Source organism: Sander lucioperca, chromosome 2, assembly GCF_008315115.2.
Source record: "Sander lucioperca isolate FBNREF2018 chromosome 2, SLUC_FBN_1.2, whole genome shotgun sequence".
Classification (NCBI taxonomy): Eukaryota; Metazoa; Chordata; class Actinopteri; order Perciformes; family Percidae; genus Sander; species Sander lucioperca.
The window spans coordinates 16,021,980-16,075,984 of NC_050174.1; the positions used below are offsets into that span (position 1 = coordinate 16,021,980).

General features: G+C 39.9%; 1 protein-coding gene across 2 annotated transcripts; it reads right to left on the bottom strand.

Moving 5' to 3' along the window:
* Positions 1-20,034: 20,034 nt before the first annotated feature.
* On the bottom strand, positions 20,035-40,600 carry tmem161b (transmembrane protein 161B). 2 transcript variants are annotated; one of them, XM_031308912.2, is made up of 12 exons: positions 40,340-40,600; positions 34,045-34,148; positions 32,811-32,891; positions 31,380-31,477; positions 31,081-31,237; positions 28,688-28,839; positions 28,515-28,575; positions 28,259-28,399; positions 26,996-27,109; positions 24,115-24,289; positions 23,101-23,197; positions 20,035-23,003 (listed from the first exon to the last, which is right to left on the bottom strand). In XM_031308912.2, exons 1-12 carry the CDS (start codon positions 40,340-40,342, stop codon positions 22,708-22,710), a joined length of 1,479 nt encoding a protein of 492 aa, XP_031164772.1. In that variant the 5' UTR covers positions 40,343-40,600; the 3' UTR covers positions 20,035-22,707. The 2 variants fall into 2 exon arrangements, with proteins under 2 accessions (XP_031164772.1, XP_031164773.1); XM_031308913.2 differs by lacking the exon at positions 34,045-34,148 and having other exon boundaries at positions 40,340-40,576.
* Between the last annotated feature and the right edge of the window lie 13,405 nt (positions 40,601-54,005).

Genomic DNA, 54,005 nt, shown 5'->3' on the forward strand with positions numbered 1-54,005 from the left:
AGCATTTCCACACAATCCTTTGTCAAATAGCCCTGACGCATGGGAGGGTGCCATTTTATTTTCAAATGTATTTATTCATGGATCTGACATTTTAAACAACCCCTGCGTGCCTGCAGAGTTACATAGCAAGCTAATTTTCTATATTCCATAGGTTTAAGGCTATATCACTTACCATAGGCTGTAAGATCTGAGGACTATTCACTTGCTGTGTTTCTCTCTTATCGCCTCCTGCACTCCCAAAGCCTGAACCTAAACTTGGGAGTGCAGGCATAGATTTATATGCATGCCCCTCCTTTGATGACAGGGTAAATATTTACAGAGAAAGCCAAGGTGCCCCCATCATTACCCATGTGCTGTGTGTTTGCCCACCAGTTAAATTCTTAGGGGGATTGTTTGGTGAGATGAATGGGGCCAAAGTGCTGAAGGACATATCGTAGTTCAGCAAACAATACCTCCCCTGATTGGCTCAGCAACAGCTCGGTCCAGTGGGCAAAGTTAGCAGCGAGGAGGTGAGAGGAGGGAAAAAATAGTCGTCATAGGTTTTGCCTGTCAATTAAGGCTGCTTTGAATGGCTGGGAGGTGGGAGAGCGCTCGGCTCGACATCTCCCCGGCCCTGTTGGATCTGTGGAGATAGCTGAGGTGTCGTTCACCTCAAATAGGAAAAACCCTGTCAATATTCAACTATTTAATAACCCTGAATGTGCAGCTCACTGTGCCTTTTGAAGACTGTGGGGTCTGCATTTCCCTTTGATGTACTTTCATTGTCAGACTCTCTATCTGAAATCTTCGAAGATGGAATTGGTGACATTTTCTCTTTTTTCATTCATTCAATCCAACCTCAAAGGTTTCAAGCAGTATTTCTCTAGTCCAAGATGCTTTGTTGTATGGATGGGGGGGAGGGGGGGCAGTCAACTTAGCTGTAGTTCTGCACTTGGATTTCTATCACTGGGTAATGGAACACCAGGAGATTTAGGCAAGGATGTTACTGACAAAATATGTATTTTTTTGTGCCTTGCTTATAAAGCATCTAGATTGCTCCGATGTAGTTCCTTTTGCCAAAGTCAAAAACACAAAGGTACATTGAAGCACATTTGCACATGAACATGTTTTCTCTTAAACACACACCCAAACACAAACACACACACACACACACACACACACACACACACACACACACGCACGCACGCACACACACACACACACACACACACACACACACACACACACACACACACACACACACACACACACACACACACACACACACACACACACACGCACAAAGCTCAATATTGACAGTTGACTTATGTACTCACCTTAACTGAATTATGCTAGCCCATATAACATAGTTCGCATTACATGTTTTTGCCTCCATCCGAGGATCTTCACTGACTGAGATATTATACCATTATAACTCTAACATTGAAATGGGTTGTTGGATAAATATTATATCATGCCAAGCCATGTGACTGGATCGTATTATTATATTTGTCATAATTTACACTGTAAACCCACATTTAGTTGTAATTAAACATTTTAGTGGTCACTACTTATTCTTTCATGTTTTGTTAAAGAAAACATATCCATTATTAAAACACATTAGTTGTTTGTAATAATCACCTTAAGTATGCAGTGCAAATATCATATGAAGCTGAACTGTTCTGCGCTGAAGCGATGCAAAGGCTCATGGGAAAACAAAACATGTTCTGAACGGTTTCTGTCCTAGTTAAAGTGTGTTTAAATAATGTTCTGTTAATGTTTTACGTGTGCATTTATGTTATTTGGGTTTTAGTTTTTTATGGTTGATTTAATGTTCATGTTCATCTACATTTATTGTTGCACCATGACTGAGACCCAGGTGGGGACTGATGACTTCTGGGACAATTTGTTGAGTTATATTTACACACACTGGAAACAAGTTTCTAGAGTGAAGTTTACCATGCTGAACAATATGTTGTAAATTGCAATGTTTTCTGTGAATTTTTAGCTTCTCCGCTTTATTGGAACACATGTAATGAATACTTCTTTTTAAAGTCTTACTGTCCAAAAGGAAAATAAACAACATATATATGAAATAACTATTTCTGTAGTAGTGATAAGAAGCCTAATGTTTTATATTTCTTATATTTCTTTGCATGTTTAAAGCTATAGTGTGTAGTTTCTGTCTCCCCCATGAGGAATTCTAAGTAATGACAACAACACTGTCGGCGTGTCCACGTGATACAAGCCCTCGGTGATCGCGCACCACCCCCACCCCTCCTCCATGCAGTTGCTAGTAGCCAAGGAGGACACAGAGGATTAAAAAAACATGATGGACTCTTCGGAGGAGGTCATTATCTTCACTCGATTTTTTGCGCGCGAAAGTCACCGCACGACACCAGTTTCTGAACATAGCCATACAGAGAGAGTTGTGTGGAGCTGTCTTAATTAGCTTTGTAGCAAATCATTTGGCAATGGGTTGAATGTAACAAGCGTTCATTAATATCAAAAAGTTGCGCACTAAAGCTTTGACTTAACATGCTTATTTTAGACAACATGACTCTAGAAAAAAATAATTTATGTTTACTAATGATTTTTAGTAATGACTACTAATGTAAACTTGATTTGTCTACTACATCAACTTACCGCTCTGTGTTAACACAACTTGACCTGTTAAGTTTCACCTTGTGTACAAATTTAGATGGTTTAAGGTTCCATGCAAATTTCTAGTAAAGTCAACTAATTTGGGATAACAGTGTACTGGGATAATGGCATCAAAACTGATCTGAAGCCACTGTAGAAACCAGAATTCAGTGATGTGGAAAGATAAAACAGGCATATTGTGTTTGTGTTCGCAGTTTGATTGTGAGGTAGAAATCCGGAATTTGTTTTTTGGTTATTTGAGAAGACGACTGTCGATTGTGCTCAATAATTAGGCTTTGCTAATTAGGTGGTCAAGGCTATAGTATGCAGGCTAGTAGCTGTCGGAACATGACAATGTTATTAAATTTTACAATTGTGCATTGATTATAAACTGTATAAACATAACACCAGCAGCAGAAAAAAAGGGAAACTCAGGCTGGGTTGTCAGTTTTCCTACTCTTTATTCCCCTGTTTATAGAAGAGGGCACAGCTGTTGGTTGATGTGATTTTCTGTTGGTGTAGCTTCAAGCTTTTCATTCAAAGGGAGACAACTCTTTATATGTTAGGTTGATACAGATTCACATCTATTTGTTTGTTGTCAGTAGACTTTGCCTATTTTTTCACCAGAAGTATTGATTTTCTTTAGTGTGTCTATAACTGAAGATTTTTGACAATACTGCATAATGGCCACAAAATTCACCAGGCCTAATTGTACTGTAGTTATGACCAAGAGGCTAACTTCTTCCAATGTGGGTTGTGATTATGGTACATTTGACATGGCAGCAATAGTAAATTACTTTGTGTGTCATGAAGTCATTCCTGCATACAATGCGAACAATAGACACAGAGAGACATGTTAAGATGGGATTTTAGTTTCAGCAGCTACAGTCGCTTTAATCACCAGTTACACATCACATTGTATAATCAAAGCTTAACAGGAGTGGTTTTTTTAGCAGTGTATGTCAATACTTTTTTAGAACTGGCGTCAAGCTAGCTTTTGCAGTAAGGAAAATCAGCCTGTAAAGTGAAAACTAATCTCCCAATGTGAGACTTTAATGCCACTAAATCACCTTTTGTCACCTTTATTTTTTTTAACCATTTACTGTATTGACTATAATGTCACCCACTAGATCAGACATATTTGTCAAACTACAAATAACCAAAATGCAGAAGAAAAGCAGTCAGTAAATTGAGGAATGGGTTGAGCATAAATGAAGGTTTAGCAAATGTCAACAATACCTAGATGACACCAGTATGAGCAGATAAGAGCTTAGCTAAACTTTATCACAGTGTGTTTGCTTTAGTAAAGGCATATTATAAGCACAATGTTGTACATGTTTAATAAGAATATAAATTGTAATGCTTTTGACTTTTAGACTGGCGATTATATAAATGCCTTTTTCCCTTTTGCTTTGTATTTGACTTTACATTTACTTCAGCTCGATGATAGCACCCCTCCTTGACCTTTGGCTTCAAAATATCCAATAAATATATAAAACATGAGACCTTAAGAACACCTGAAAAACTCAAAGTAGAGCCCTGATCCAAGGCAATTATCATATTGAGTCTATGCAGTACTAGTGCAAGCAGAGTCCCTGTGAAATTCATATTGTGGACTATCCCTCCCTGTAAAGTATCTTTCGAGGTCTGTCTTGAGGAGGACATAACTACAGAGCCAACACTCCAGACTTTCCCGTCTGTCTGTGGTGCTGTGTGCTCTATACATCTTCACCCACCATTCCCTCACATTTTCACTCTGTGCACTCTCACTCTGGAGGACCTATACACTGGCAGATAAGAGGAAATGAAGTCTCGTCTACACAATTTGAAGCGCTGCTTTGAAGCCGAATGTGAAATAGCAGCTCCGCTCCTCTCTGCTCCTCTCCGGCTGGTAAAATAAGGGCCCTCTCGTTAAAAGCACTTTACCTGTGCTCCCTCTATGGATCATTGCTCTCATTAAACAGATTTGGGGTTACATACAAATCACAATTACTCCAAGCACTAACTGTTAATGGGCACAAGAGTTGAAAGAGTAAGAGAAATGTTTCTGACATTTATCTTTATATCTCTCTGTGAGCTTTGGATAAGAACACATCAAAAAGGGTAAGGTGAAGCATAAACTAACCTAAACCTGAATGGGGATTGATTTCAAAGATGTGAAATCGCAGCCACAAAATTTTAACTTTACGGTAGATTTTAATCTTATGGTCCACTGGGAACAGTTACTTATAAAATGGGTATATGTTTAAAATACATTTTGAATTAGAATTTTCTCTCTAGACTGAGCTAGCATTCTTGCCCTTATGTGACCTTTCAGTACTTACCGAGTGAGTTTTCCTGCAATTGAATATGCAACACACATTACTGTGTGGCTGTGTGTCTGTGCGTGTGTGTGTGTGTGTGTGTGTGTGTGTGTGTGTGTGTGTGTGTGTGTGTGTGTGTGTGTTTGTCTGTCTGTGGAGTGTTGTGTATGTACCAGACTGTTGAGAATACCCACTGGGTCTTACTGCACAATGCCAAGAAGAGTGCAGGGAAGACTTTCATCTGCTCACCACAGAGATCCTGCTGTGTGTGTGTGTGTGTGTGTGTGTGTGTGTGTGTGTGTGTGTTTGTGTGTGTCTTCAGTGTTTGTCTGAATGGTAAACGAGGGAGAGATGTCACCTCGGGCTCCACAACACAGAGAGGAAATATACTTTTTTGCATTGCAGAAACAGTAACTCTTCCTAATTTGACACTTGATCATTTAGTTTTAACCATATTTAAATGACTGTTTGCACTTTGCATCAACGGTTCCTCAGATAAAGATAAACCTCTTTAAAACTGATTGCTTCGTCTGAGAGGAACCTGCTGGCTGCCTCAGGAAAAGAGAGCAATATTAAGTTTTTCACAAACGACCAAAAGAAACCAGAATGTGGATATTTCCTCATGTTGCATCTTAGCGTGTGTGTGTGTGTGTGTGTGTGTGTGTGTGTGTGTGTGTGTGTGTATGTGTGTGTCAGAGAAATGGAATATACAGTAAGCACACAACATTAACATTTGGTGTGTCTTTGTGAGCATGCATGTGACTGTGTGCAGTTTTACCGTATGTGTGAGGGCCTCTCCTGGTGACTGCCTAGGGCAATAGCACAGGATTTAATCCCATGTATGCCTCCAGTCTCTTAGCTGCCTGCGTAGATGTGGAGGAACGTTTTAGCCCCTGCAGTGTGCCGTAGGGCACAAGTGCTCACCCTACTGTACTGCTAACAGACAGCAGCTGCCTGGTGCTGCTTCAGCACAGTTTCCTCCAAGCTTTCACCATTTGTGTGCTACTCTCTCTACACTCTGTGTGGCACAGTTCAATTTGCAGCAATGAGAGATGGCTTAAGGAGGGAGAAATTGACTTTTGACAGCCATTATATGAAAGTATGCACACTTTCACAAATTTGTATCAGTGTCTGGAGGTGAAGAGCACTCCATTGCCTGAAAATCATCATCTTAATGTATAGACTCATCTTGATTGGCACTTGGTTGTGTGGAAGCTAAGAAATATAGTAAGTAAAACATGCTTATAGTGAAGCCAAATGCCATGCATTGATTGAGAAATGGAGTGAAGACATCCTTAGTGCTCAATTCAGGCTCCATGACAGGCAATCACATTTCATTTGACAAATGAATTCAAGGAAACAGTCTGACATGAATAACTTTATACAGTAGGTGCATATAAATCACATCGCTTAAAATAAACATCAAGGGAAGTTATCCAAGCTTTATCTCTGTCCTTAAAATAGTTGAAGCAAATTTTCTGATAAAAAAACTAAAGCTACACAAGCAAGATTGTTATGTGAAAATGTGCCCATTACTTTGGCCTAAATCCCAAGGGGCTGCATCAGTGGAATAATCCCATCCTCCCCAGCTGACACTTATATGTTTATGAGCACCCTATTCTGAGAATCTCTGGACTTTCTTGCATCTCTTATTATGTTTGAATCAAATGAAATAAAAAAAAAAAAAAGTAAATTACATTGTCAGGGTGCTAAACGCCAGTGTTGTATGTGCAGTTTGCTGTAATGTGATTAATACCCAGAAATGCTTTATAGTATTTGAAGCAGAAAGTTTGGAACTGAAATATGCTCAGCAACTGTATTACTCATCATTGTGTTTCCCCAGGATTGATTTTATGGCAGAAATGCCTTTACCCTTTTACATGATCGATATTATATAATCACGCAGTGCTGTCAAGGCGTTGCTGATTCTCTGAATTAATAAGATGGTGAAATTGAATTCACTTGATATTGTCACTGGGGCTTTTACAATTTGCTGTGAAACCTGTCATAGCCCATTTCCTTTCTGTCTGTGTCCTTATCCTTTCAACTGGTTCATTATTACCATGGCCTGACCTCCTGTGGTGTATATTGAGAGTTCTGATGAGGTTGTCGAGGAAGGCTGGAGGAGTGACAGGTGGTCTTGATGATTACTATCCATCCACACTCTTCCATCTCACCACGGTGCAAGCCTCAACCACAGATCTCATCTCTGATGTCTACAGTTGCAGCAGAAAGGTAGATCAATAGGTGTCATAATCGATAGGTCAGAACGCGGGCTCACTGAAAGGTCAGCGCCGATCGATTCCCTCGTTATTGTACTGCAACCTCTCTGCTGTTATGTGTTGATCATTAACTATGAAACCCTGCAGGGTGCCAGCACCCCTGCATGCTTTTTGTAACATCAACTAATCCTAATTATTAGTTCCGCTCTAGCTGGAGGGGCAGGCGACGACATTTTCTTCATCTGTGTGTGATGTGTTATGTTATGATATCTGCCTGGCGCTCACACCCCTGACCTGTCTCTCTGTGAGACAGTTCCTCGTTAGGAAAAAGTCAGCCCGCCCGCTGCTGCATGTAGCCGCTGCCATACAACCATAACTGAGTGACAGTGCTGTATGTGGCTGCCACGCTGCAGGGTTCTCGGACCAGCATTCTTGAGCTCCAGGAGACTATCCGGGAGCGGTACAGGCTCCAGATCAGGAATCTTACACCACTCAGCCCACAGCAGTCCTTGTCCACCATAAAGCTTAGCAAGACAGCCATGTGGGCTCTCAGCTCTGCAGAGGAAGAGAACAGGATCACCTGCTTGAGCCAAATGTGATTTTCACCTCAGTCTAGACTGGTGTGAAGCTATGATGGAGTTTTGACTGGCTTGAGAAATGCAGTGATATGGGGGTGACAAAATGGATGTCAGGAACCAGCTCAGGTAACTGTGTCTCATGGAATGCAGCCATTCTCTATTTTTAAGACATGAGTGATAGAGGAGCGCCCAGTGCCCCAAAAAAACAACCTTGCATACTACACCAGGTTATCATTTAATATACCAAAGAACAGCAAAAATACAAATATCCTAAATCAACTGTGAGTTAGTGTGGAAAGTAAATCCAAATAATCTACAATACAAATTGAACAAATTGAAAACCAGATACTGACATGCATGTTCAGTGCTGAAGAAAAATCAGGCCTGTGCCGTGGCCAAGCAACTACACAGCTCTCTTTTGACCCTCTAAACCCATTTTGTCCAGCACTCCTTCCCTGAAACGGCATTAGCATAAATCTCCAGCACATAGAGGTAATGATGGCATGAAATTATGGCTGCCTCAGCAGACCTCATTCCCCTCTCTGCTCTCCCTCCCTCTGGGTCCAAGGCCTCAGCCTTCAACTGAGACCATCTCCCATCCCACCATCTTTCTCTCCCTCTCTCTTCTCCTTTGCCTCCTAGTTCCATTCAAAGGGAATGTGTAACTGAATTTGAAATTGAGTGCCCCTCTTTCAAGGACCACAGCTAATGAGACATTTTGCCTTGAAATCCAGGCCGGATGGGGGGGATACCCTGATGGGCGAGGCCTGGAGATGATAGCTGCCCTGTACGTCAGGTGTAAGGCTGTCCGGATCTCTTACTGCTGAGAAGGGAAAAGGTGGTTTCTATATATGTGAGAAATAAGGATAAGCCTTTAAAGCATGAACACCCTTCTCTGGGTCACCTGGGGCTGCCATTGTGAACCTGAAATAGTATGCCTGTGTGATCTGCATCTATGCGCAAAGAGAAGGTCAGGCCTCCCCCTTTTGCATACGTGTATTAGTCAGGAAAAAAAGAAGCCCATAAGGGTCTGGAAAGAGAAGACGGTGACAATTAGATTGAGATGGAAGAAAGTAGACTGGAGTGGGTCAGGGTGAGTTGAGGAAGGATGGAGTGTGGAAAGATGGAGAGTCAAAGAGATGGAAAGGGGGTCTGGCCCATAGAAACAGGTATACTTGACAGTTTGCGGTCCGGGGCTCATCCGAGAGACGCATGGGTGCAATGATGAAAGGAATGGAGAGCTTTGCGTCCTAGGGGTTCTCCCTTTAATCAGGGGCCCTGAGGAGAGAACCTTGCAGCCTAGGGGCCCTGGCCAATGGTCGCCACTATCATGCTAATGAAAGAGGCTCAGGGTGTGAATGGAGAGGCTAGCTTGTTACCAGCGTGCTAATTAATGCATGCGGCAGGGGTGTGCGTGTAAGTGAGCGTTCTATGCATTTTAATGAGGTCTCTGTGTACGTGTGAGTGTGTGCATGCGTGTCAGGATGACAGGGATTTGAGGCATGGAGTGAGACGGATGTGCGACCAGGTTTAAAAATAGGGGCTCAAGAGTGCAGAATACAGCAGATGCATTGAGAAGGAGCGTAGACATAATTTGTCAGGAATTACCTGAAGTCGAGACTGTGACTTGAGTCTGCCTCTAACATCACTTTACTGCTCTCTAATAATGTATAGTATAATATTTTAGGGGCTACTGCAGACTGCATTGGCTATAAACCAAAAAAGTGTGCAGATTCTGTACATTTTATCATTAATTAAAACCAATCAAGAACTGTAATACATACATTTTAGTATTATTTATTAATGCATAGAATCTAATTGACTTCCTCAGCTGCAACCTGCATTGTCTTGATCACTGTGTGGTGGAAACAATCCTGTCTGACTTACTTTCTCACGACTAGCTCTGCCACATTGACTGCTGTTCATCAGTGCTCTTGTGTCTGTCATGTCCCAGACTATATGACAAAAAATTATCCTTGGAGATCTGGTAAGGGCCTCACTCCAGACAACCCTTTCTGTCTACCCGCTGTTCCCACGGACGGATAGATGGGGGACTTGTGGATGGCCATAGGCAGCATTGTTCTGAGCTGTTTGCATAGATGAAAAAACGCCATTGTTGCACGTGTCACTCAGACAAGACGTAGGGGCGTGTGTCAAGGCAAAGGGAATGCCAGCGAAGTCCGTGACCTTTTAATTTGCTGGTGGCCTCTCCCACAGACCTCTGTGTCGGCCATACATGCCCCACTCTGTGATTTGGGACTCTATCAATCTTATCGGTATTGACAAGGGGCATGTTTGCTTGATTCAATTTGACTGCTGTAACCCAGGAGGAAAATCCATAATTAGAGGTTTGTTATAAAAATGCCGACATGTATGAAAAAATAATTTCCACAATAGGGGCTGAGATAAATTAGGTTAAATGCTGTGGGGTTATGGCCTGTGAAAGAATTACTACAAGGCCATTAATGTGAAATTGTCATCTTTGAAGAATTGAAATTATTTTCTCGAGCATAAGCATGAATATCTCAGAGGATGTGACCCAGTATAGACGTGATACACTAATGAAATGTGCTCTACTTTTCCCCATCAATCAATTTATGTACAATTTTGAACAGCTTCTTTGAGTTTTAATAGTTTAAGGTCTTAGCTTTTGCACAAAGGCTACAACAAAGTCAAAACATTATTTTGAATAGTGGAGTTATAAATATAAACATCCTTCAATTACCAGTGGCAACATCCTTTTTGCATTTCTGTTCTGTCCATTTTCAAAGCAGTTACTTCTGTGTACAACACACAGGGTTGGGTAGTAACGGATTACATGTAATCTGGATTACGTAATCAGATTACAAAAATGAAGTAACTTTAATCAGCCCAGATTACAATAAAAAAATGTGTAATCAGATTACAGTTACATTGTTGAGGATTGCCTGATTACATTGCATGTAATCAGGCAAACAATGCAACTTTTTTATGATAGCCTAACTATGTTTTACTTTGACAATTAGTTAATTCGTTTGTCCACTAGATGCCACTATCATCCAATTGCCTGTGTAGTTTGACAAGAAAAAGGTTCAAATCAAAACTCAAGATGGAGGAGCTGTCGACGTCTAAAGACAGACCCGTTTCAGTTGGGAAAAATGCGTTTACTAGTTGGCAATATCGCCACAACTTCGATTTAAAGATAGTGGAAAATACTGTGTGCAAGTTGTGCAAACCAAAAGTGCAAGTATTGTCAATGGCGCTAACATCTACTTCAAATCTGAAGAAACACTTGGAGGTAAGTTGAACGTTAACATTAACATTACAGGAACATGCTCGGCATCGTTCAAACATTGCTAACTATCAGGTGGTCCAGGATATGTTATGAGAAATGTTCAGAGAGAGAAATATGAGAAAAGATAGAAAAGTAGTTTAGTTTTAAACATTCAATATGATGTGAGAAAAGAGTTAAACAGATTGATATCAGGATATGTACTGAGAAACGGATATGCTCAGAGTAAAGAAAGTACTTAGTAATAAATATAACGTTTTTAGTTAATAACGTTTTTAGTTAGTTCACACACGAATGCTTTAATGAGAGCAAAAAGATTTCTTAGATGTAATGAAATAATAAAGAGAAAAATAAAATGAGAATTCATTGATCAATTCTGTGGCGGTGTCTTTTACTTAAGGTGCATATTTATTGACGTGATCTAAGAGTAATCCTAAAGTAATCAGATTATGTTACATGTTTTGGGTAATCCAACTGATTACGTTACTGATTACAAAATTTGTAGTCAGTAATGGATTACATTTCCAAGTAATCTGACAACACAGTGTACTGAATAACAGAAAATACTGTAGGTCGCTAGCTCGCTTCATGAATGCTACATAGACTGGAGGTCCTTCTGTTTTGTTCCACCAGTATGCCGCCCATATCCCATCCTACCCCCAACCTTGTCCACCCTGTAAAGTGCCATTATAAAAATGTCAAGGGGTCCCTCTCTCGTCCTGCCTGTCAAAATCATGTGCCATTATGCAAATCACTGTGTGAACATACACTCTCAAAGATTTACATAGGCTATGTGGGCTATAGGCAGTGGTGAATTCACATGATTACAGAATTAATCCAAGAGATGCATACTGCATGTATACTTTCATGAAAATGAGGGAATATTTTACATTTGCCCTTAAAGATTAAAACATTATCACTGCAACATGTATGTGGCAGCTGTGGCTCAGGAGGTAGAGCGGGTCGTCCACTAATCACAGGGTTGATGGTTTGATCTCTGAATCCTTCTGTCCACATGTCTTGGGCAAGACACTGCACCCGATGGGCAGGTCAGCGTCTAGCAGCTCCGTCGCCATTGCTGTGTGTGAATGAGGGGTAAATTGTTAAGTGCTTTGTCAGTTGAGGTGCAGTCCATTTAACAACATAATTACTTCCTTTATCATCTCTATCCAAAGGCTGATTAATTCAACATTATGATGTTTACAGCGTTTTGCCAGTTTTCTGTACAAAAAGAAGCACTTGTTTAATATAAGTAAAGTTGTTCTACACAAAGGTACAGATAAAAAAAAAATCTCAAAACCTAAAATTTGAACGTGAAGCAAATGAACAAATCCACATCTGTTTAGTCTCCAGCTCAGTTCAAGTCAGTCAGACACATGCTAAATCTGAATATACTCTTCAAGTTAAGAGGATTTTCCTCCATTGATACTTTTTGTTAAAGAGATCATACTAAATGGTCCAATGCCAGCACCCCCTTAAATCTGGTTTAAAGTGATTTTCTCAGCAACTATTAGGTAGAAGTGCATATGTGATTTTATGCTTTTACATTTCTTAACTTTTTCCTCTTTCAATGGTCTAAATAGTCTGTGTTTGAATTGCAGTGTCTGGAATGGTTTTGCGGTTCTGCAGAAATGGAAATAGTGTGCGTGAGAAAAGAGGTAAAGAGGGACATAAAAGGTAGAAATATGTAATTTTTGTTCGAAAGCATGAATGTACCTGAAGTGGAGGTCAACCCTATAATGTAACCATTTGGAGGGAGGATCATTAAAGCCATTTACTATGGCTTTCACTGCATTGCTTCTCAAGTAATGACAGAGGTCCTCCTATCAAGAGCAAGTGAAAAGAGTTAGGTGTATCCTTCTGGTGCACCTGTACTTTACAGAACGTTACATTACGGAAAATAAAGAAAGGACAGATAACTTCACTGCTCTGTGACACATCAGGGTATCCATTAGCGGCAGAAGAGCACAAGAGAAAAAAAGACAGGGAGAAAGGGAGAATGAAATAGAGATCAGGCCTTCTGTTTTGACAGCCCTGAACCAGAATATCGCTCCATTGTTTGTTTCTCAGAGCAGAGGAGTCATGGATGTGGTTTGAGTGACAGTGAGTCCGATGTACACTGACATGTGGAGCTGCTTCACATTTCCTCTAATTGCTCCGCATTGCCCGAGCTTGGCACACATGTAGAGCATGGTAAGAGGCGCCTCTTTTTAGGTCGAAACAGAGGGTGCTGTGATTTGGCATACAAAGAGAAAAGGAGGCACGGGGGGTGGGGGTTGAGAGCATGATGAGGAGGAGGAGAAGGGCTCGAAGAGGAGGCATTCTATTATTCCTGATAGACTACTCTGAAGGACAGAGAGGTGATGGCCTTGCTTGTACAACTCTGTGGCATAATAATGTCCTGCATTAAATCTCTGGCCAGTTAAAGCACACAGTAGATATAGTGCCACCACACCAGATATATGACATCAGGTACATTCTACCAGTCAGGTGTCAATGATGCAAGCTATAGGATTTTTGTTGAAATAACCAAATGTTGAAACAAAGAAGGGAATGTGAGGTGTACAATATAGTGGCATGTGTAATGTCAGTTTTGATTCATGGTGTGCTGAAAAGCACTGAGATTGGAGGAAATTCTTGCAAGGGAGGGGAAAAAGCCTCTATCCTTGCTGATGCTATTTTAATTAAATAGTTGCTAGGTTACATCGTGCAGAACGACAGGGGTGGGTGGTGTGGCACAGACACCCGGGTGAGGGGAATGATGTGTGTGTGTGTGTGTGTGTGTGTGTGTGTGTGTGTGTGTGTGAGAGGAGGGGGCATGTCCCTAAACATTGAAAGAGCATCCCTTTTTCCACACCCAATCTATAATAAGGATTTCAAATGTGAGACATATTGACATGAAATACAGTGAGAGCGATTTTACACTCTCTAAAAATCTCACTAGCGCTCTCCCTCTCCCCATATTCGTCTTTTTCATTTTTCTCTCACAGATCAGAGGGTGGGGGGAAGCCCCCTTTCATCTCTGTGACAGTGCTTTTCACCTCCACTAGTGACTTATCGAGGACTAGTGCTCCCATTGCACCCTGGGATGCCAGACGGTGGAGAATGCCACGGGCCTTTGTGCCCTGGCAACCACTCCTGTTTTAGATACCCCCCTCTCCAACACACACACACACACACACACACACACACACACACACACACACACACACACACACACACACACACCTCCTCCTGCCTCCTTTAGCTCTTCACTCCTAGCCTCCATCCAGGACTCTGACCACACAGAAACCCAGACAGGGCACTGATGGATGGGGTTGGAGACAGCAGAGAGTCCCTTGATGTTGGAAATAAATCTGACAGGCCCTACTGGATAAGGCCAAGCATAATCTTTCTCACAGGCTTTCTCACAAGTGTGTGTGTGTGTGTGTGTGTGTGTGTGTGTGTGTGGGGTGTCCTTTTTTCCACACCCTTTTCTTTATTTTCTACACCCTCCCTCATCTCTACCTCTGCCCTTCTTTCCACCTCCACTCCTTCCCTCTATGCCAGCAGAGATAATGCCATAATTTACAGCTATGCATTGTAAAAGATGAATGATAGTTGCTTTTCTTGCTTAATATGCATTCACCACTACCAGATAAAAGTCTTTTTGTAGGAAGAATAAAAGAAATACCTTGAAAAGGAATTGAGCATTTTTATGTTATATTCTCCCCCTAATGTGCTAAACGGGATATATAATGCTCAGTCTTTCATTAGAAACAAATTGATAATGATGAAAGTGTGCTACGTTTTTCTATAGCTGCTCCTTTTTCATGTTCTTGAGTGAAATATTGCACTGTGAAATAAAAGTTAGCTTTTTCAGTTTTTTTCCTTCATAGTCTCCTGAGTGAGCTGGCTTTAAAAAAAAAAAAAAAAACATGCAGACACACACAAATGATTTTGCAAAAACATCCACTTTTGATGCATATACAGCATAAATATGTATTCCATGTCTCAGTCTCAAACAGCTATTTCTCATTTTACCTTCACTTCTATGTCTCCCCAGCAGACAGTGAAGACACTGAAGCTACAGTATGTGTGTGTTTCTTCACCAAGAGAAGCTGGGGGCTCGAGTGTCCAGGGGCCAGTTTCCCCTCGGGACTCCTTTAAATGACTCCAGTGACCTGTTGCCCTCCTCGGTGGTTGGCATCGCAGCGAGAGGTCAGGGGGTCGCTTGAACCAGCGTGGTGTCAATATGTGACCTTCTCCAAGACAAACAGGATCAAACGGTAGATGAACTCTCTGTACAAGGGCACGTTTTAAATTTGGGTTGAAGGATTGACAAAACTACTGATTTTATGGAAATTTCCTCAAGTACAATTATTCATGGTTATTTAATTTCTAAATTTGTCTTCCTATCACAATATGACAACAGTTGCTTATTTTGATTTTTGTATCTTATATCTACAGTGGGAGATACACTGCTTTCAAGAAAATACAGTTTTACAATATATACCCAGTATGATGAATGCCTTTTTCTCCTTACAAAGACAAATCCAGTGTACTGGGGATCACAGTGTAAACAATTAATGTGAACAAACAAAACCCAGATATGGTCAGATAGGATATTATTGTTGGAATGTCCCTTTAATATTACACAATAGAGTCAGGGAAACACAAACATAATACTCTGTGTGTGTGTGTGTGTGTGTGTGTGTGTGTGTGTGTGTGTGTGTGTGTGTGTGTGTGTGTGTGTGTGTGTGTGTGCATGTTTATGAAATATTTTGGTCTATTTTTATTTTTCTATCTTCCAAATTAAGTATCACTAAACACTGCATAAGGAAAGTATTCACAATCATGCAGAAACAATTCGTGGTATTTAAGGTACAAGCTAATTGACATAAATGTCTCCCTTTATCCAGAGTAATTTTCTGAATTTGTCGCCTTCATTCCAATCATTTTTACATTTCCTGAAAACAGCACAGAGTCACATTGTATAAATTAGGAACATGGACTGGCTTTACAGCAATGTATGGGAGGACCTGGAGGTTGAAGTGCTCCATGAATGCAATGTGCATCATCAGTCTAATCAAATATAACGCTGTGAATTAAGTCTGCTGGACTTGAGGCACGCAGAACAACAGGATCCCTGAAGCAAAATGATCCAGGTTTCAGTTGTGAGTGTGTGTGTACCCATGTGGATATATGTGTGTGTGTTTAGGTGAATTTGCTAAGGCACAGAACCACAAAGGAAGCAATTATAGAAATATGTTGGTTACTGTTTTAATTCTTTCTTTGGAATAGAAAGGAGAGAACACAAATGTGATGTAGGCTGCTGCTCCTTTGTCCTAGTTTAAGCACCACATTCACCAAAGTGTATCAAAGTGTCAGCAATTCAAACATAAAAAATGGATGAAGACACAGGTGCATTTCTCACAATTTTTCTACATTGTCAATCAAACTGCTCCATGAATGACACTAATATCAAATGATGCAGCATTCCATATCTAAGATCTCATCGATGCTCGTTCCCCCTTTGGCTCAATCTGATGCCTGTCCTCCCCTCTTATTATCACCATCATCATTCGGACATGAAAGGAGAGAAACAAGTGCTGCACCATTGCCAAGGAGAAACCTTGATCATGGAGCATTTGCATTCGCCACTTAGTTCCACTGGATGTATGAACGCGTTACCAAGGTGCTCTCTGATTGGAAGGCACTGAAAAGCTGGCTTTTTGCTAATGCTCAAAGCAAGCAGGCTCTCCCCCCATCCCCCTCCATACACTGTCACACTCAGTTGGTGGCACTAGGGGGCAGTCCCTTCTGTTAGTTGTTATTGTGAAGGAGGCATCTACAGTAGGATTTTCATCAAGAGAAATAGGACATGGCAAGAGTTATATATAAAAATAAATAAGTCATTAATTAATTCATGTTGATTCCTTGAAAAATGTATTAGGTTTCTGTGAGCTTAATGTGCTGTTTTTTCACCATGAGAGACCTAAAGCCTTATTGCTGCTTTGGCTAATTAATTTTGAATGTGCCATCAATTTGTTGAACAGTTAAGCACAGTTTTTCTAGTAAATCACGGATTATATATAAAAAAAGACAGAGAACACGAAATTCACTTGTCTTGGTGGGTGACTATATTCCTCTCTAGAGCAGTGTAAAGGTAAATGCTTCTTAATGATACAATATAAGATAAGTGATACTGGCTCCCTGTAAGAAAAGGCTGATCTAAAACTGTAAGTGGGCAGGCCAGTGTTTCTGAATGCACTGATGTTTACTGTGTGATGTTTTAGAGAATGATAAGCTGCACTCTCATCCCAATACATTTCACTTTAATTCACAATATTATAAAAAAGCCCAAGATGTATTAGGAATAATAAAACTATATAATTTATATTGAATTTAAAAAAACAGAGGAAATGTCACTGTTGGTTTGCATTAAGCGTCAAAGAGAAGCAATTCATTTAAGTGCTTAATACCTTGACACACACACACACACACACACACACACACACACACACACACACACACACACACACACACACACACACACACACACACACACTGTTGAAGTAGCTATACTGTAGCAATGTGTCTGTGGTATAGTGTCTATTAGAGGGCTGCTGATGAACCATGGAAACCCCAAAGGAACAATGTTCATCTGGAGATGAATTAATGTAAGAGCAGTGGTGATTACCATGAGGGCAGTCAGCCATTTCAAATTTCTAGCACGAGGCAGTGGACCTCAAATTTTAACCATGACAAGATTTAAATGTACGTTGCTTGGCGAGAGTCTCACTTTCTTTTCCCCTGCTTTGCTCTGATAACTAGTGCACGTTGAACTCAATTAGGTCATGATACACAGGCAGCTTTATATATGAACAATATTTCCCATATGTGAGGATGTGAATTATGAATGGGTTAGATCAGTGTGTGTGCCAGTGGGATAACATGGACAAAAGTAAAAAATAAGACTGGTCCTCCACAATGCACAATGCAATGTCGCCTGTGTATCAAGGCTTTCTATTATTTTGTTGTATGTATGTATGAATGAATGGTATGGTCCTTGTCAACTGATACAGAGAAACCCAGATTCATATTATATATATCATTGGATGATACACTTGACCCTGTATATTTATCTGACATAATTCAAACCAAATCCCAACTTGTATTTTCTGTGTATAATTCTTTACTGTTCATTATTGAACATAGCCTTCTCAGTGCCATACCTCAATACAATTTTAATGTGTCTTGATTTCTCAGAGCATTACTCAAACGCAGCTGAGTTGTGAATTGTTTGTGTATTTACTACCTGTCAATAAACTGCACTTTCCAATAAAATTGTTTCAATCTTTAATTGTGTCATTACATCTCTCTTTTTTGTGTTGTGTGCTGCTTTGTGGAATTTCTTAGACACGTTCTGCTAAATAAACGTTATGACTATTAGTCATAGCTAAAGATGCTTAAATGTTTTGCGCTGCCTTCTCAGCTGTTGAAAAGATAATAATTGCATGCATTATATTTAAGGTGATTGCTAAACGCTAATCTCAGTCAAATAATCTGTAATTGGCACTCAATTCAGCAGGGGACCTTGTCTGTTTTTTCTATCTTCTGTCATAATTTGGAAGTATTATTGTAAAGAAAGTTTCAACAAAAGTAAAAACAGGTCAGAGGACTTCAAGCAATGTAAAGTGTTCTCTTTTAGGCCATTCACGATACGAGGTCACTCATGAAGTATAGCTGCTGCTTCTCACAATCAACATGGGGGGGGGGGGATCACCTCTGTGTCACACAGAAAGCCCACTATTATAGCGTCACCCCTCCAGAAGCTTCTCAGCTCTTCGGCTGTGTTGGGGATGGAAGGGTGGGGGTCTCTGCTCCCCTTCATGAAGCCGAGCTCCACGCCACTCTACAGAGAAGGGAGCTCGGTGAATAGGCCCCACTCAAGAGGAATAAAGGAACCTCTCCACTGGTTTGTTTTGGAAGCTGTCTTATTGATCTGTCTACCTTTGAATGAATGCATTGGCCTAGTTTTCCCGCTCATATGGACAATGGCACTCAAAGCCTGTATTAAATGGCTCAATGTTATTCCCAGAGAATGACTGTTGTAAATATTAAGAGTAGTTTGGGAGCGTTTGTCGTTTCATTCGTCTATCTACTCCACTAACCTTCCCACTAGAATAGAGAAACCAAACTAAAGCAAATCGATGACTGCTGACTGCCTAAATCAATGCCAAGTGGCACAAGGAAATGTTTCATAAGTAGACTGATGCTGAAACACAATTACAGTATTATTGAGCACTGTCATTCAAAGACTGTTAAAGCCAGTAAAAAAAGACACCATTTTAAATCTTGCCCGAGACCTTGAAGACCCAAAAGGATTTACGTATAAAACAACTTCACTTTATTCAAGATATTGAACAGATTTCTCCATTCTGACTCTGTAAAGAATCAGTCACATTTTCATTATGCCTGTAAAGAAAAAAAACTCTTATTTGCCTGTTAGATTATTTTTTAAAGCACAGAACGAGCTAAAACAACTTTGCAACACACAACATGCCGATTAATAATTGTTTTAAACCACATTTCTAGGACTTTTCCTCCTGTTGGCATGATTTGGAGGAAAGGAGAGAATGAGAGTCAACAAGAGGACAGACTAAGTCAATAAACAATTTTAGGAGTCTTTGGTGAGGCATCCTCCTGAAGATGTTAGCCATTCTCTTGTATGGGCCAGAATATATCATCAAACTTCAATGGGAAAACTGACTTGCGGTCATTTTTTTCAATTTATTGACTTACAAAATTGATCACACATTCAAGTGAACATGGATATATTAAATATCCAAACTCCTATTTTCTGCCGTATTTACAGACTTTGACCAATAAATCCATAAGCTGACCCAATTATGAGCTGTTCTTTTAACACTTAAAACAACTGCTTATAGATATTTGCTTTGAATTTACCGGTAGTTTACAACAATTTCCCATCTCCCTGTTGTGATAAGGCCATATATGAAGCCAGTGAGCGCAAAAGATAAAATAAAAAGGGACATAGTAAAGAACATAATTTATTTAAGACAAAATCTAAAGCAGAAATAAATACATGAAAGAACAATGTGATTTACTTTGTGAACTCAACAATGAATAATAAACACTTTCAGTGGTAACAAAGAGAAGAAACATTGCCTCATCAGGTCACTGAATTCTGAAAGTATCCCAGCTACTTCTTAACGGACCAGACCATTAAAAAAGGTTAATCTGTAAATGATTTGTCAAACACGTCTTCAAAACTGATTTAAGCCATCACACTCTCCAATAACAAAATAAAGTGTTTGCTGTTAAAATTACAAATGTTTACAGGCCTTGACATGTGTTATAAATACAAAAACAAAGATAAATCGATCAATACAAATAGTCATTAGGACAAATTAGATTTAGTTTGAAAGGTACATTTTACAGATGGTAGTAGACAAGTAAAGAGTTCAGGAAGGGCAGGGGGTGTTAAATTAACTCACCATACAAATCATTTTCATGAAAACAATTTAGAAATTAGGCAGGATAGATACATTCATTATGTGCATTTTCCCCATCATTTAAAACAGACAAAACAGAAGCTAAGGCTTTCGACATCAGGAGCTAAACAATGTGATATGGTGCGGTTTGATTTTGTAGTACCCTAAGTACAGCTCTATAATATAATAATGAAAAACAAAAAATGCCAGAGAAACACAAGATTGTGTATTCTGTAATTTATCTGGCACCATATACCCTACATTCCTGAATTGACTGAACAATCATATTGGCCCGGTGTATAATTTAGCACAATGACGTATGCAGTACAACAGTATGCAAAGACAGTTGATACTGTTAAGTCTTGTTGTGAACCAGGGCTTGTGATTCCCTCCTTATGAAGATGGAATTGCAGAAAACAGAAGGCCACAGAGATGTAGTCCAGTTATAGTTCCAAACACTAGCAGACACCAAATCTATAGCCATTGGGACAGGGAAACAGACTCAATTGGCACCATTTTAAAAATCTAAACTTTTACAAATTCACAATTTGATCCATTAGAAAAAAAAACAAAAACAAATGTTTGTTCTCAGATGAGTTAAAAAGCAATGGATGGGTAAAAGTAAAAAAAGAAAGAAAGCAGAACATAAAGGCGGTAGCTTATCAACAGTTGGTGACATCATCTCCTCTTGATTACAATGCCCTTTCAGATTACAGCTGACCTACAGCAGAGATCCTATACATGCAGACAGACACAAGCACATATCTTGACTGAGCCCTCAGTGCTGTCCTCCCTTTAAATCATCTCTGCTGCTCAGAAAAAAAGAGCTTCAAATTCTCTCATAGCTTCTAAAATGGCTCAGTTAAATCCAGGGAGGTCACGACGCCGAATAAACATTTAAATACATCAACTTCAAGTCAATGAGATGTCGCCCCATGAGTTTAACATCTCCTCTTCAGGTGCAGCTTTTCTTCAGTTGTCCACCCTCAGACCCCGTTTAGCTGACAGCCATTCTGGGAACAGGCTGCCCCTCCCTCCTCTTCCTCCACCTCCTACAGACAGACTTTTTAAGACTATTTTAGACACTTCTGTGGTCCGTGGCAATGGATTATAGACATGTGAGTAAAACAGGCAATTTTGCTTAAAAACAAATGTTGATCAAAAGACGCACATGGGGCACGAATACGTCAGTTATCAGTTTCCCCAAAATGTACGAAAACACAAGGTGATTTTAGGCTAATCACACATTAGCCTCCAAGGACATCTCCAGATTCAATGATATTTTTTCACCTAAATGTAGCTTCTTTACAATGTATCACTGTGGGAAATTAGCCCTATCATGGACTGTGATACAGACTGGAATATAGATGGTTGCATGACTCCTAATGTCAAGGCCTTGCACAGAAGTACCAACCAAACTGCACCAAGTCATGCGGAGTACCTCCCGTAGTGGTTCCTGGATAACTCTGCGATGTTATTCTTTGCCGATACTAGCTTAAAGAAACATCAGTGACCACTGAAAATAAAAGGATTTAAATAGGAGGATAACGGACTGAAATTGACTCTGTGCACGTCAGTACATGCACGAAGATATAGGAGGCTGCATTTAGGACTTTCTGAGGTTAAAAGACATCATGGTGCTGAAGATGTTGCTGGATCAAACTCATTACATGAGATCAGTTGTGGAAAAAAAAATATGAACAACAACATTAATTAAACTCTCCCCTAACACTGGTGGAACTGCCACACCACATTTCAACACGTAAAATGAATTGCAATCAGCATCTGAGGTACATTATTTTACCTCATTTCAGCCAAATTTCACACAGCAAACTAGACCAATTTAGCATTACTCTGCCAATACACCACTTGACACCGAATAATATTCTTCTTTAGTCTGTTATTAAGCTTTATAAATCTTGCTTTTTAAAACTAAAAAGGTAGTGATCGTTGTAGTAAAAACAATGACAAGAGTTCACAGACTCATCTGTGGAGGAAGCACTGGAAGTCGAACCAGGAGCTCTGATGATATGGTCAGTCGTTGTCGAGTTGGTCAAAGGGAGGGAGGGAGGGAGGGAGGGAGGGAGGGAAGGAGGAGTCGTGGAGCAGAGTCATCAATAGGCCTCTGTTGCCCCTACTCAGTCCTTTCTGTTCAGACCGAACACACAGCAGCCCTGTGGGAGTCTGGCTGCCACTGTGGGGTTGGTGATGCTATGCCGCCATGAGATACTGATGGTAAAAGAGGCCAAAGAGTGAGGTGGAGAAGAGGCATGCAGCAATCCACCAAGTAAAGAAGGAGAAGAGGCCCCGGAAAAGCAAGGGGCTGAAGACAGTCCGCAGGCCTCCCAGGGCCACTGACAGCTGGGCTACTGACGCCCGGGCTCCTGTTTCTACCACTGAAGCTTGTGTTGGGGCTGCCATTGGTGCCGCCCCCATCACAGAGTCAGAGTTCATTTCATAGACGCAAGGCAGGTCTTCTTCAGGATAGACCCACCAGGAGTGTCCACCTGTAATAAATAAGACAATGGAGGAAAACAGCTTGGATTTATGGGAAGGCAAAGAGATATTGTAAACTGGAAAATCATCAAGCAGTGCATGACTCACCTAAGGTTTTTAGCAGCAAAGTTGTGTGCAGCAGCATCACCAGTGGTGCCACATACTGTAGGGCGATCACACACAAGTAGTAAAAAACACGTGCAACCTGGGTGAAATAAGAGAGGAAGAATAGCATTACTGTAGGGTTTTACACATACCGTTTAACAAAGTACGGTGGAAGACCTGGAGGTTTAACACCAAACACATAGCTGCTTTTTTTTTTCTCCTCAAACATCATCAAATGTAGGGATGCAGCATTACACGGATCTCAGCCTACTGGCCAATATCAGTTTTAATTATGTTATATCTTATTGGAAAATTGTATTTTTAAATGACAGAAACTTTGCCAGACATTTTCTCACACAGTCTGTTGTAGACCACCATTCTTTCACTAAGTCAAGAAATGAAATTCAACTAAACAGACACTCTTGACAGCACACCTGTATTTGCAGCACCGTATATTCTAATTTGGACTTTAATATTTGGCTCTTTGCACATTGTGAACACAAATACGAGTTGTAAGATAGGGTATGCTCGTCTGCACTGGCCGGTGTACGGTCAGTACATGTCGGGAAGGGCTTTTAAAAAGAGAATAATAGGAGAAACTGATGTGTTTGGCCACAACTGATGCCAGTCCCAAACACACTCACTGATAATGTATCCAATTTCCAAGTGCACCACAGGTGGGCTGCATGCCTCCTGCATAATGCATTTCCTGTAGATGGATGACTGAGTTTTGTGCTCTGTTCCTTAATTCACAAAGACAGGGTCCTAAATGTATCTATATTTGCTATTAAAAAAGGGAAATTGGCTTACTACTAAATTTCCCCACCTCTGCAAAAACCTGCAAAGTGACTCCATCTAAGCATTTACTTTGAATCATAACACTGCTCTGCCTCTTAATCCCTTCCAACAGTATGCCACGGGTTAAATGGGATACATTTATCATTTTGTATTTCTAAATTGATGCAGAATTAAAGAAGGGTAAAATAAGGATTATTATATATATATTATCTTATTCACCATCTTCTGCAGGTCAACGGTACTTATCCGCCCCGCTTCTTTCTTCATCTGGTCCACGCCCTTCTGGGCCAGGTTGAGGTAGGCCTGCAAATGATGTCTCATCATAGCGAGCCGGAGTATACACATCAGTATGATGGCCCATAACCTCAGCGTATCGTACGTATCCTCAGTCATCCTGGTATTAATAGGAAAGACAGGAGTGAGTGAGACGGTACACATGATGAACCTGAACTCAACACATCATGTATCTGCTATATCATTTGGATATTAAGCAGCGACGATGAGAAGGAAAGATAGTAAGAGCAAAGGAGTCATAAACAACTCAGAAGGAAAAGTAAAAGAGGGTGAAATTGAGAGATAAAAAGGTGAAAAGAGGTTACTGTAACATGAAATCAGGCTTTATCATGTTTGACCTGGATGGTATCACAGCACAAAGAAGTTGACACGTGACAGAATTCAAACTTGGAACACATGAAAGAGCTTATCTTAGAATGAATAACCTGCTAACAAATGACAGCAGTTAGAGACACAATAAAGAGCTTTCCTTGAGGTATTTGTTTACAGTCTAATTTGAACCCAAGTAGACAATGTGTGTATTGTCACTTCATCTAAAAGCTGAATACATTGCTTATCTCATTGAACCGTTGTAAATCCTATTTTCATAACTGCCATTTGCATTGTTAACATCCATTTTCCTGCACAAAAGCCACAATACTTTTTATTTTCACAGCTTGCCAATGTTGTCCCATCCCTCTTGTTTGAATGGCAGGTAATTAGCTTGCTAGATATCAAGGGAGTCCAACTGGCTTGGCTACCAGGTACCGATCAATCAACACTACGCCTTCAGCACACTTGTTTGCAAGAAATGTTAAGGCAATCTCATATATGAGCTACAAAACATTTTACCATTGAGCTCATTATCCCTGCTCAATTATTACAACTATTGGCAAATAATATGATTGGAAACTTTTAAATAACTTGTTTACAAGTTTACAAATAGTAACAAATAACAAAAAGGTTAAATGTCTTCTTATCAAATTAGTTTGCTTTTGACTATGGTTACATATATACATAAGAATGTGTCTAGTCACGGCACGCAGAACATATATTCTTAAGTAGGAGAAATGTGATTAATGAAATCAAATGCAATGTGTACAAGTCATGTGCCAGAATGGCGACAACTTGCAGTGTTGTGTACATCTGGATCAGACATTTAATGGATTGTTGGAACCAGATAATTCCTTTAAAGCTACATTGTGTAAGAATTTCTTCCATCTAGCGGTGAAATTGTATATGACAACCAACTGAATATTACTTTCTAGCACCCCCCCCCACCCCATTCCGAGCGCATTTTAAAGCGTAACTCCCGTCAAAATGCAACCTAGGGTCTTTTTGTGAATGTACCCGAGTCAGATTTTCGTTTAAAAGCATAATTAGGACGGAAACGCCACTTTTAAGATTTAGCGTATTTTCGTTTTTCGGTCAAATGGCCTTTTGAATGGGAGTGCTAGGGGCACTTTTATGATAGTATCAAAATCACTAATTTTAAAACACTAAGAAGGCTCGACACAACATGAAACTTTGCTCGAAGTATCACCAGGGCCTCTACACATGAACTCGAGCATTGAGAACATTGTTTGTGTACACAGAGTTTACTAAAAAGAAAGGATTTGAACAACTCACTGTAGCTCTTGTTTTTCCGGTCGCCGTCCATCTCGCAAGTCAAAAATAGTCGAGGGAGGAGAGTAAAGATGGAAAGCTCCTAAAGCTTAGTTCCATATAAATGCACGGATAATTTATTGTTTTGTCGTTAGTGAAACACAATATTGACCTTGTAGTTGAAAAAGGAGCCTCATATAAGAATGACATTTCCTCCTATGGAGTCTGTTCATTCGCATTCGGAGATCGACTATTTTTGACTGAAAAAATTGCAGATAGCGTAAACAACAACTGCTAACATGAGTTGTAAGTATCAGTGCTATCGTTATTCTGTATATTGTATGAGATTAATAGTGTAAGGCAATGTTTACAGCGTAGGAGAGAAGCAACGGAGATTTGTGTTTTTAATATATTTCTCTGAGCAGTATGAACAATGTCAATGAAACTGAAATTAGCTCTTAGTACCTCCATCATTTATACGCAGCTGTTCTAGCTGTAGCTAGTCTGTGTTACAACTGCACATGACGTGAGCTGCCAGGGAAATCACGACACATATTATGTTTGTTACAAGGTAGACAATCCGTTTTCATCATTGACGCAAGGAAAAGTATGCTAGACGTCGTTCTAGCGTTATGCACAACCATGCTATAGTTAGCCAAGCAACTATAAAACTTTGAATTTACACAAATAGGCAGAATTACCTTTTGAGAAGAAAGCAGGCAACTTCAGTGTCCCTTTTAAAATCCTTGCTCCTTATGAACTCTTTCCATCTTGGAAAAGCCACTCCAATATTAACTTTGGTCTTGTTGCTTTGCCTGTCGCGTTGTCGTTTTAATTCTCTTTTTAACTTCCTTGGCGACTCCATTACATGTCCTTGAGAATAGGCGCAATCCTCCATTTTCAACAGGCTTTCAAATCTGCCGGCAGTCGCAAGTAATCTCCTCCCCCTCCCTGGCACTGAGTGTAAAAGTGCGAAAGGCGGAGGTATGTCCCTCTTTGGCTAATGTATTTTAAAGATGGAGGCGCAACATGGCGGCCGTCATTCGAGCGAGTTGCTCGTATGTATTCTGAATGATTCTGAATGGCAGATTCTACGCGTACGAGAATACTTTGATTAGTTGGTGGAAGTAATTACACATGAATGAGCACATATTTGTGAAAGAACAAAGGGGGTTTTGCTAAGAATCAACTCAAAAAATTACACAATAGAGCTTTAACTTACAAAGGCACATTCTCCTTCTCCAGAGTGGGGTTCATTAGGTAGTCCTTGGTAATGGGCTTCACCCACAACAGGACCATGATAAGAGGGGAGAGGAAGTTGATATGAAGCAGAGTCCTATAGAAAAAGGAAGGTGAAGGAGAAGATGCCCAGTTAGACCAATAATAATGCTAGACGCTGAAAAAATTCAAACAACTTGTCCGACTCTACAGCAAGTGTCTCAGAAGACTTCTGATAATTACAGAAATATTTGACCGCTGAAGGAAACCCAAAGAGTGATAATAAAAGGCATGCTTGCTGAAAACCATCATGAATGACTCCCATGCATTTGAGAAATATACTAGCTCACTGAAATCTTTTGCTTTTTCATCTCAATTTGAAGTTAACATAATGAGAACTAAGGTCCATGCTATCAATGCAACTTTCCACGAGAGGGGTGAGAAGATAACCAAGCCACAGATTTTGAAGGGCTTGGGAGATAATCCCTGCTAGTGACAGCGTCTGAGGATGTAAGCTCATGACAGTTAAGAGGGGGGAATGGAAGAGGAGGCCATTTTGGAGAGTCTGCTATGCCAAAGTGGATTATCTAGATGCGACGTGCTCCATGCTCTGCACCCCCTATCATGGTCATAGACATGCCACCCAGTGAGTTCTGAAATAGAAATCTGCCCCAACTGAGGAAGTCTTCATCTGACTCATAGGGTGCTCTCTCGTATCTGACACACTCTGAATAGTGGGAGACAAGTACAACGGCACTATATTTGGCTTCTTGGTACTCCAAGATAGGGCAGTCGGGTACTTGAGCACTGTTAGTGGCCAATTTGAGCACATTGTGTATTAATGAAGCCGAGAACACCTTTTCCATATAAGACTATCCTAAAGCAGTTTCCATCATCATCAGAAACATGTATATTCCAGTGAACAATTAATTAATTTATGTGAGATGAAATGAAAGTTATAGGTTTTCATCCAAAAATGCCACCGAAAATGAGTGACAATAAACATTTGGAACACACACACTAAAGGCTGAGCCTAGAAAAGGGCCACTAAAGCAGCTGTGCAGCTAGCAAAAGTAAAAAAAATAAAGCACATTAGAATTTTTTTCCCTGACCAGGAACAGATTTAAAGGTTGCCTTTCAACAAAGATTTCCTTGACTTTGCACTGTTTCTGCCCTTATTATTAAGGATAAGGAAGACATCAAATGTATTAAATGAAGAACACATGAGTGGACCCAAAAATGAAGACAATTCCTGCAGTGGACTCACTGTGTAAATTTGGCTGTGGTCAGATTGAGTGCATCTAGGTGCATCTGGGCCAAGCGTAGACCGGGGAAAGTTAGAAATGCTCCAATCAGGGAGCAGAGCAGGGCCAGGATCAGCTTAAAGGTGAGTTTAGATATGGGACCCCTGTGAAAGAGAAAACGCATAATGAGAGAATACTGTAGTTTCGTCGTCATTCGTCATAAAGAATTCATGAAGGCTGAGAAAACAAAAATGATACTGTGAGAATACTGATACTTACTGGGACTCTAAGCCCTGGTGCTCCAGAAACTGTAGAGCACTGTCAGAGAAGTTTGCAAAACCTAGAAATGAAGAAATGTTTTAGAGTGACTCACTCACTGGGGACAAAAGTAATAACATTTGGTTGTTACCAACAGGGTGATTTGTGAAAGAAAAGCATTGTGAAGCACTCGCCTGTCTCCAGACCGAACTCCAGGTAGTTTTCAGTGACAATGAGAATGGCCATGGCTTTGACAAAAAAGAAGAAAGCAAAAGTAATGCAGAGGGAACGTTCCCCTCCTTCCTCCAGCTTGAAATAGTGGGCCGTTAGAGAGAAAAGGGTCTTGCTGTGGGGACAGAGTCAAGGAAAAACATCTCCAGCAGCCCACTGGCATATAAAGCAAATCCCAACTGCTTTGTAGATATATTTGCAATGCCTTGTATAGGTTCATTTTTCTGAAGCAAACATTGTTTACCAAGAAGATACGAGTCTCACTTTCTGCGACACTTCAGGTGACAGCATGCCAAAACTTTTCCTCCCTTTTAGTCCATTTTTAAGAATGGTATTCAATCCAGTGGAGTCTCCCCCCCCCCCTTATATTCAGTACTGTGAAGACAGCTGTATAAACACTAGTCACACTTTGCCAGACCATCCACACGCTGCGGTGCGGAGGAGGGTCTGGCTAGTCCACACAGCATTCCGGGATGGGAGAAAAACGTGCTCTGGTTTATTGGCATAAAAGCAGTTGTGCGAGAGAAAACTCAGATTGGACAGATAGACTAGCTAGCTGTCTGGATTTACCGTGCAGAGATCTGAGGAGCAGTTAACCATAGTCCTCATAAATCCACCGGAGTTTAAAATTCCAACACAAAGAAAGCGGATGGAAACGGACATCAGTGAAAATGCATGCATCCCGGAAGTGACAAGTCAAGGATATAGACTATATAAACACTAACCAGACAAGTTCGAGCCAGCATGATTTTGAAAAGAGATGTTTAAGCTATCATGTGGTGGACTACAATTAATATACCACAGGGTTGGCCTGTCAACATTGGCCAAAGGTGAGGGTATGTAGTCACAGTTATACATCTCAGTAAACAAGGGGAAAAGCAAGCTACCATTACATGCAGATACTTGAAGAGCAACAGCATGCTGCTCCAGGGTAATCAGTGAAGGTTAAGGCAGTAGAGCTGGCAAGAGTCTTAAACATATCATCAGAACTGAAATAGGAAAACTGAAATCAAGTGTCTCATTAACACTTATATTGAGCCAACATATTCCCTCATCTTCATAGTGCCATTTCATCTAGTCCCCAGTCTGTCCTTTCCCCCCCCAAGCATATCAGTCTGTTGGGCTGTGGTAAAATTGGGCCTCCAATCTCCGACGTAGGCAGGAAATGACACACCATCTGACCGAGCTGCACTGACGACCAGGAGCACTGGAAAGATTGATCCCTGTGGTTGGTGGCAAGGATAATGCATATCATTTAAACATCATTCAGCATAGCAAAATAGCAGGTAGCTGTGGAGAATAAAGGTCCTGGCGGTCAGGCCAGTAGGAGCTTTAGCAGTCATTTTATAGTCTCTCTCTCCCACTGCTGCATCCACACAATCATCTGGAATGATTTGCTCTCTTATAGACAAAGAGATGTTAACCTATGATATATATAGGACGGTGGTGAAGAATGTAAAGTGAAAATAATGAAAAATGTGTGAGAGGAGAGTCCAATGAAAACAGGTTTGTTCAGCTGAAACCTCAAAGGTTAACCCACCTACATAACGTACAGCATAAATAGGTTATCAATTTAAAGTGCCCATATTATGAAAAAAATCACTTTTTCTGGGATTTGGGGTGTTATGTTGTGTCTCTGGTGCTTCCACACACATACAAACTTTGAAAAAAATCCATCCATGCTGTTTAGAGTGAGATACAGTTTCTGACTGTGTCCTGCCTTCAGTCTCTGGGTGAGCTGTTCAAAATCGGCACGGCTTGTGACATCACAAACCGAAACGAGCAGGCTAACCGCAACCATTAGCTCGTTGCGTTAGCATGCTAACGCTAGCATGCTATGTCGTTCTCCATAGCAAAGCACTGCTACAACACACACAAGTTCACCATAATCTACAAAAGAACTACTTCCATGTGCGCCCTCATTTAGAAGTCTCCAGCTAATCCTGCCTTGTAACTGACCGAAGTTGTAGAAACAGCCTTTCTTTTACTGTCTATGGAGCTAGCTAGCTGACATGATCTACATCTGAGCTACTGCACATGTGCGAGTGCAATCAAAGATAGTACAGAAGAAGAAGAAGAAAAGAGGTCTCACTCTGTAGCTAAAACAGAGACAAACTGAAAAGAGGATCTGCAGCAGTGAGAGAGAGCGGTGCAGTACAACTAAAATATGGTGTTTTTTGAAAATTAAACCATGTAAACCTATTCTGGTACAACCTTAAAATACAATTATGAACCTGAAAATGAGCATAATATGGCTGCTTTAAAAAAACAGTTTACACCAAAACACGGATGAGATTTGACATTCTCATGAAAAAAAGGCTAACCAAGATATAGAAAGTGACTGATGTAAGGATACATGACAAAAGCGAGTACTAGGAGGCACCAGACCACGCTGATGTTCATCTCTCCCGAGGGCTGAGCCACACTGTAGTAGAGTTCCGTTATCAGATAGACCACAGTTGCCGCTACCGTGAAATCCACCAGCCACTGGAACTCTGGGAAGTAGTGCAACGCTGGGGGCATAGAGAGTTTATTTTTACCTAAATATTCAATAAGAAAACATGCACAGCACAGTACATGCAAACATTAAGAGTGCGTGATTGAAAGTTACTATTAAATGCTCTCTATTAGACATTTGTTCTCTTAGATATATACCTAATGTGTCGACTTCTGTGATGCATTTCGTCTCCAGCTGTAAGTCTATGTCCTTGGGAACGGTAAGTGGCTTATTGTCTATGTGACCATTGTACTTCCTAGGGCAAAGAAGAGAGAGCAGCGAAACAACAACAACTAGGGTCAGGATAACAGAAACGAGCAACTGAAAAATGCAAGTAAACAGATTTATAGACCATTAACATTTTTTATCCTGGGAAGAAATACAAACTATAAAACACGATTATGCTGAAAGAGATCATTTTAGTAGAGTCATCCAAATGTAATAGTTGGCAGAGGTCTAGTTACTTTTGTTACTACTAATACTCCTGGACTACTCCCATGACAAGGGGGGGCAATACATAGGCAGTGCTAAATCGCTAACAGCAGGCAAATAAAGAGCAGTTCTTTAGGCTTGAAGAGCTGTCTGGTGGGCCTCCTTAGTTCTGGGCTTTGTTTGTTCAGCCCTGTGTGCGCGCTGGATTCACTGGACAATACCACTGTAAGACTCTAGGGCCAAACATGCCCTGGACAGATTTCATTTGTGAAGCACCTGACAGGAAAAAAGGGGCTCAGCTTGACCCCTGACTGAGGGAGTCAGACAGTTAACAAAGGGAACGGAGCTGCATGGCACGAGCTGGCAAAAGGACAGTGGTCCATCTTTTTCTTTAAGGGATTACTGAACATGTGGTGCTAGAGAGCCTTGACCTGCCTCACACAGGGTCAGAGAAAGGACTGCGCTACAAAACTGCCTAAGTTTGGAGCTGGACACCATGAGGAACAGTAAGGATTAACTTTCAGTTGCAGCTTCAATTTACATTCACATTGAAAAGGAGACTACAAAGGAAACAAGACTTAATTCATGTGTTCAACATATGGTTCAACTTCCACCTGCAGCCCGAAAAGTTGAATAGTAGTTTTTTTTTTTTTAAATGGCAAAGTAGTCTTGATGGAAACTCATCTTCCAGAATCAAAGCTTGACATATGACCACTTTGAAGACATAATGCTGTTTGGGAAACTTTGATTTCAGAGAAGATGCAATCCTTTTTAAAGTGTCATCCCCTTAAAATAGCCTAATAGTAATGGCTCCAAAAAAAAAATAAAACGGGACCAACTTTCCTCACATCCACTAGACGGGGCCACTTCTAAGCCCAGTCGCTCTAAGCCTTGATGAAGAGTCATAAAGGAACAAAACAACAAAAACAGACTTCTGTCTCCTTACTTCAAACAGGCTTTAAATGAGCCAAATAAACACATTGGCTTCATCGGTTTGCCGACATGCCTGTGGTCGCCATCCATCTCAAATGTCTGCTTCTCATCTTTTCTTTCCTCTCTGATGAAAGGGGTGCCTTTCGTACCTCCTCTGTGCCACTGCATTTCCCCAACCCCCAAACAATAGCCCTTCTTCATTCCAGCCCCCCCATTCTACCTACCTGTCTTTCTTCTTCTGTCCTTTTTGTTTCCCAGCTAAGCTCCTCAACTCATCTTCCGTAGGGTGCTGATACCACCGCAGACTGCGAACAAAGAAAAGGAGAGAGATGTGGAATCAGGCTCAGACATGGTCAGAGAAGGAATGAATCAAAAGAGGACACAATAAAGCAGGTATTTCAAAACAAAATAAACACTGAAGCTAGGATTTATTGACTTACTATGCAATCATTAAAACATACAATGTAAAAATATTTATGTTATTGATTCTGAAGTATGGAAATAGTAGGTAAAGTGATTTGAACTTAAACAGGAGACACATTTCATAATCACCTGTCTGTTCACTTGGGGAATACACTTACTTAAATTGCTTTTACATCACACCTTAAAGCAATAATATTAAAAACCGCATTTTAACATTCTCTTGAAAGCAGTGACATCAAGTCTTGATTCTATGAACATGACTCAAAGCCTACATTTGTAACAGATCTGAGCTTTATGATTAACTCCCTAACAACAGACAGACACACACACACACACACACACACACACACACACACCTTGGAGCTTTACATCATATTAGCGACTCTGATACATATCTAAATAAGCACTTGCGAGAGGCTTTACAACAGCAAGGTCCTTAAGGAATGAGTATGAAATAGGAGCTAATTTAATAGCGTCCATTTGAAGACGAACATTTCAGGCACCCTTCTTAACTTTGTTTAGAAACCGTCTTGTCAGAGCATCTTAAGAAGCACACTGCGTGGTAGAGGAGGATAGAAGGAGCACAGCTCATTTTCCCCTTGTACATTTATTTATTATGGAAAAAAATATTCTGGAGGGACGCTTGAGGACCAAAAGTTTTCTAAAACATTTTCAACACCGCACTGAAAAGAAACAAATATGAATTATTAAATGTGTTCCAAGAAGTTGTTTACTGGAAAACATATGTGGCACTAATTAGAGGAAAGGAGGCGGGTGCTTTTATTTATATGCACCGTCCTCTCGGGTCATCCCAATATTTTGATGGTCTTTAGCCTTTGCATTGTGATTTAATGATTCTTTTTCTTCTCCTATCCAAACCCTTTTGAACACTCTGCCGTCTGAGTAAACATTTTGATTCCCATTGTCCTGGACTCGTTTTGAACTGAACTTCTCAGGAGGCAAGTAAACTGAAGAAATGAAACTGTAGCATTTAGAGAAACTATCTGAAACAGCATCAACAGGATTCTGCATTACCTGCCACTGCAGAGTAGCCATCTTGCGAAGGAATAATGAGGTATGATTTTCTGAATTACACTGGCCATTACCATGGTAACCACCAGCTGCACGCCGATCACACCCTGTGGAAATAGGATGGGAGGTTTAAATTCACATTCAAAATAGTAATTATACATGCCATAAAGCACTTACACATTTGATGTACAGGTAGGTTCATACAGACTTAAAGGCTGAAGAATATCTTCCAATTGTACCTTAGAAAGTGCTTCAAATGCAATTTGAAGACGGAAATTCTACAACCAATCTCAGATCAAAAGGTTGTGGCATCTCTCATATACCATCTAGCAACATCGACAAACTGTATATATGTGGTATTAAACTAACTTTAGCACGGCCTCTAGTGTTTCTGAGGATGATTCATTGGCGAGAGATTGTGATCTTATTTGACTGAGTTGAGGTAGGTTGTTAGTGGTGGTGTTTTGACAATGAAATTTGGCATTTGATGGTCCCAAGAAAAGGATATTGTAATACTTGTACTGACCATGACCCCTGACGTTTACTATAGCTCGACCATCAGGCCAAAAGTTCCACTTGGAAACAAAATCTAGTTGTGCATTGCAATGAATGTCCTAAGCACATTCATGGTCCCAAGATGATAAATGCTTTTGATTGGCAAGTCTGCATGGCTCTTTCCTCTAGGTGAGGTGTTTGATTAATTATGCAGCCAATAACAAAGCATACGCTACATGGTAAAACCCTTCTACATTAAACACCACAGCGTGTTTTCTTTGTAAATACTGTTGAGGGGAAAGTTGTTGAAAGATTAGGCTCCACAACCCTGATTAGGATCCAGAGCTCAAACACAGAATGCCCTTCATTTCACTCTATAGAACCCAGGAGTTAAACACTTCAGTGTTATTCAGTCAAAACAAAAATATGAATCAGGCCATGTTAGATTCCTCATAGCACTACTTCTTTTTCCATTTTACCTGAAGCCAATATGTGTTTAATGTGGCAATTTCCAAACTAAAAAGGACCCCAGAGTTGGTGAACCACAAAGAGAATGTGGCATCTTTTAGGCTACCAACATACGTATATCACCAGTGCCTTAACATGATTCAGACCTTGATTCACATGAATCATGTGATTGACTACCAGATGTCCCTAACACCTCGCATGTGACATCATGGTAAACAGCATGGTATGTTTAATTGCCAGGAACTCCCTTAAGACGCATCTTGCATGATTAGTGAAACAAGTCTACAATTTGCAGCTAGGGGTTGCTGTGATTACCAAGTATTGGCTTGTGACATGATGACACACACCTTGTGGTGATTGAGATTCAGCCAACAAAAGAGATTTTTCTATACTGTTACCAAAGTCCTTTAATATCTCTGGTTGCATTAGGCCATTGTGGGCAATGTTGCAAGTCAATGAGTAAGACATTTTGGCAGGTTTAATTCACCAAATTAGTGATAACATTACATTCATGTTTGATTATTTTATCTATGAACTGTTTCTCAATTCCATTTCCAGAAATTGTAAAATATCATGATAGGTATGGTTGATGCAATTTGAAATAACTTAGCCTATAGAGAGAAGATCAACCACATTAAATGTGACCGAAAAACAAAATGACAAATTGCCACATTAAGCCTACCTCGATACAATGAATGCATTGGTCACTATTTTTAAACACATCAGCTTTTCAAATTTTCATTATACAGGATTCAAATATGAACTAATCAACTACTCAAATTTGAGTAAATTTAGTGGTGCAAAGACAATGTTCACTAAATTATACTCTGTAACATCTGTCACAATGTCAGCCTCCATTTGCCCAATAGAATGAACAGCCAACACTCCTGTGGTAGGTACCCAAAGATTTAGAAACATAAGGAGCTCAATATCAACCCAGCACACTTAGATCAATATTCACTTAGGCTTAAGAGGCCAGAATCATTCCCATCATGGTGCGCTTTTATCCTTTCACTGTAGGTAAGGTCTGTGGGGTGGCCTATCTTTTTGGATCAGTGGGGATCATTGATATCTGTGCCTACACACACACACTTGAGCAAAGAGAACCAATTAGCCAACTAATCTCCAATAAGTTTTATTTTTCTTTTTTACAGTCTTATATCTGTACTAGCACCTGGGCATGTACCAGTCAATCTACATTTGCGAAAGCTCATCCACTTAAAATAAATAAATCCTGTAGCTGTCTTTGTTTTCTCAACATGATCATCATATTAGGCTAAACAAAACGGCCTGCCCTAACTCAACTCTACTCAATAGAGCTATTCTAAATTGTCCTTTTAGTGTGAATACGTAATGTATTCACACTAAAAGGACAATTTAGAAGGCTAATTTCATGTTGCCTAATGTGCGCTTTGGTGGTAATTTGAGTGTAGTCGGTCCATTAAGACATAAGTTTTTCATAGAATGGGAAAAAAAGTAAAATACAGACTCTGCTGACATGCAGATTCTGAAAATGTGTCCTCTGGGTCAGTCCACCATCTAGCGGGTGCTTGGCCTTTCTTGGGCAGCATAAAGAATACTGTATGTCTATTAGTTATTAGTAATATTCATGTCTGGGTGTCATGTCTTTCTTTTCTTACTGAGTCACACAATAATATCTCCTTCCAGCAACAAACACTGATTAAAAGATGCCCCAGCTCACCATTTTCTGGTTTTCTGTTTACTTAAAGTACTCATCTTATGCTCATTTTCAGGGTCATAATTGTATTTTGAAGTTGTACCAGAATAGGTTTACATGGTTGAATTTTGGATGGATGGATGGACATTGCTTCAGCTCCTCTTTTCACCCTGTGTTCAGGTCTCCGTTTTAGCTACAGAGTGAGAGCTCTCACTGCTGTAACATCTTTGTTAGCAGTCACACATGCGCAGTAGCTAGTTAAGATCACATCATCTAGCTAGCTGTTTGTTTCTACAACTTCAGTAGTACAAGGCAGGATTAGCCGGGAGACTTCTTCTAAACGAGGGCACACTTCTAACTTTGTGTGGAATACCTGCAGAACAGGGACATGCAAGTAATTCTTTTGTAGATTATGGTTAACTAGTGTGTGTTGTAGCAGTGTTTTACTATTCAGAACGAGCTAGCATGCTACGGTTAGCCACCTCGTTTCGGCTAGTGACGTCACAAGCCGTGCCGATTTTGAACAGCTCACCCGGAGACTGAAGGCAGGACACATTCAGAAACCGTATCTCACTCAAAACAGCATGGATGTTTTTTTTTCAAAGTTTGTATGCATGTGGAAGCACCAGAGACACAAAATAACACTCCAAATCCCAGAAAAAGTGATTTTTTCATAATATGGGCATTTTAAGCTTTCAGATCATTCTCAATGGGCCTTTACTTAAATATTGTACAACACATTGGGTTTTGGGCTGCACTGCAATTAGTTGAACATGGTAACCTAACCTTATATTAGGGATGTCACGAGACCCGGTACTTCAGTACCAAGTCGATACCAACATTCTAAAAAAGGTGACGGTACTCGTTCTTCTACAGTACCGTAGGTACCGGGGGATGCAATTCTTCCAGACCAGCCGGGGGCAGTATACGCCTACAAGTGTTCTAGTCTGCCGCTAAATGCTGGCGAAGAAGAAGAACGCCCACCAGCATCTCCGTTGCTGTGCACGACAGCTTGACCGCAGTCAGCCTCTGGCTTTACCGTAACATTACATCTACAGCAACAGCTTTCCCAACTTCAACCGAAAGTAAAGTCTGTTTCTCTCTGCCGTTGTCTGTCACTGCCTAACGTTAGTTCTGATAGCTGACATTAGCTAACTTCAGCGCTTGTTTTAGTGGACATCTATAACGTCAGTTAAAGGGGCTAAATGTAAATTTCAGTTTGTGTGGATCAGACTGCTGTAGGTGTAGGAGGAGGAAGTGAATGACACCTAGACAGGACAGGTGATGAGGCCAGGCCTGTACACTAGACCTAGATTTTAGATTGGTCATGGGGATCCCCAGTGTCACTCAGCATGGAGTAAGCTCCAAAAGCTAAAGTCAATACCTCTTCTGGAGTCACAGAGGGGAGAGTGGGTGCCATTAATTTGGCATTTATACTCGCTCAGATGTGATGCGTGACCAAACACAACCTCTCTGACTCAAGACATTCTCCATGTGAGTAATGGTCATGCTATATAGGCCAAGGTGGATGCTGACCATTCTCTGTGGGGGCCCTGCTAGGATCTCAGGCCTGGGGGAAATTGAGCCAGCATGGCCTCTCTTATCTTTCCCAGTCCGCTTGACCCCTTTCCCACAACAACCAAATGAAATCTGTAGGGGGTAGGGAGTGGGAGCTGCAGTGATAACCACCATCCATAAGAGCTCAAACACCTCACTACTATTTTGTCCATAAAACTAACTTTGAAGCAGCAAAACACCTTAGCGACCGATGCTTCCCTGGTTTCATTCATCTTGACTACTCTTGGGTGTGTTTAATCCTTCTCTGTAAACTGTTAAACTATTGAGGGTTGAAAATCAGACTACACTTTCTAATAGCAATATTGCAGCTGTGGTTAGAGATTGGACATACTGTAAGCTAGGGCTGTGCTCGATTGAAGAAATTCTTAGTCGACTAACACTCATTCAATTGTATCGACTAATCGATTAGTTGATTTAATCGACAGATCTGTAAATCTGAGTTTCTGAGGGAGCAGCCCTACTGTAAGCTATGTAAATTGAAATGGGTCTAATATCGTATTGTAGTAAAAGACTAGATGACACCCTGGATGTTTTTCATTTCTGTGAAATACTGTAGCTTAGGTTGTTCTTCCCTCCCCTTCCATAGTATTGCAGTATACCCTGGTGGTGCTACAACAAAATGGAAATGTGCAGACCTTACCTGATTGTTCTACCTGCTTGATTTGAAGCATGAATGTGTACCTGCCTGGCAACTATTGTCCTCCTGTCCAAACTGCTGTCACAGATCAGCAGTTTGTGGACATTATGATTGTATTATATGAAGAATAATACAAATCAACTCACCTACATAATCATACCACTAATCCAAACAAAATAAACCTCTAAGATAAACTCCCTGATTGTGTTGGAGCTCCCCCAAATTGTTAAATAGCACCCCATCTTACTGTTGATATTGTCAAAATTACTTGTTTTCCAAAAAGTGCTGGGCGATATAGATAAAATCAAATATCACGATATTCTTGACCAAAATACCTAGATGTCGATATTGCGCCGATATTGTATGGTTGACTATTGGTGCTTCAACAAAATGTTATTTCCACAATGAGATTTTTGATAAATAATCTCCAGAAATGATTTAATGACTTAGTGGATAACGGTAAATAATAGAACAGCTAGAACAGTCTGGTAAGTTCAGAAAATTACATCACTTTACTGTAATGCAGCCTTTAAAACCAGTAAAATACAACAGTTACCATATTACGATATCCAAAATCTAAGACGATATCTAGTCTCATATCACAATATCGATATAACATCAATATATTGCCCAGCCCTATTTGCCATTGTGTGGAGATTCAAGACACCAACTGTGTTTTAGAGGGACATTTGGGGATCATTGGGTGCTATAACAAATGCACACCATCGTTGATGCAATGATAACTGCCCATTCTTTGATTAGCATTATATATACAAAAGGTAACCAAACGTGCACACAGTTAACATCTATCAATTTCCCTCAGTAAGTTCAGGATGCAACCATTTCCTGACATGTTTTTATAAAACCCTTGAAATTAAATTAGATTTGACTATGACAGTGCTCAACCAATGCTTGTGAAATTACAAAAACATTACAGAAAATGAGCTTAACACTTCCTCTGAGGGCATCCTGAGGTCAAACTGCACCGGTCAGGTAGGTGAACACACCTTGACTTTTTCCAAAGGTATCCTGCTGCCAGCTGAATGGCATGCTTAATTTACTGCTTATTGGTATGAATTATACTTGTACATATACCTTATCTTTAACCTCTCACTTTACCCTGTAACGCTAGCTAATGCCAGTACTCCCAAACACTGTATGTGAGTGAATACCGATTAAAACAGTAACGTTATCCTAACGCTAGCTAGCTAGCTAGCGTTACACTCACTAGCCGGCCGGTTACAAGAACCTGCTGTGGCTAGCAAGCTAAGCTAACGTTACAATGCAATCACAATAACCAATTGGCTGAAAACATAAATTGGTCAACAACGTCGCAGTAGATGTCCGCATGAAAACTGATATTAACAACTAATCCTTTATCAATGAAGTGCGACAAATGAGAGAAAGCGTTGCGTTCAGGTGCTCGCTGCTGTCACACTCACCATGTTGATGCAGTGCAGCTGAAACGGACTCTACCCCAACAACACTGAGCACCCCGAGTCGGAAATCAAGCGGCGAGGAGCACATAAGCCCTTCTTGCGATGGGTATGCACACAATGAAGGGGTTTCTCATTCAAAGTGTCACCGTATCCTTGCAGAGATGGGTTACATCGTCAAAAAATCAATGGATTCAACCTCCGCTCCCAAGTATTTTCAACTGCAGTAGAGGTCACGCTAAAACTCTGGGAAAGAAGTTGTCTTCAGATATGCCTGTACACAAAGAGTACATTACGGTATATTTCATTATTCCCATTCTCACAAATGAAATTCGAACTATGATTATAAAATAAACTCAGCGTGTCTGTGTGCCTTCTCGTTCCTAATTTGACTTAAAAATGACATAGATGTTGTCATTTTATATAGGATTAGGCAGGACCACTATAAACATTCACTAGGCCCGCCGCAACCGGAAGAGCTGCAGCGCACCACACATGACAGATCAGTACTGTACCGATCAGTAGTACCTGCATCAGATGTCTGACTGGCAGTGGGCACTTCAACGAGTAACGTTAGGAAAATAATACAGTCTCCCAATTTCTGCTTTTGTTGTTCTGCCTCTCGGAATGTGTTTATTGACAGCATGCTGTCTTTTCGGCTGTATCAATTAGTAGGCTAAATGATGACCAAGCACTGTAGTCTCTACCCTGAAGTGACTGTTAAGGGAGGCTTTAGCCTCAGAGTCTTTGTTACTGTGACATTATAAAGTCATATAAAGTAATTAACTGTAAATCAAGTCACAATATACGGATAATAAAAACAGGCTACAGTGATGTAGGCCTAACCAGAGCCATTTCTCTGTCACTCTGGGCCTAACTACCTGGAACTCTTTAGAAAGACTCAAATGCATCATATGTAGGCTACCTTAAAACCTGTGGTCAGAGAAAACGGAACAGAAACGACAAAGAGTCAGCTTTTAGTGTTTGTATTTTAACATCCATGATCATAATGTATGGCAGTAGGCTAATTCAATGACTATTAATGTCATTATTGTATTTTTATTTTACTGACATTTAACATGAAATCCTAATAATGCACATTCTGCTAGCTGAGCTGATGGGATGCCATCTCACTATAATTGTACCTCGTACGATTTCAGTTTTTTTTTTTTTTTTAAAACTGATTGATTGATAACTTACATAAGTTACACTGTTTTGATGATCAATGACTTTCAGGTAATATAAGAGCCTAAGGTTTTTGTTTTTTTTTGTGAGTTGGAGGTGCAAACTCGTTGTACATTGGCATAAGCAGCTCTAATTGTTTTTGTTACCATTTTGTCATACATTGTAGTTTTCCACCACTATTTCTGGAATTTATATTTTATTTTGTACTCTTGTGTTGTCTTCCTGTCAACCTTGAAAAAAACACCTTTTTTTTGACGTTTTTGACACCTTTTCACAGTTTGTTTTTGCTTTTTCCAACGTTAGAAATTGTTAAATTTTTCTTCTACATATTTTCAGCGCTTATTTCTACATCCCATATTTTCTGATATAAAACAAAAATTAAAAACAGGTCAATGTGACCCGAAGTCAACACAAGGGCTATGCTTGTATCTGAAAGTTAGACATACTCGATTTCATTAAATTCTCTAATAAGTACAGTTAGACACAGTGACATCTGTGTCACTTACAGCATTAAAATACTTAAACAACAAATTACTTAAATGCTCTAATAAATCAATAAAATACTCAAAAGGTAACATTTTAACATTGACGATACTAGTTACATTGTAGGCCATTGTTCATACTTTCATATACACTTTTTTTTAATGCAGGACTCACAGTATATTTCATATCAAGTACTTTTCTATCAAGTAAATACTTTGAGTACTTTTACCACCTCTTCAAATGAGATTGTGTTGTATAATGTGTAAAGTTCACCAACAGTTTACTGTCAGTGGCATTACTTACAGTAATTCCCCTGATCACTTTACTAAAATTAGACTTTTGTCTTTTGCTTTTAGCAGTGGGTGTGAGTTCTTCTCATAGCATACTATATTTAGGAGAAAATGAGGCACATCAACTGCCAAAAGTACAATATACATTAATTAAAAAAGTGTAATAATTACAGCATGGTTCAGACACAATCAAATGTTGAACACTCAAACAAAGAGTACGCATATGTGTTTGCAACTGTACACTGAGTGGCATGTACATCAACATGTGGGTGGAAAAAGGCTAGGCTGTATTTGCACATGCGCATATGTTTGCTAAGTCCTCCTCTCTTATTGCAGGGATACCTTCCCCACCCCCTTGATGCATTGTACCAGCCCCTCGTGGCATGTAGACAGGCGCACACACTGCAGGAGTGTGCTTCTACACCGTCCTGATGTACTCTCTTGCACATTTCCCCTGATAAATGTTTTTAAAATTCAGCCCTGAGGTCTATGAGGTATCTTTCCAAAGATTGCTATTCACTAATGATGATGTCAGCAATGAATGCAATTAACTTAAAGCGATGCAGTAATTCACATGAGAATTATAATTTTTTTCATAAAGACACATAAAATCTTAGCGATTTTGAAGACATGATGTCGTTTCACAAAAGTGGCTCTAGAGAGACACTGACAATGTTTTATTTCAGTATCTGGGTTATTCCATACATTTCACACTGATTTCTTTTTCATTTATAATTGAAGGGAGTCTCGTACTGTACATTCTCCTCGTTGTATTCCATATCACACTCAGCACTATTACTGCTGCTGTTTGAACTATATTCTCTCTGGAGCTTGTGGTTTTTTATTCTTTTCTTATTCAGTGTTGTGTGTTCTTTTTAGTCAGGCTTGTTATTTTTAGATGAAACATAATAGCCAGGATCTTCAGTGTGGTGAGAGTTTCACACCCCTTCCTAGTGTTTAATCCGTATGACATCTCCTCTGTGCCTACTGGTTCCTTTGAGTTTCAACTCACAAGCCTTACAATATAAATAAAGATGATGAGAATATTACAGTGAAAATCTCAGCCTAGTCAATCAAATAGACTCGTTGTTCAATGTCACAATTCATTTTTAATGGCAGCGCTTTTTGTGTGTGAGTACTGGTGAGCATTATACATTGTTTCCTTCTTTTATTAATCAAACAGCTGTTTGAAATGTGTGTCACTGATCTCAGCAGTATACCTCGAAGCAGAGTGGGAAAGTGGAACAAAAACCCATGTCAACTCGTCACCAGTAAGACTCAAAATGGTTCGGAATGTAATTCTCTTTGGTGCAGCGCCTCCTTCTCCATTCTCTGTAATCTACAAGAATGCAAATTACAATGCAAATGCAAATACTACTGAATAATTTATGTGTAGAGTACAGGTTCCTTTACAGAAACCGGGAGCTTTTTGATTAAATTGAGTAATGTGGCATTTGGAGCACACATTTGGTTAACCACAGAAATATCCCATAGAAATTCACTGTGTAAAATTCTGCTCAACAATTTAGTAAAGGTTTTGAGGCTATCAGGATTAAATATCTAGGGTGCACAATGTCCATTTCTGAATTGCATTATCTCAAATTCACTACTCTATTATGTGTTCACTATATTGATAAATGCTGGACACAGTCAAGCTCTAGACATAAAAAACAGACATTCCTTTGTCTTACTGGTTAAACATTAAACATGATTTTACATCCTTGATTCCTCTTTGGTGTTAACTCTGGCCTGACGAAACTAAATTTGACTTGAAGTTACTGTAGGTTATAGCCAACAGTAGTTTAATTATTTGTCGTTTATTCCCGTGTTCACTGCACCTCTTGTTAAATACCTCCAACGTACTGTATGGCAACGTCAATCCAAACCACTGTTGACATTAGATCCCATTTTTTAGATACTACAGCGCATTTGCATCCAACACAGTTACAGGGCCCTTTCATGGTCCCCATTCAAAACATCATTCTAATTTCTGTAAATCAAGTTGAAGCACATGCAGATGCCTTTGCATTTTGTGTAGACGCTGGGTAAAAAGAAATTACACATATTACAATTAATGATGTTCATATACACTTGAACACAAAAAAAGCTTTTGTTTCTATCATAACATGTGGCTGCGTTCAGGCTTGTCCCTCAGTGGTTTTTCCATCAGGGATTGTAATTAGGCAACAGCATTCATGAGTGGGCATGCTCATTTAGCCTGCGTCTGGGCTTAGACAGCTTTAGAGGGATGAAAGAACAAATCCTGGTGGAACAAGGCGATGTATGCTATAGCTAAAGTGAAAACATTGCAGACAGAATAACAACTACTGCGAAACTTTGTATGCATGTTTTTCAAACATTCTGCAACATTTATGAGTATTTTGTCAAGTGTATATTATTTGTGTTCTTGATGTGGTTTAGTTTGCAAATATACATTGTAGTATACTAACATGGGAGTGAGAAATGCTGTAAACACATTTTAAAATATCCATATATTCTGAATTGTTTTCATTGTGCTTGTGTAAAAAATGGAGTACAAAATGTTTCTATTTTAAGTATCTTATAAGCATACTTTCATGCCTGTAAGCTGACATTATTGTGATTACTCGGGCTGAAATGTAAATGTGGGTGCATTGTAGTTGGACAGGTAGAGCAGTTCTTTTGATGAGGTAGTAGTGATAATGATAACAATAATAAAGAACATAGCTGATATTAGTGCTTTTTATTAAAGTAACATAAAGTCTGTGTTAAAGAAGACTGAAAATAATATGTTACACTACAATTTCACATAATTATGCCGTTCTATTCTCATTTGAATATAAAATGATCACGGAAATGTAATTAATTTGATGCTGGGTGAAGCTGACTCTGTAATAAAATCTCAATATTAAATCATAATTATATTCTGGGGTTATCTCTTTGTAAAACATGAGATGATTCTGTTCAAGAATGATATCTCTTTTTGGGCCTCTCCTTAATTGTTCCAGAATTTTGATATTTCATACTCAAAGTAAAGCAAGAATATTAAAATTTGCCTTTTGCTAAGTGTAACATTGGAACTTTCATGCTCTTAATTTAATTGGGTTCTGTGGTGTCCCTTAGGTCAGATGAACACCACAGTTCTTCTTCTTCTTCTTCTTCTTCTTCTTCTTCTTCTTCTTCTTCTTCTTCTTCTTCTACTTCTATGTCTCGCACACAGAAAGTCAACAAACTAACAATGTAACATAAGTCACAGTGGCATGTGGCTGGCATCACATTAGCTTACCGTTTCTGGCAGAGTTACCACCTGTCTGAAATTCACAAAATCAATGAGTGTATTGCCATGGCTCATAATTTTACTGTATACGTAATTCTCTATTTTAAATCTCTATTTTCTGTTGAAGTCACAGGAAAACAATGCAAAGCGCCATTGCCGCACCACAAAATATTAATGCAGACCCCCCCCATTCAATTGAAGACTAATTTATATCAGAATTAGGCTACAGTGTGAGAATGTGTGTGTGTGTGTGTGGGGGGGGCACTGAGAAATAAAGGCAGAGCTAGAGGGAGAGAGAGAGAGAGAGAGAGAGAGAGAAGCTCATTATAATCAGGCAATTATGCTGGCAGAATTAGAAGCGTCCTTATTTTCTCTTGTGGCAGCCTGAGTGTGGAGACGGTTTTTAAAGTGACTGCAGACTAATCCATGGATATGACTGACTGTCCTGTGCTAACATGGAGCATCTGTAGTCATGTATGACAACAAGATTTGGAGGTGAAAGCCTGTGATTTTGGCGTTTTGGAAAACCGGTGACTCAAGCAAGGCTCTCCAGGTTATGGGCTCTAATTTGCATTGATGAGGATTTCTTTCAGGTTATTTTTTTTTTTGCGGTAGTGAGTGAGAAGCGAGAGCAGTTATACACGCCTACAACTCAGGACCATGGCTGTACACAATCAGTGCCTTCCAAACTGTGGTATATAATTATATTGCATGTTTTTTGGGACAATTAATTCAATTTGTTGTGGCATACTGTAATATGTGCATTGCTGCTGTTGTAATGTTGTTAATGTCGGTGACAAAGACTGTGTGTGTGTGTGTGTGTGTGTGTGTGTGTGTGTGTGACTGTGTATGCCTTATCCCCAAAACTAGAATACATTTTCATTATTAAGTAGAATGTCTTAAAGACATAAACAAAATTTTGAATAAATGGGGTATCAAAATGTTTTTGGGTAAAGAAATATTGTGAAAATAATGTGATATGATTGATTTTTCTCATTTGATAAAACGTGTGAAATAATTACAATAAAAGTCTAACCACGTACATCTATTTGTGGAAACTCTTAAATCCAAATAAATGCACTGTTGTCATTATTGTGGCAAGATTTGACACATGTGATTGTGCACCAACGGCATGTTCACGCTAAAGACTTTGACCTTAGGTCAAGGGTTTTTGACCTGCATTTGACTCTTGACTTCTACTACATGTCTTATCAATTGGCCTGTTAATGTGTATTGATCATCCCTCCCTGGAGACAGAAAGACTGAAATATATTATTTTTAGTCTTTTTCTAAAATGGGAGTATATTGTTGTTTTGCTCAGTATAAATAGGCACTTGCAAAGACAATAAAAAGATTTTCCCCTATTCCTTTATGATTTAAAAAGTCCTGACATTACAACAAAATAAACAATGCAACATTTTTCCATAAAGTATGTTTGCTTGAATTGACAAAATATTACAGATATAAATACATCGTTAATGTCCGTCTTAAGGACACAAACCGAACACCCCACATCTCCAACCCATTCTCCACTTTAATTGTGAAATGTTGAATTGTGCATGGAATTTGGCAATAGGGATTGTCTACGTTTGTGTTGGGGGGGAAGGGGGTGGTGGTGGGGTGTTAAGATGAAGTGGAATGACGACTCCCTGAAAGTTCTCAGGGAAGTGCTTGTGTCTGGCCATGGAGCAGGCAGCTGATTTGGGATAGGGTGTTAGCATAACAAAGGGCCTGAGCCTGTGAACTTGGGGCACCTTTCGACCCTGGCGCTGTGGGGATGAATAGTCTCTGGGCCTCCCCATAGAGCACCCCCATGGCTAGCCTGATCGTGGCTAAATTGTTAATCAGGGTAATTTAATGTAGTTTTCAATATGCCTCATCTCTCATTGGGAAAGCATTCACCGCCTTCTCGCCTTCCCGCCCAAAAAAAAGTCCCCCCTATTCAACCAGGCGAGACAGGCAGCTGCAGGTCTTATAGCCTTCTCAATTGAAACGTTCAAACATCAACAACCGGGAGGCCTGAGCACTGTGTTTGTGTTTACATGTGTGCATGAGCAAGTCTGGTTCTTCCAAACTTGAGCATAAAAGACGATTCATGCGTAAATGTGTAAATCTGGACACACACACACACACACACACACACACACACACACACACACACACACACACACACACACACAAATTCACAGAATTAATGAATGACAGTGTGAGCGAAAGAGAAGACAAAGGGAGAGATAACAACTGTAATGCACAATTTTACTGTACAGATCCAAAACAACTGCGGCCTCACCACCTTTGGTTTCATAAAGTGCAATGCCACATATTTACTTTGACCTGTGCTCAGAAAATGAGGAAATGAGGCAGTGTCTTTAAGCTCCGAGATGACAGACAATCTCCGGCACTCTCTAACCTGGATCAGAGTGCGGTCACTGCGTGCAGTAACTCTCGGTCTCAGGACAGGTGACGTCAGTTCTCCTGGTGCAAGCATCCAGTAGCTGAGGTGAGTCATCGGACTCCGGCCCTAGTTTTAGGCAGTGTGAGTTAGAACACCCATCCAACCACACACACATATACACAATCTCACACATGCACAAACACAGGGCCTGGGTCCTGACTCTACCGTCTATAAATACATACTGTAATCGAAAATGACTCAGACACGTCATGGCTCTCTGTGGGGAGGCAGAAGATGAAGTGGGGAGGACAAGGAGTCTGTAGGAATAATGGAAGAAAGCTAGCAAGATCCTGTGTTACAGCTCCGAGCCCTGCGCTGGCATGGTGGTAGAAAATGGAGGACAAAGAACAGGAAGTAGGGTTTTCAGATGGCGCTTTTGTGGTACTTATTGATTAAGAATAAAACATCACCCACACAGATATATGATTTAAAATGCAGCAATAAAGATGCTGCATAACGTGAAGCCAGTTTTGCCCATTTATTGCAGCTTCGTGGTTATAAACTGCAATATTATGCTTCTTTGTTTTCTTTAATTCATTAGCTGCTTTTTATGCAGCATACTGTTCCGAGAGAGTCCCAGCCACCATGAGAAGGGTGCCAACTGCAGCTGATACAACGATAGGGAATTCCACTAGATTTTGAATGATGACATGTAGTGGCTGATTTATTTAGGCACTGTTGTTACCAAAATATCTCCCCTTTTTTCTAATTTTCTCCCCTTTTTTGTTACTGATACTATTTTTTGTCAACAACTCTGTCTTTTAAAACTCTTTCTTCCTGGTCAGATAATGAGTGTTGGCATGTAGACAGTATAACAACGTATTGATGGCAAAGTGCACACACTAGTAGTATGTGCAAGCACTAGCTAATTAGCATAGCACCTCGCCGTGAGCAGGCCGTGGTGAAAACAGACACTAGGAGTCTCAGGCCAGCAGACCGTGTTCCCATGTGGGCCATTGAATAGAAGTGGCCTGCTCTTGTGTACTCTGTCTAAGGCTGTATGTTAATTTACGCGGTGTGACTAGATGATAATTCATGTCTAAATCACCAGACTGCACCCCCACCCAAAATCCAGACATGAGTCTATGGGAACCGTGAGGACCCTAAGTCAACATAACACTAGACATATTCACATCACCCACACTAAGACAAATCCGTAAACCAAAGTAAAACCAACTGAAGCATTATATTAACCACAGATTGCTTTTTTCTTTAATATCACCACATATTGTCGTGAAATATCTCTAAATTGATTGCACCCTAACTAAGCAGCATTTACTATGTGGTTTATTTTGTTTATTAATTGGTTTTAATAAACTATAATTTTCTTAAACTACTGTTTATGTTTGGCATTATATCGGTAAAATACAGCCTCAATTTTTTTCTGCTCTAAAAGTCTAAGTCCCTTACTGCTACGTACATGCCTGTAGTCTAAGTTTCAAAGTTTGGATGTCACAGTGTTTGTTGTGTGGCTAGTACGACAGGAAATAGAATTTATCAACATGGAAACAAAGGTATTATAGGCCCCTGGGGGGACAGGGTCCAACTTGGGGTCAGGACTGTGGGGCCTTGTCTAGACGGCCTGCTATTGTGGTTGCATGGTTTCAGCCTCTATCTCACCCTTTCAAAAGGAGAACTTGACCCGTGTCTAGCTGCCGTGGGAGTCCGCAAAAAGGAGACAGGGAGAGAGAGACTTACAAGACAGCGGGATGGCAGTGAAAGAAGTTTTTGGCAATTGGGTAGTGGATAGGCTGACTTTTTAAATATTTTAAGGTAATTAAAGTATAAAAAAATATATAGTATTTTGACTTTTTAACTCTCAAGTTATATTGTTTCCCAGCTTGGGGTTCACCACAAAATGGATGACTTCAGGTCTTGCTTCAAGGCTTAACTTCTAAATGCATGCATGCATGTCTGGGTACGTCACTCCAAACAATACCTAATACAGAACAAATCTAGTCATAAGGAATTACAACCAATGACAATACCAATATGCAGCAACACCAAACACCCATTAAACGCCAAAATCAAATCAATCCCTCCTACTCTCTTAGCTTGCGTCTTGGTGTGGAGGGTGCTGCTGCGGGGCATATTATAATTGAAAGGCTGAAGAAGAATACTGCTTGTTTAAACCAACCAGCAGGCAGCGAGGGCATGATGGGAAAACAAAGCCGGAGCCCCAGGAGTGGGTGACACGACATCACTAATCTTGGAGCAGAGAGGAACACTGCCTCTGTTTTGTTACCCTTAGTCCTTGTGCCAACCAGCAGGTTGAAGATACTACACAGTACAATTTACATTTTACATTTTCAGTACAATTCTAATCTGAAGTTGGCAGATATATTGAGTTGGTTCACCAGGATCTAACATGGCTCTCGTAGTGCTGGTTCCAGAGTTATTTTCTTTTGGTTGTGGAAAAATATTGTCAATCATCAGTGTAATTTAAAGAAATTAATATGTATTTTGTAGCTGTGATGTCTTTATAGATGTTGGTGTAAATTGCATTCCATATTTTCACCTTTGACATAGTTTTTAGGCTGCCACAAATATATGATATAAGGGCAGAAGGAGCAGTTATGGATTCATTTGCTACTGCACGTAGAACAGAAGCTCTTTATTTCCTCACTCTCTTCCATGTACAGTACATATATACTATAAATACACACAGCCGTGGAGAGTGATAGGTGTGTGAAAAGATTGTGAGTGAGAGTGTGAATAAGCTATTCTATTTAAACAATATTGAAAATCTTCTCTGAGACCCTTCCATTTCACATCTATTTTTTCTTTTCTTCCTATGGATGAGAGTTTGACACAGGCTATATCTCAGCAGTATAAGCTACAGCAGCTGTGAATTCCCTCAAAGCAAATCACCAGGCATGTCTGTCTCTTATTGACCCACATCAGGTATCCCCACCCACCACCTGCAAGACGGCAGCTCATTTTAGCCAGCAATAAATATCAATATTACATATCAATAAACCCATCAGAGAGGTTTGGAGATATAGCAGGGAGGAAAAGGAGTTAGATTGAAACAGGGATGGGTGTATGTGGAGAATGAGAGAGGGCAGACATGGGAGAATGGGCTGAGAGAAGGAGAGAGACTGAGAGTAAGAAGAAAGAGAGAAAGAAGAAGAAAGTGATGCTTGTCTGTTTCGGCCCTGTGGTCCTGTGCCTCCTGGGATGGCGGAAACACTGTGTTAAGATTCTACACTTCAAAATCAATCACTCTCGACTGAGCACAAAGAGAAAGACACATTCGGACGCATGTGCACACTCACACAAGCAAACAAATGTACATTCGCACAACATTTTACAGGCAATGTCCTTTGTCCTTGTCCAGCTTCAACAAGGCAGCCTCGGCATGTCACTGCAATGTGTGATAGTAGGCTGTTATGAGGAGAGGATGTCAGATCCCCAACTTTCTCACGCAGAGATCAACTATGTGATTCCTAACCAGGTGTACGGGTACCTCAGGGGGTATTTCTGCAGTTGCTACGTGGAAAGATTGTGGAGTAGCTCAACCTGAGGCAGATCTAAGGATGGGCCTGGATGTACGCATGCCCACCCAGATTGACAGCTGGGTGGGTACCGATCATATTCATTAAAAGGTTAAAAAAAACAAGTTTAATTATCAATTATTGCTATAAATGTTTGATTGCTTTGTCTTGAGAAACTTTACAATTTAATATATGTACTATAAAACAATAATATTAAGAACTTCTATATTATCTATATATCTATTATAGAAACAGTATTGTGTAGCTAGCAACTTGCAGCTTTTGCTAAATGTAACTATGGCTATCAACAGGTTTAACTTACCTTATGTAGGCCTAGTAGCCGGAGGTAAGCAAGTGATGTTTTTTTATTCTATTCTATTCTATTCTATTTTTTATTCTTTTTTTGTATATATCTTAGCTTTATAAAAATGTAGGTCCATCCAGTTTCTTCTATGCCCAGCTACCACGTTCGGTATCTGCCACTCAGCTCAACTACCAGTAATAAAAAAAAAAAAAAAAACAAGATACAAATATTGAGTTAACTGTAACATTTGAACACTATGTGTTACAATTGAAGGTGCCTGAAAAATACAGTTACTGAGTGATCGGAGAAGTCTAAATGGTTAGCTAAAAGTAATGGACAAAAGGGTAGTGGTACAACTGCAATTTGACCAAACTGCCCGACTGACCTTACTGACATTGACAGTATAAAAGAAATATTGTTACGATATCCACTTGCTAGTTAATATGTGTTAAATGACATTCAGTTTAAAATCAATTCAAAAGACCACTCTTAGAACATGCCGGATGGTGTCAATGAAGGGCTGCTTGACTTCATCTGACAGGGCTATGGAGGTACATCAGGCTAAACAGGCGGGGAGCTGCTGATCAATAGTATCTATAAGTTATTTTAGTTGATGTATCTGATAAAAACTGAAAAGTCAATCAAACCCAATTTGTGACAAGATTTTCAGTAAAGCCCCTTTAACCCCCAACAACTTTCAATAATCCAATCAAACTCCAGCTTCCAGCACCAGATTTCAGTTGTGATCTTAAATAAGCTGCTTTTTAAAAATGTACACACATCCTTGTATTGCATTTTATATCCCTGTAACACTATGCAGACGGCAGCCTCTTTGGTTTCCAGATCTTCTTAGGGAAAAACCAGAGAGTTAAAAACACACCAAAGGTAGTTTCAGTAAGACCTCATTTTTCTCACTGTGAAGTTTCCAGACTTGGAGTTCTGTATCTTGTCGTCTGTTGGGATCATGGGGTGGATAGTACTTGTGAAATTTCTCCCAAACAAAATAAGATAACACAAAGTCCTGCTATCTGTAGATAAAAGTGAAACACTGTGCCGTCTGGTGGAAAAAGGAGCAGGGAGACAAAGAAAGGAGCAAAAACTTCTATCACATAATGGATTAAGAAGTTTTATTCTTTACTTTTCCTTGCTAGCATCTTCCAAGGTCATGTTCCTGGGCCAAAGAACACCTTAATGTAAAAAAGACATTATTTTCTTCAACGCTCTGCATCAATAGTAGAATTCATGCATTTATTTTTTACTGCCTTCAGGAGATCAATCCTGAGTAAGTGCCATCTGAGATCTTTGTGGTTCCCAAATGCTCTCGGCACAATTCAATTGTACTGAAAGATGTAGACAGCTGCATTATGATTCCAGGAAGACCAATTTAAACTGGGATGCATGTCTTCCATGTGTTTGAATCTGTCTCTATTGGATTTCACTACACATTCATCTACCAGCCAGTGTGATACAATATGATCTGTGGTGATTGGATAAAGCCAGGTTATTGACGAAGTATTCATCAATATACAAAATCATGTTGTGTGCATGTACAGTATATTTAACACCCAATTATTGGTTTTGCATGTTTTCCAGCCGAAAGATAAATATGAAATGTATTTCTATGCTAGAATCCTGGCTCATTACGTAAAACATATTAGTATTCTTGTCATGTCAGGAGAAAACAGAAACAGGCTTGCAATTTTTGGGACACAGAAAGAATGAAACAAACCATGATCTTAACAATTTCTAGCTGCTTAGAAAACAGTAATTATAATAATTAATCATTATGTAAGCCTACATTTCAAAAACTCGACTAATAGCTTGTAATGTGTGTATTATTTGTTTGAAATGCAAACCTGAAAGAGAACAGGCCTATAACATATATTGTGTCCTAATTCCTTGAGTCCTTGTGTTCACCAGCAAATGTTGCACATGAAAATATTTTTTGTATACTATTCCTTTTCTACAGTAAAATAAGCATTTAAGCATTTGTGAGAAAAAAGCAGGGCTCCATGCAGCTTTGTTATGGTGTAGATCACATTTAGAATAGAAATTAAATCCTGTCGACATCAGCACACACTGTGTTCAGGATTTACTTATGACGTTTGACCTTTTTTAAGACTTTAGACCCTCATAGTGACACAGTATTTGTAGTGTATACACAACATAGAACGTTGTTTCCCCATAAACATCTGTGTGCTT

Bases quoted from the DNA above. Each gene is read 5' to 3' on its own strand.
- tmem161b (XM_031308912.2), bottom strand. The intron at 28,576-28,687 runs GCGAGTGCTTCA...CTTCATTTCTAG, and splicing joins GGAGTTCGGTCTGGAGACAG to GTTTTGCAAACTTCTCTGAC. The intron at 23,004-23,100 runs GTGAGTCATGCA...TATTTATTACAG, and splicing joins TTTGCTGCTAAAAACCTTAG to GTGGACACTCCTGGTGGGTC.